Source organism: Hesperophylax consimilis, chromosome 5 (assembly GCF_061612785.1).
Source record: "Hesperophylax consimilis isolate HC1 chromosome 5, BYU_Hcon_1.0, whole genome shotgun sequence".
NCBI lineage: Eukaryota > Metazoa > Arthropoda > Insecta > Trichoptera > Limnephilidae > Hesperophylax > Hesperophylax consimilis.
In genome coordinates, this window is record NC_142840.1 from 8,884,204 (window position 1) to 8,956,292 (window position 72,089).

The window sequence follows — 72,089 nt, forward strand, 5'->3', positions numbered from 1 at the left end:
CGAGTCCTTTGACTCGGGCGCATTTACCGACAACAATCGGAAGTCTTGCGAAGCGAAGCGAAGATGCCCGAAGCGAAGCGAAGTTCGTGCCCACACTATCGTATTCGGTCAACTTCGATCAACTTCGCGAGTAGTGTAGCTGGGCTATAAGAGTTCAGCTTCTTGGAATAATTTCAAGGAGGGGTAGGTAAAATCTTTATTCAACATTATTTTTAGAATTAATATTTGAGTAATTCTAGTGGCTTATAAAATTATTATTATTATGGGTACCCCCCATCCAATTATTCCATAAGATATTGATGATTGCACCAATGTATGTGTACCGGACGGTGTGTACCGCTCTCGGCGGCCGTCATTTCATAATGGTCGAAGCGCGGAGCGGGAGCGTGGTTTTAGAACTTACGTGGGGCTTCGATACCTCGAGTCCCGCTCACCCCCGCATCGCTTCCCCTCACCGCAAGCGCCCGGCCGGCCCAGGCGACCGCCCCGGACCAATCAACGTGCCCCTAAGCAACGTTGTACGGGGAAATATTTTTAATTGATGATTTATTGAAATGTTTAGACTAAGTTTTAGAGAGTTTGGCCGTATATATTACGAAATAAAATACATTTATAAAACGGCCGGACTCTCCTTAACATAATTAGTCAATAAAAATTAGTATTAATTTAGAATTAAGAAAATTAAATATGATTTCCCCTGAATATGTTGGGCCGGGGACCCCCACACTGAATGAATTATGTACAACTGATTAATAAATAAAAATGCTAGAGAGAAGTGGTTAGGATCGATTAAAAGAGCATAAAGAGTAGAGTAGTTCTAAAGGTTGCGACCTCCGCTAATTAAATCTTAGCGGACGTCACAGCCCGCGGATCATCAACAACCCGCGAATGAAGGCAGCGCGTCGACCCCGCCCTCCCCAAAATCGGGAGAGGGGGATTGCGCAATAAATACGGCGCGCCAGCCTTCAGCGCTCTCTCTCTGCCTTGGACCGCCACCAGCTACTCTACTCTGCTCTTCCCGACCACTTCTCTCTGGATCTGAACTTGGATACTTCTTTGACTTGGCTCCCCCCTGGATTTCTGCCCCTGCCTGCCTCCTCCCGCACCGAGGATAAAGCAGATTCCGGCCCCGAACTGAGCAAGGATAAAGAAGATTCCTGTACCGACCGGAGCAAGGATAAAAGCAGATTCCTGTACCGACCGGAGCAAGGATAAAAGTAGATTCCTTTACCGACCCGAGCAAGGGTAAAGCAGATTTCTACCCGGACCTAGCGGCCTACTACGGACTGACCGGCCCCCTATCTTACAGTCTGTGTAAAAGACCTAGCTGGTCGATTACAGTATGATAAACCAATTTCATTCTTTTAATGTCAACTATGTTATTCAATCATTTAAAAATTTAAGTTAAATACCTAAGTTTATTTATAAGCTTTTCTACGTTATTTGTCCATTTTAGTTGGCTGTCCATTATAATTCCTAGGTATTTAACTGTGTTCCCCGAATTCATTTCTACAGTTAGAACACGAAACAGGGTTGCAAGTATTGTTGTGAAATCTTATATTTAGGTGAGTTAAGGGGGCCGCCCTTTTGTTATTATAGAATGTAATTTAGATGGTTTTGATCATAACATACTTTTAATTGGAAATTAAAAATAAAAACAGGGTTGGTTGAACAATTTTATTGCTGTTACTTAACTCTAATATTTACAAAATTAGAAATCAAATATGAAATAGCTTAACTCCATAAAAGAAAATAGTTTCATCAAAGAACAAGGGACTAGAAGTTACAAATTACATTTAAAAATATATATTATTGAAATAAAAACACAAATTCAAGTTCATAAAACTGGAAGTTTTGTGATACTGACCACACATTAGCAGCTATACAAGCTGCAAAAGACATGGGCAAAGTGTAGTAAAATAGATATTTCATACTTTCAAACAATGGTTCATCCTTCAAAAATTCTAAACCTACTTATTTTTTGTGGACTCTCTTCTACTATAGTACAAATATCCATATTTAGCCAACAGGAAAATAGTGAGCGCTCCAGAAAATGCAGAAAATATATGTTTTTCTAGTCACAATGACTGCGAACTCTTTTCTTTTGGGTCATTTTGCTTCGTTTCTGGTATTTCATTGTTATCTGCAGATTTCGAAGTTTGTTCAATTTTACTGGGGTCTTTTTCCGAAGCTTCATTGGTAGATGCATTCAAATTAGGTACAATTTGAAATTTGATGTTGCCATTTTTCAAAAGTTGTTTTTGTTTAACAATGCCAAATTCTACCGTTTCTTTTTGTATATCATCAAAGATCCTCCCCTAGAATATTAAAAAAAATATATGTTTACAGATTGTTGAAGATAATTAATCTATCTGACGGTAAAATACACAACTAAAACATAGCAATTAATTGAACAGAGTTAATCTTTTGTCAAAGTGGGACCATTTTTGCTATATAATGGGGTTAAAGTCTGTGACAGACCACGCTATAAGCGCTCTACATTCTTGTAGCTTGGCCTATTCCAGCATACCGCTCGCCATACATTCCCATTGGTAGTGTATGGCGAGCGATATGCTGAATTAGGCCAAGCCATGATTGCAGATAGTCTTTGTGAACATATTGTTCTTACACATTTAATTTGAGAGTTGATTATATTTTTTTAATGATAAACTAATGTTTATAAGACAATGTTTTTTATGCATAGTACAAAGGATAACAAATTATTATAAACAATAATTAGTTGCTTGAAATATTGATACAAATAGAAACTATTACCTGAGTAAAAATAAAATAAATCAATAATTTGTTATCCTTTGAGAGTTTATGATTGTGAGTTCTATTAGTACTATTTTCTGACTGTTTGACTATTGGAAGTTCCAAGTCTGTGCGTGATGTAGATTGATATGTCAGATAGTCCTAACATAAATTATTAAGATGAGAGACATTGTAAAATAAATAAACTTACTACACGCTCTGGATCCCGTCCCTCAGCACTTATGGCAACTCTAATTTCATAAAACTTTTGCAACCATTTAGATATCCTTTTAATGTGTATTTGTAAATCGTGTTCTGCAATATTACATGAAACTGGAACAAACTTTTCTCCTTTGATCATTGGTGCTTTCCTCGCCTCACGTTTTTGGTCCCGCCTTTTCAAGTCTTCTTCGTAAAAGTCTGAACCTGACATTAATCTGAAATTGAAAATTTTTTGTAATTAATGGTAGTATCAAATACATTGATTATCAATTATTTAAGCTGGGAAGCATATTTTTGGGTATATGCAGAGGAATTACCGTCCGTGTAGGCACCTACCCTACCTTATTCACAAATAATATTACAATGTAAAACATTACTGCAAGAATAAAATCTTCACGTTCAAAAATATTGCCCCAATATAACTTGTCAAAAGCAGAAACTAAATATGCAAAACGACGTAGATGTCATTATATTCAAATGTTGACTGTATTCTACACAAAAAGCGGTTAAAACAAAAGTGCCAACTCGTCTGTGCTGGCGTCTATGTCTATAAAGTTCGTGCTTTTCGGCAGTGCCAGCAAATGTAGCAATCAGTGCCATCTGTTGGTACATCTATTAACTATTACAATATTACTACCCAAATAATTATATTATTAGGTTGGCTTATTTTCAAAATACTGTCTGTGTTTATTTGGCAGAAAAAAAGGAAATTCTATATAAATATCCAGTAATTGGCTTGTAATATGTATAAATAAAGGGTCTATTGGGATATTTGACATGATTTAGGTAATCCTAAGTAACATCAGCTACAGCTAGCAGCTTCGCCATTCTTGGCGAAAACTTGCGCGAAGGCTTTATTAAGATTAAAAAAATATTTATTTATTTATTTATTGTAAGAAACAAACAGCATTTTTTTACAGGATTAGTTATACAAGAGGTTACATATGAGGTAAGCCAAAATAGTTTCTTATGCTAATGTTGGTTAATGTGATATAATACAAGATTGACTGAAAATTAAATTAACAAAAAAAATAAAAATCATTTAAATATATTAGAAGGAAGAAGGAATAGGAAAGGGCAAGAGGCAGAGGAAGATGGGATGGGGACAGGAGACGCTCATGTTGTACCTTTTCTATAACTGTGCATTAATTTAATTAATATTTGTGGTCGTGCGCTTGACTTCGTTTCGGTATTTCACAAGAGTATTATTAAGAATATCGATATTATTAAATTGCGTGTTATATTGCGCGCATATACGGGGGATTGGAGAATTTTTTCTAAGGTTGGTTCTGCACGCGGGCAAATGAAAAAAATGGTTTTGTCTGGTTGGCCTTGTAGGTATGTGAATTCTTAAATAATTTACGAGTTCAGGAGAGTCCAGGCCGTTATTCAGAATTTTGTATAAAAATATTTGATCAGATATTAATCTACGTGTTTGAAGTGGAGTAAAGTTGTGAAATTTTAAGGATTCGGTGTTATTTGCAAAGAGTAATTTAAATTTATAATTTATGTGTTTAAAAAATTTGTTTTGCACACTTTCGATTCTGTCAATATGGCATTGGTAGAACGGTGCCCAAATTAGTGTGCAGTATTCTAAGTGGGGGCGGATATACGTGGTGTAGAGGGAATACATGGTTTTAATATTGCGAAAAGGTTTAGATATACGAATTATAAATCCCAACATTTTATTGGCTTTGTTGATTACTTCGTTAATGTGTTTGATAAAATTTAGTTTTACATCCAGTACTACCCCAAGGTCACGGATTGATTCTATTTCATTGATATGTGTATCATGAAAGTTATAATTAAAATAAATTTTATTTTTGTTGCGCGTAAAAGATAATTTGTTGCACTTAGAAATGTTTATGATTAATTTGTTTAATTTACAGTATGCAAAAAGACGATTTAGGTCTTCTTGAAGTTTTATGCAGTCATTGATAGATTTGATTACTAAGTATATTTTTTTGTCATCTGCATATGCAAGGTAGTTAGCATGTAAAAAACATTTATAAATATCAAATATATATACATTAAACAGTAATGGTCCCAGATGGGAACCCTGCGGTACGCCAGAGGGCACAGTTAAGAAACTAGACTTAGTTCCCTCAACTGATACGCACTGTAGTCTTTTCTGCAGATATGAAGTTAGCCACCTAAGTAAGTCGCCATGGATTCCTAATTGGTGTAATTTTTTAATGAGGATAGAGTGGTTAACTTTATCGAAAGCTTTCGAGTAATCTGTGTAGATAACATCTACTTGGTGTCCATTATCCATATTGCTTGTTAAGTATTCAGTAAAGTTGACTAAGTTTGTTATTACTGACCTTTTTTGTAAAAAACCATGTTGTTGATTTTGTATGCTGCGGACAATAGTTATATAAATTTGATCGTACACAATACGCTCAAAGAGTTTACTAAATACTGTGAGTATTGAGATTGGGCGATAGTTTGCAATGTTACTTTTTGAACCAGTTTTATGGATGGGGATTATAATGGCTTCTTTGAATTTTGTAGGAAATATTCCTTTTTTTAAAGACATGTTAAATAAGTTAGTTAAAGGAAATGCAAGATTTTTGGCACATTTTGAGATAAAAAATGGCGAGATACCATCACTACCCGCACCCTTTGTAACATCCAATTCATTCAAGTATTTATTGACCAATGAGTTGCTTATTTGTACGTCCCCGATCGGGTTATCATTATTAACGCAGGTAGAATTATCTATATTACTGGGATCATCCGTGCCCTCATCGCTTACGTAAGTAGATTGGAAGTGTTTACAGAACAGTTGGCACACTTGATGAGCACCGGTGCCTGACTCGTCTTTTAGGTTCATGATTTGTGGTATGCCATTTGTCCTATTTTTGTTCTTAGCGTAGTTCCAGAGACTTTTATTGTTAGTTGGAATACTAGACTCAACTGAATTTATATATTGGGTGTAACAATGTTTCTGTAAGTGTTTTTGTTGTATTCGTTTGATAGAAAACTCTATGTAATCAACTGGATTATTATTTGATTTCCATTTTTTGTGTAGTCTTTGTTTCTCATTTATGATTTTGATTAGGGGAGGTGAGTACCAGTTGGGAAATTTTTTCTTTTTGATGAAACGTTTGGGGACAAACTGGTTAATGGTGTTATTTAAAATGTCATAAAAAGTATAAATTGCTTGGTCAACGTCAGCATTATCGTGAGTAAAAGACCAGTCTGTTTTAGACAGGTGTTGGTTTATTAAATCATAATCAGCTTTATCATACCGACAAATTTCTTTTGGTGGAGCATTGATAGTTGGAAGTGTGTCTAATTGTAGTATGATTTTGAGCGATGGATGGTGTAAATCCTCTTTGACAAGAGGGTTGTATGCTTGAGATACAAGGCATTCCTCATTACAGATAACTAAATCTAGTATACGTTTATTGGCATTTTTGATGAAATTGTATTGGTTCAGTTCAGAGTAATGGATTGTGTCAGTAAGTAAGGAAGTAATTGAATTTAAATTTTCAGGTGTTAAGTGTGAATTTTTATCTTGTGGTTTCCATGTTATGGTGGGCATATTAAAGTCTCCAATTACGAAAATAATATCATCTGGGTTTTGATCTTTGACGTTAGCAAGCAAACAAAGGAATGAACTGAGAGCATTTTCATATCCATGTCCCTGTGGTAAGTATAGACAAGAAACATGAATGGTACGTTTTGAAGTATAGTTAGACGGGGGAATAGTTACCCAAATGCATTCAGCATTACAGACCAAGTCTTCGCGAGGGTATGCGTTAAGATTGTTATGAGTTATGATCATGACTCCACCGCCTCGACGAGAATCTGATTGGGTATTAATGCTATTAATTGTAATGTTATTTGTCCTATCCCGTCTAAAAATACTGTAAAATTCAGTTGGTGCCAGTTCCGGATCTAAAATAGAATCAATAAGCCAAGACTCAGATATACCGAAAATGAAGCAATCGTCATTCAAAAGAATATTATTGTGAAAAATATCAGTTTTAGTACGTAGTCCTCTACAGTTTTGGTATATAATATTTAACATTTTAATTTAGTTGAGTAATAGTTGGGTACAATTTGGTTATAATATATGAGTATAACTGAAGAGTAGTGTATTATGAATGACATGTACGATATTAAATTGATAGAATAATGTACAAAAGTGAGCATCAAGTACAGGAGGAGGGGGGATAGCGAGATAAAGATGGGTAAGGAGAGTGTAGGAGTGTATCTTCTATATTGGGTAGTATATACATTCCTTATTGTAAATATACAAAAATTAATATTGAAAACAGAACAGACTATTTTAGCAAAATTTATAAGATAACTAGGTATAAACGAAATAGGAAATAAAAATAAGAATAAAAATAAAAATAAACATAAAAAAAGAGATAAAAATAAAAATAAAAATAATAACATTATTCAATGGTAAGTTAAAATTAAAAGAAAAATGCAGATCGTGCGAATGATCTTAAAATATGGTTATAAATAGAGGAAATAATATGAACAGCTTGCTTATAGCTTGTAAGTATACGAATAAAATAAAGTAGAGACCGTATCGACGGTATCAGGATTATTGTTAGTAGGCATTCTTGAAATATAGACAATGTCTATTAGTAGCATTATAGATAGATATGTACATGAAAGATATACAACGTTATAGTATTATTAACATGATATACAACGGTAAGTTAAAATTAAAAGAAAAATGCAGATCGTGTGAATGATCTTGAAATATGTTTATAAATACAGGAAATAATATGAACAGCTTGATTATAGCTTGTAAATATACGAATAAAATAAAGTAGAGACCGTATCAATAGTATCAGGATTATTGTTAGTAGGCATTCTTGAAATATAGACAATATCTATTAGTAGCATTGTAGATAGATATGTACATGAGAGATATACAATGTTATAGTATTATTAACATGATATACATGGAAAACATAAGATAAACATGAATAATAAACAGTAATAATAGTATCACTGCATTTTGAGCATAGGTACATAAGATATAGGTATACAATGAGATAAAGGCACACAATATCATCGAAATTGTAAATAAAGGTCGTGAAGTACACACGCTGCCAGTAGCCTAATTGTAAGTAGGTATCAACAACTGTAAGATGCGCGGTATTGCGATAATTTGCCTGCACGAGTACTATAATACGGGCGTTTCTAAATGTGTATAATATTTTAGCAGGCTGAATTGAATAATAATAATTACTTAATTGTATGGCGAGCGGGTACTACATAGGTATTCATAAGATGTTTGTTATTATGGTTTGTGGGCAGATTAATAATAAAGTTATAATATGTAGGATAAGTTATAATGCGATAATGTAAGTTAAGTATATCATATATGTACCTACGTACTTGTTGATAATTCAAACTATTCACCATTCGAGCAAAATATGGTTTTAATAACGTAGTTTTAGAGATTATTATTTATATTATCAAAAACAAATCACTTTTTATTATTATTTTTAGTAACCTACTTTTAAAAATACCGATAATGATGCCACAAGGTATTTATGCTAAGTTTGAAGAGATTATTATTTATGTTTATTGGTTCTGGAACGCAGACCGATCGGTCTGGAGTCATCATTAACAGAACCAGCAATGGAATCGGAATCGGGCACGGCGCCGGTGGACTTGTTAACTGGAGGAGCTGCTGGGTTAAGAGCCTTGGCCCTCGTCAAGAGGGCGGTCACGATATCCAGCTGCTTTTGGGAGTTGATGGCGCGCTTGCTGCCATCCGGAAGGAGAACGACGATGGTTCCATCACTGGTCCAGCATTTGAATGGTGTAAAGACCGAACGGACCTTGGAGAATAACTTCTGCCGTATGGGAGTGAGCGACTCTGTTAAGAGGAGAGCAGAGTTTTTCAGACCCTTTTTTCTTTCCCACACGGATCGACGATCGGACTGGCGCAGGAACTGAAGCAGGATGGGCCTGCTCTTATTGGGCAAGGCACGACCCAGTCTCTTGGCGCACTCGATGCCCTTGATGGCGTCGTCGGGGCATCCTAGACCGGTCAAAACATTGCTCATCAGGGAGCGGGTGTCTTCAGATGGTGATTCTTTAACACCGTGCAGGAGAAGAACATGGTTCCTGGAAGCTGCGTCAATTGCATCCACACGAAGCTCCAGTCTGGTCACATCCTCCTGAAGGGCGCACAAATCAGCAGTAATCTTAACCTTGAAGGCCGCAAAATCATCATGGATCTTTTTAAAGTCAGTTTGCGAGTTGCCGGGTTTATTTAATGCCGTGTTCAGTCTCTTTTCGAAATCGCTCATTGTAATAGTAAATTTTTCGTTCAGCTGCTCGATTGACATTTTGATAATGTTGTTAGTGGGTAGATAATGAAAACACGGTCACTTCGGTGTATTATTAAAATATTAGCACTGATATTATTATTTCATGTGTTATTGTTCTGAGACCACGCACAATTGCTGTACTACATACTAGATTAAAATTGAACTTGTATAGTAAGAACCCGATTGATAGTACATTAATTAATATGTAGTATTGATATCACGTGTGACACGCACGGAGGTCGGTAGATTATTGTATATATATTATATATACATATTACAAAATAAAGCAATGCGAATAATACTTAAGCGCAACATATACACACGGATAAGAGACATGTTAAAGGAGCTGAATATTTTGACGGTGAAGCAAACTGTGTATTTGAATGTACTTATTTTTATACATAAAATTAACATAGGGATGATGTCTAAGGAACTGAAAAGAAAAATAAATTACAATAACGAGATACACGGACACGGGACGAGAAATTCTAAGCAAATTAGATTGCCAACAAGAAAAAAAACAAGCACCCAAAAATCTCTGATGTACCAGGCCGTTCAACTCTATAACAAAATCCCGAAGGAAATTGCTGTGATAGAAAATATTAATAAGTTCAAAAATGAATTAAGAAAATATGTCTATCTCAATTATTAATGTTTCTTTTTTCGTGACTTTATTGAAATATTTAAAGAAAGATTATGTTTGCCAAACAATGTACATGTTTATATGTTTATAAAACTATTAGCACACACGAAGATGTGAGCTAACTTAAGATTAATAAATAAATAAAAATAAAATAAATATGTATGCAGGGTGTATCGGCACTAACCCAACAAACTTTAACCAGCTATTCCTTAGCACATTTGGAGTAAAAAATTTTATGGGCACTTTGCTGTCCGGTAGCATTTTTTGTTCAATTAAAAACAAAAAAATTAAAATTTTCCACACTACATCACTGTCATTGGCATTGCTTTTCGTGTACAACAGCTGTTATAAGCAAGTATGTCGAAAAGCATCTTCGCTCTTTCGCACACACTAAATAATAATAGTTAAAAATGAGACGAATGGTGCCGTGCCATTTCATTGTGATTGTAAAAGTGCGCCAATATAGGTACACACGTGCATTATTCAACGGAATTCGAATAAAATATTGCCAGATGGGTTTTCAAACTTTGACAAAGGATAAAACAGTGGTGACATGTGGTGAAAATATGAATAGTAAATTTTTTATTAAAAAAAAAAGTTACCAGACAGCAAAGTGCACATAAGATTTTTTATTCCAAATATGCTAAGGAATAGCTGGTTAAAGTTTGTCGGGTACGTGCCGATACACCCTGTATACGTAAATAATATGCATAAATTTGTTTGTTAGTACTGTAAGTATCTTAGAACAGAACTGAATCTGTGGGCCCCATATGAATAGGGTTTCGTTGAGACGGGGGGAGTGATGTGCAATGCCGAAAAAATATATCTCAAATGCATACACGCAGTAGAGGTAGCCTGATAGCTAAAGACGAACAGCATCTAGGCAGGTAGATAGCATGGCCGTAGAGAATGGTCGTTAATAAACAGCATTGCTCCATTGTGCTGGCTTTTAAATTGGGACATTATAGGTTTTGTCGGGACAGAGGGCTCGATAACGGTGATAGTTCCAATATATCGGGACGGATGGCAACCCAATGTATAAAGCATCCTACATATTATTAAAAATACTAATTTCGGTTGTATTTGTAACTCCGGTTCAATGAACTCTAGAACATGGATTTGCTTTGAATTTATTTCAAAATTGGAACTGATTTTCGGAATAATTCAGACAAGTGATAAATAGGTACCAAAATTATTTTATTTGAATTAATTAATAATTCTTTATTTGAAATGTGTGCATTTCTTTTGAATATATTTTTGACAGATGTCATTTTTTAAGTTTACTAACGGTATTCAATAGGTAAATTTCTGAATGTCTCTAAAAATTGACAATGTTTGTTTTAGAAAGGCAATGATCCTGAGACAATCATTGTTTTTATAAATAATTATAGTATCCTGTGATTTTTCAAGGGTTTCAGTTATTCATAGAATAAGTTTGTAAAAAAATATGCTTCTTATTGTGGAACCTATGTAGAATGTTATCTGGAACCTCCTAAATCTTCACCGTGGTGAGAGTGACTAGCTATCTGAATACGGTGAAGGTGAAATTCGACATTTTATTTGAATCCTACAATGAGTTTGCAAAGTTTTTGGCGTCAAGTCGGGTCTCCAGCGACCAAATGTTTTCAAAACATTGGGTCGGGGCCACAACTGAATTAACTTTTTGTTTTCCATCGGCAAAAAAAAGGTAAGTATTCCCCTAACCGCCGCACTTTAAATAGACACAGATTATGAATATTACACTTCGTTTCAACACATTTACTACACAAACAAAGATTTATGTCAGGGTAGATGATAAAAATTGCGTTATAATTCCATTTTTATTCAATCAAAATTTACCCTATAAAACGGTACTTTTGCCGCCACTTTAGACTTTTTTGTATGGAGTGACACTTGTGTGTATTTTGTTTCAATCTAAATATGCAAAAATTACTCAATTAACCCAACGTAAGAACCTATTTTGAACAGTTGTTTATTGTTGTAATTGTTGAAACAAAGTGTAATTTCCATAATCTGTGCCTAAAATTACGGAGTTTCGGGAAATAATTACCGGGCTCTGTGTAAGCATTAAATATTATCAGTGTCTTGATTTCTTGGCGCCTTGGCAAATCGGCGGCCGAAACGGACTGCTCCAATTTCGCCTGCACAGGGCCAATCCTGCCCTACCCCAATGTTAGGTTTGTTGTAATAATGCCGATGGAGACCCGGCTTACATACTCAACGTATTAACGGTGCTTACTTACTTGTAAACTGGCCTACTTGTTTTAGCATCAACGTCTATTATTTTTACTAGTTTTAAATCTCTTCGTTTAGATATTTTTTGCGCTTCTGCAAGACTAACAATGGTCACATCTTCATTTTGAGATACCAGGGTAACTTTAACATTTGCGTCACCTACTTTCTTCTTTACGTTTGATAAACCAAAACCAGGGAGTTCAGTTTTTGAAGAAAATACAGCGCAATTATTGTACATTAGATTATAAATATGCGTTCTTCCAATCATTTTCAACATTTTATCTTTTCGTGTTTCCTCGTATTAATTTTATATTAAATAGAAAAATACGCAGAAATTCTTATTTTCTTACGTCTCAAAATGAAAATAATAACCTCAAAAAGTTAATTGTCAAAAGTCCAAAGAGAAAGAGATGGCGCATAGACAAAGAAGTAATAATATTTTGAAAAACTAATTCAAAACTAACTGCAGTGCACAAAATTCCGGATTTCATTGTTTTCAATGTTTACATCATAATTATAAAATTCCGTCGGTGCGAATGTGCATCGTAAATTCAGCACTTAGATCACAGGGGCCCACAGGGGCCCATAAATAAACGTTCACCATGGACTTATCTACAAAAAAATTGTTTTTAGATAAACGCAAAAAAAGATTGGAATGATTTCAGGGGCGTCGCCAGCTTCCAAGCTAGGGGGGCGCTTAATTTTTTATAGAGCTTACAGGAAGGAACGAGAAAGTAGTCAGAATTAACTAGAAGCTGACGTATACCTAGCGTTGGTTGGGGTTACAAACAGGGCCGTTTTGAATTGTGAAAAGGCCTATGGCCATACCGAGTTCGGGGTTCCTTTTGAAAACCGTAAATGCCGTAAAGCTTCAGGAAAACAACAAACCACAATTTTTCAATAATTGAATTGAGGGGGTTCGTGGAAGACAGTGCTATGCCATCTAATGGTGATTTGGAGTGGAAAATTAGTTACATTTCTCACAATGACAGGCGCCAGACTCCTCTATTGGAATAGGTGTGTGGTGTGGGTAAAAGGATTTTATTAAATATGAAGTAAATATGTATAATTATACAGAAACGCACGGAAAAAGCGACAAAGGCTAAAAAAATTAGGTTGAAATGCAAACCAATAAATGCATTCGATCTTTATTTTTCAGAGAGCCATATTTAAACGAAAATCTTTTAGTGCTTTCTTAAACGGGTGTAAAAACAAATGTACAGTTCACTGTTTTTCTGTTTCTCGGTTCTTGAAAAAAAGTAAATAAAAATTCTTATAATATTTGAAAATAAAAAAAAATACTAGGCTGACATGCGTGGCGCCATTTTTGTGAAAATCACAATTCAAAATATATGTACAGCGCCCTTGGCTCCATTCGGTCAGATTTAGTAAACTTTTTGAAGCGGGGTGATAAATACAAAATCTTGGGAAATTGTTCATTCAACTCCCCTTAAAAAAAACTGGTTCGAATACATTTACTGTAATGTACACGTTAGGCTTGGTTTCTAGCACATGAACTAGCAAAATAAGCTGTCTGATACCATCACCCAAAAATACTAAAATATTGGCCTTAAGTTCGGTAAATATTCTTTCAAAGATTTATAAAAGCATTGTAAATTATTTAAACATTAGCATGGTTACCATAAACTTGTTTTTTAATGTGTTCGATTATTGTGAGCAATCTCTAAATAAAAATGTTAATGTCATAGTTCTGAAATACTTGCCATTGCTATGTACATTTATGAAAGTTAAAAAATATAAGCTCGCTTCGGAAACAGTTTTTGTCAAGTGGGTAAGTACTTTGCATCAAAAAACGCAGCCGATGAAGTGAACGCAGTTCTAATAAGTTATAAAAGTTTGCGGCGTCCTTCAATTTGTCTCATTACATTTCCGGTTCGCTTCGTATTATCACCTTGTTCTACGTGAGTATTTTTAAGGTTATTTACGAATATTATTGCATTGGTGTACTGATATAATCTATTTATTTTAGTGCAGCGTTTCCCTCTCAATAAGTGTTTTATCGATACCTTAATATTTTTCCGATTGTAAGGACCGAAAACTTTACTTCGAACGTGTCGCCATTTTGACACGTGTTTTCAACATGATGATAACATATTTATAACATTCGTGGTTTCCACCAGAGAAATCTTTCAGTGACGGTCGTTTACGTCTGATCTATAACGGTTTCCAAACATTGTTTTATTAAATAGGGAGCGAGGTTATTTATCATTTGTGGTTACTTTTCAGAATGGCGGACGCAGCTCCAGCCGCTGGACGTGGTGGATTCCGCGGAGGTTTTGGCGCTCGTGGGGGCGATAGAGGAGGAGATCGCGGACGCGGAGATCGTGGACGAGGCCGTGGACGCGGCAGAGGCCGCGGGCGTGGACGCGGAAAAGAAGACCAGAAGGAATGGGTGCCGGTGACCAAGCTGGGACGTTTAGTACGTGACGGAAAGATCCTGAAGTTGGAGGAGATCTACCTGTTCTCTCTCCCCATTAAAGAGTGCGAGATCATTGACTTCTTCATTGGCGGTGCTGATCTGAAGGATGAGGTCCTGAAGATCATGCCTGTCCAGAAGCAGACTCGTGCTGGTCAGCGTACCCGCTTCAAGGCCTTCGTCGCCATCGGAGACAGCAAGGGACACATTGGTCTGGGAGTTAAGTGCTCCAAGGAAGTGGCCACCGCTATCCGTGGTGCCATCATCCTCGCCAAGCTGTCCGTTGTACCCGTCCGACGAGGATACTGGGGAAACAAGATCGGAAAGCCCCACACCGTTCCTTGCAAGGTAATTTTGATTGTTTACTTTCCACATTTATTATTCTACGTGGATTTACTTAAATTACTAAATGATGATACAAATTTTATTCATTCGTGGTTTCCACTGGAGAGCTTTTGCTCGATGTCAGCTGCAATGCGTCTGATCATTCCTTAAACAATATTCCACCCCTCTATTAACATTGCAGGTGTACTAATTACAATTTTATTTATCTCAGGTAACTGGCAAGTGCGGATCTGTGTCGGTGCGTCTCATTCCCGCTCCCCGTGGTACTGGAATCGTATCTGGTCCAGTCCCCAAGAAGCTGTTGATGATGTCTGGTATTGAGGATTGCTACACCTCTGCACGTGGCTCCACCGCCACCCTTGGAAACTTCGCCAAGGCCACCTACGCTGCCATTGCCAAGACCTACGCTTTCCTCACTCCTGACTTGTGGAGGGACCTTCCTCTGGGCAAGACCCCCTATCAAGAGTTTGCCGAGTACCTGGCCAAACCCCAGAAGGTGCTGCGCTTCGCGGATAATGTTTACCCCCAACAGTAAAAAGTTTGAAATAAACATGACTTGAGAACCTGAAAAACTTTATTTCTTAAATTCCAGGCCTGTTCTGTGATATTGTAAGGGCCAGTTGTTTCACAGAATTCGACAATTCATCAAATTTCAACCTTAATTTTATATGAAGGTTCTATTCAATATCATTATGGCCCAGTTGCTTCACTGAACTGGATATATCTTTCACTGAACTTCGAAGTTTTGTGAATTATTCAAATTCTCAAACAAAATTGGGCCCCAAGAATATCTTGGATTTTGTTTTCTGCTTCGAGTATAAGCGGTAAAAATAAATAATTGTTAATGCAAGCCAGCCAGTCCATAAAGGAGTGTTGGTACCCCCAACCTTATATATGGCAGTGAGGTGAGAAATTGGCAGGAATGACGATTGCTGTAGAAGAGATCCCATTTCTTGGATTTTGTTTTCTGCTTTGAGTATAAGTGGGAAAAATAAATAATTATTAGTACAAGTCAACCAGTCCACAACTGAGTGCTGGTACCCCCACCCTGATATATGGCAGTGAGGTGAAACTAGCAGGAAGGACAATTGCTGTAGAAGAGATCTCTGAGGTTTATGTGCCTAAAACTAGGTATGATCATGAAAAATGTGGAGATAGTCTGATGTTAGTGCAGCGAGTTAGGTATAGGGCTGGTTTCACAGAATTAACAAATTTCAAAGTTGATTTTCACAAATCTGTGAAGGTAACAGGCAAAAAGCTTGCAAAGCACTAAGCAAAAGTTACTGGCGTATGCTGAATCTGTGAACTGAATTTTGAAATTATTTTTTCAACTATCCTTGGTTTGTTGTAAAATTTATGTGGAACAGTTCACAGGTTCGTCTCGCAAGTGATAAATATGCATTGTTATCTTTAAACAACTTTTTTTATGTAACCAAAATTAACAAGGCAAAAGCGGTTATTGATGTCGGCAACCACACGAAATGCAACAAAGGTCGAGTTGTTTGCATAAATATGCGTACAAATTGCAACCATGATAAACATTTTTATCATTTACCTTCACCCCGCCCACCTAACGTGGGCGCAACTCTAGCCGTCCGCTGATACCCAACAGTTTTAACACATTTATTTATCTATTCACTTATACATACAGTTTATAGGTATACATATTGACATTGGGTGCAAGTAATACAGATAGATGTTTCATATAAAAAACGTGGTAGTAGAATGAAATGTGATATGCAACTGTATATACATGATTGAATCTTAGGTAGTAATGTTCTGTGAACACCTCACTAGGAGAACCTGTGCCGAGGTGTTCACATGGGTGTTATTCTGCTCTCATAGGTAGAAACATAATATCCTCCATGGGAGTCTCCACCGTAGTTCCACCCATGGTGGCAGTATTTTACATTATTAGGTTAGAAGTTAGAATCTGTGTTGACATGTTCATCATAATATTATACAGGGTGTATCAGCACTAACCCGACAAACTTTAACCAGCTATTCCTTAGCACATTTGGAGTAAAAAATGTTATGGCACTTTGCTGTCCGGTAGCATTTTTTGTTCAATTAAAAACAAAAAAATTAAAAATTTCCACACTACATCACTGTCATTGGCATTGCTTTTCGTGTACAACAGCTGTAATAAGCAAGTATGTCGAAAAGCGTCTTCGCTCTTTCGCACACACTAAATAATAATAGTTAAAAATGAGACGAATGGTGCCGTGCCATTTCGTTGTGATTGTAAAAGCGCGCCAATATAGGTACACACGTACATTATTCAACGGAATTCGAATATAATATTGCCAGATGGGTTTTCAAACTGACAAAGGATAAAACAGTGGTGACATGTGGTGAAAATATGAATAATAAATTTTTTATTAAAAAAAACGTTACCGGACAGCAAAGTGCACATAAGATTTTTTACTCCAAATATGCTAAGGAATAGCTGGTTAAAGTTTGTCGGGTACGTGCCGATACACCCTGTATAGACACAATGTAGTAATTTGAGGTAAGTTATGTATCGAAATGTTCTGTAGACACACTGTAGTATAAGAGTACAGATACATTGTACAAATGTAGAACATGATTTAAACTTCATAATATTATATATGAGTAATGAAAAGAAAAACATTACCCTTGATATTATTTTTCTTAAACTGATACATAAAAATAAAAATCATCCGAATATTATTGATCACACTGATCACCTATCAAGGCGTCTACTGGTTTTGACAAAAGGTGCCAAAATTTTACTCACACCAGGCGCCGTTTGGCTCAGTGCTGGCCCTGATTATACTACTTTGTGTTCGATCGACAGAGCGCGGTGTGCCAAATGCGTATGCTCGTAAAGTGTACAATTCATGCGCGATACAATACACACTTGGTAATTTGTTTCCACCATTGTTGCATTTCACATTTTTTCTAATATCATTTGTATGTGATTTTATAAATTTAGGGGGAAAAGACTTTATATTAAGGGAAGGGTAAACTGGATATTCAGCATGGTGAAAGATGCATGTATAATCTGGTAGTGCACTCTCTGGAACAGATGATAGTACAGTAAGAATGTCCACGGGAAGCTGTTCTGAACTTCGACCATTATATTGATGGTGAATCTAATGGTAGAAGTAATGAATTATATTATTATTATTAGGTGGTAATCAATATACATAAACATAATTCATAAAATAAACTTTATTGAACTCACAAAGAAGCCCAGAGATACCATAATAATTATTATCTAATTAACAAATAGCCAAATTAATAGAGTTATAATATTATCTATGTTTTGAATTCCTTCACTTCGTGTTCAAAGAGTTGTATGGTGTGATCACAGACGTCTTCCAAGTCCTCTAATCCTTTCTTCAATACTTCCACAGCACTTCCTTTGTAAGTTTGTATTCTGAAGTTCATTTTAGTTTCTGCGGGATGAGGTACAGTGTAACCACAAAATTGGACTTCTGGGCTGTAATGTAATAATGTTTATATTACAGCTGAAAGGATACCTTTATGGAGTTGCAGTTCTGGAGTTTTCTCTCCTTTTAAGTAATATGAGAGAAGAATAAGAATAGTCGATGTCAATAAAAGAACAATAAGAAAAGAGAAAATATGTTACTGAATATATTTTTAAGCACACTTTAGTCATGAAGCTTGCACAGCCTTAACTGTCAGGAATTTCTAATTTAACACAACTTTTTTTAGCTTGCAATATCTTTTCTATCATGAACTATGGAGCATTGGAATGTTCATTTAACTGTACTTACTATCGTGAAATAATACATTTTAAAGCATTTCCAAGAGTGTGACCTTCATCTTGGAAAACAAATGTGCGGCAATTCTGACCTCCATCTTCATCTCCTGGTAACTGTAATTGAACAAAAAGGTCATGTTAGTTTAACGTGATATTGTAAAAAAATAGTTAGATTTATCGAAATATGACAAAACTGAAACCTTGTAAATAGAATAAGGACAATATTTCTAACATTTAACGATTTTTTTTCAATATATTAGCATTTTACCTAGAAATGTAAGATTACTTGGAATAATTCAACATAAAATCTTTTCTTCATGATTAATCGTGAAGGAAAGAAGGGATACACTCTGTGCAGCACCAACACATTGAGTAGTCAAATATATAGATTTAGGTAACTGGATCCTTAAGAAATATTTTTTGTCTTTTTCGATGAGATTTCTTAATGCAAATTATCGGTCATTTGGCTGAATTTTGACAAATCGAAATTTGAACACTTGGGATAGTTTTCATCAACTTTTCAATTTGATAGAAATATCCCCCTTCGTGACTGAAAGAAGATCTTCTATTTGAATTTCCGAGCAAGACAACCCATTAAATTAATCACAAAATTACATTAAATTGTACCTCTGAAATAAGCATTTTGTTGAATATAAACTTCGTCCAATATTATGTAAACTAGACACAAACAAAACGCATTGAATTTATTACTACAGCACAAAACTTGACAAAACTTGTCGAATGTTGTGACTTTATGTTGTGTTTGACAATTGACAGTTTATTTTGGCACATGGTTTCAGTATTGCCCCATGTCTAATGAAGACTGGGTAGTTTCATTTTTTTCTTTTAAAGCAACTACTTTGTGGTTTGACATATTGTAATAATAATATTTGGATGATTTGTATAGCGCCGTTTTTGTGAAAAATCACCTCAAGGGCGCTATTATGAATGAAGCACTTAGTTTTAAATACCAATATATTTTTAATTTATCAACAAACTAGTTTCGCATGGCTGGGATTGGCTGCTTGGCTCAAGCGTGGCTCAAGCTTGACTCATGCGTGGCTCAAGCTTGGCTTAAGCGAGACTCAAATGGTAAAATTTTAAAACTCAAATAAAAGTTTTAAAATTAAAATTGATGAAGCTTGAGCCAATCGAAACCAGCTAGTCAATAAATTCAAAAAATAAACAAGTGATTAAAAGCAAAGTGTTTGCTCAATAATAAATATATTTACCCCTGCATTTAGTACTCGCCTAGAGCAACTGTCATTGTTTCATATTCCAGACGTGGCTACGAAATTTGACGTTCGTGAACCCGTGAACGTTTGACATTCGGAAAATTCGGCTTAGGTTATGTTTGTGATGTGTACCGTTTATTATTATTGAAATTAAAATGTTTTATTTGCAAATAACTACTGTCCTCATTTACGGAGCATGCCTCGTAATATCGGCGTTTTTGCTGGTAAGTTGATAAAAAAAGTGACGTGTAAATATTTTGATGAGATGTCCAAAATATTTTTAACGATGTTTTTCGTTCATTTTAGATGTGCTTGATGCTTCTTATATGTGATAAGCCTTACCCAAATTATAAGAGGCATCAAAAAGAGAAATATTTCAAGGATTACCGATCCGGAGAAGATGTTGAATTCCCTTCTTTAGATGACTCGCCAACTGTGAATTTGAGTGTGGTTGTCCCTGCATTTGATGAAGAAGTAAGATGTAAGTACGCTTTACGTTAAATTCAATATATATGGGTTAAACAATCAATGCTTCAAACATTTCAATTGTCCTACCCTTCAATTAATTAGTAACTTCATATGTTTACCCTTAGATGCAGCTGTTCAAATTTATGGATCAATTCTTATGGAGCAATTATTTTAGGATCGCTGGCCACGCTTAATACGAATATTTTTTTGAAATAACCCTTGGATTCAACGTAGTGACTGTAAAAGCCAATTATTTATATCAAAGGGACTAAAAATACAAAATAATAAAATAATCAAAAGTTTCAAAATCATACGATTTGACAGTGCGGCCATATTTTTATATCTTTTTTGACATATTCATATTGGACGTGGGCATCGATTTTAAAAGTTTACCAATATATTCTTTTTAAACAGATTTTTCCCTTTATTTCAGTACCACCAATGCTAGACGAGTGCATACTGTTTTTGGAGAATAAAGTTAAAGAGAATAAGAACTTCAGTTATGAGATAATTGTAGTGAGCGACGGAAGCCGGGACAAGACTGTGACGGTTGCCGGTGAATACTCCAAGAAACATGGCGCTGATAAAGTTAGAGTTTTGGACCTAACTGAAAATAGGGGGAAAGGTGGTGCAGTTAGATTGGTCAGTGTAAACTATATTATTTCACCCTAGAAATATATTATTTAACCATATTGCAAGGTTATATTGAAGATAACCACACCCTTCAGAGGCGCGTGTTTTTAACCCTAAAAATATATTATTTAACCATGTTGAAAGGTATATTGAATATAACCACATGCTTCAGAGGCGCACGTTTTTAACCCTAGAAATATATTATTTAACCATATTACAAGGTATATTGAATATAACCACTCGCTTCAGAGACACATGTTATTAAAATAGTTTTTTTTCAGATTTAGTAAATTTTATTATATCACTAATGAAATTGTGTTCCACTTTTGAAAATAAAACTCAATTTGCGGGCATTTTCTTTATTTTTAAAGTTTTACAAAAAAATATAAGTAGACCTCTTAAAATATATTAACAAAATCAACTGTCTTCTCTTTTAGGTACTTTATGTTCAGGAAACAATATAAAATTGGTTTTTTTCGTAACATTATTATAATATAATCATTCTAAAAAAATAAGAACAACACCAAAACAATAATAACACATAAAAATAATCACAATACATCACTAAACATTGCACAAAAGATAACCATGCATCTCTTAAGCGCATCAGCTTGTCATAACAGCGAAACCAGTGTACAGGTAGGTATGCGTTGTATGCGGTAACATCAACACGGTCATCCTGCGAGAGTACTGACCAACGACTGAGTTGGCTGAGAAGCACAAGTGCATACACACGCTGGATGAAAAGAGACAGCTATATTTTATTTTCGTGGGCGCTTCTGCAGCGTAGGTTATCTTCCTAGGGTTAAGCAAAGCTTTATACTATTTTCCACGTTTGGTGGAAGTTTATTAGCAAATAATTTCTAGAAATCACTTTTTAGATTTTATTTAACACATTCACAGATACAAAGTCTATTGACGTCGTTTTAGAGGAGATGTGGTATGACACAATGTACATATTATACGTGGTGTGACTACGGACTGAGAAGTAAAGTTTTGTATTACAGTAGTATGTAGCCTGTCTATTTGTGTCACAAAGCGAACATTGCTATAGTTTTTTACTATTCATCCTCTTCATAAAACACGTATGTCCTGTGACAATACACACGTTATAGCTTGTGAAGGGTACACTGCAAAAACAGGATCATCGACAAAATTATAATTTTGCACGAGAGCAAAAAGACAAATGAATTCGTTATTAATTGGAAAATGTGTTTAATATTATGTAAAAGATTTTATATATTGATTCAACGAAACCTACTATTTAAAAAAAATAAAAATCGAACCATCTCCTTTCTTGAATGTGCAAAAATGAGCTGATTGCTGTAGTCGTCTCGTTTTATCTTTTTTTTTTAACATGGTGAATGGTATTATCTAGAGATGTGGAGTGCTCCTTAAATGTGTGCCGCTTGGGGTCTACAAAAATGTGCAAGTGCTTTAATATCTGTAACTCTTCGTATGACGTCTCAGGTAAGATAAATTCTCCGGGAAAAGAATGATATAATTTTTTTTTTGGTCACATTAAATACCTTAAGTCTTGAAGGGAGGTTTAAATTTTATCAATAAATTGTGTCAAGAAGTTTTGTCCAGTTTTGGAAAAAAACTTTTTCCATCCTTTTTTGTTCTTAGATGTTTTCTTGTTAATTAAAAACAATTAAATTTGAAAGCGGTGTACTCCAAGATTCTGAGCAAACAAAATATGTAAAAGCACAAAAGAAATGTGTAACTGATAATTGGAATGTCGTATTGTCAATGCTTTTTGACTTGGATAAAATGTATGAGAAAAATAGTGATGAATTTGTAATCGGCTCATTTTTGTTTAGTTTATGATGGAATGGGCCTGTTTTGACGTGCACCCTTCATGTGTCATATCACAAACCTTTGTTTTCCGGCAAGTGTCCCTGAATGTGTCAACCTATGAAAGTTCTCTGTATCTTTCACTAGAGGTTTGGCTTCAAACCAGTGATTTTTTTCAAGATATTGTAAATCCTTCAACCAAAACATTGCTAAAAACATTATAAAGTTCCTTCTGGAAAGACCAAGCAAAATTACATTTGTTCTCATTTGTCCTTTGCTTTCTTTTACATTTTTTTATTGCTGTACATAACCTAAATTTGTACATAACCTATTGTTGTACTTTAAATATTGTTATCTTTGAATTAATGAGATTACTGTCTATTTACATTAAACCTATTTCAGTTAATTTGCTTTATGTATTAATTTTATCTTTAATAGTATGTGGATTTAAATATATAGGTTTTATAACTGTTTTTTCACTCAATGGCAAATAAAGCATATTCTTAATTTGTGAAGTGTTGCCACATTTCTAATTTCCTTTATTTTTTCTTTATGTATTTACTTTCTCTTATTTATTAACGATCTGTTTTGTTTTTCCAGGGAGTGATGAGTGCGCGGGGGGCCTTGATTCTTTTTGCCGATGCTGATGGAGCAACAAGATTCTCAGATTTTAGTAAATTGGAAGGCAGTCTGACAAAGTACTGCGGCAAGAATTACATCACGGAGCCACAGGTTGCTGCGGAGAAATCTGCCATAGCTATTGGATCAAGGGCACACCTTGAAGACGAATCTATTGCCACCAGGAGTATGTTTAGGTGATATTATCGAATCCTTTGCATTCTTAAAATAATATCTTTCTATTCTGATCGATAATTAGGAGTATATTTTTGTTAATTTACAAAAAATATTTTCAAAAATTTTGGATACTTTGACCAAGTATATTAACTATTTACATCACAACATTCAGGCTGATGCCACCCATAAACTTAACTGAAAAATTGAAAAATCTGAAGCACCAAAATTCTGGTGTGAGATTAAGCATCTTTTCTCTCTGGAAATTTATTTTGGTTTTAAATTGTGTTTTGCAGGACCGTGTTGATGTATGGATTCCACTTCTTGGTTTGGCTGTTTGCTGTGCGCGGAGTTAGAGACACTCAGTGTGGATTCAAGGTTTTCACCAGACAAGCGGCAAGAATTTGTTTCACAAATATGCACGTTGAACGATGGTAAGTTGTTTTTTATTTAACGAATTTGAACAATAATCTTAAAAATATGTATAGCCGGTGTCTAACTAAACCAATAAATTGAACTATTTTATAAAATATTTTATTTTTATGTAAACTATTTTTGTTTCGTAACGTCTTTAATGTCATGGGCTATGGGGATTTTAACTATCTATTTATCTTCACAAACTGAGACGAGAAGCTAAATTGCTTATTTTTCATTTGTTCAATAAGAAAAAGAGTATAATTTTTATTTTTTTACTTTTTTATTATTTTTATTTCTTGCTAGAGAAATCCCGTTGAATTACAAAACTTATTGCAGGATTACAGGAATATATAATAGATAGGTGGGAGTTAATGGGTACAATTTTACATTGGTATTTTGATATCAACATTATAAGTTTCATGTACGAAACAGTACAAAAATAGAAAAATATCATAATTATAATTTTCACCTACAAAACAGTACACAAATAGAAAAAGGGAGGTTAAGTAGAACAAACAAGAAGAAACAAAAAAGAAACAGACATATACACATAAGCACAGAGCCAAGGTAGGAATTTAGAAGAAGGTACTTACCCACTAATGCATTGGTAAAAATAGATTATGGTCGATTACAAATAAAGGGGATAGAAAAGGAGAGAGAAAGAAACAGAACAAAGTACAACACAACAAGAATTACGTATTTTCGTTTTTTTATGTTTTCAAAAAATATAAAAGACAGCTAACTCCTTCTTTAGCCGCTGGCTGCGCGGGTTAGCGAAACACGGCATAACACCCCAAAAAAAAATAACAAAAATACTTTTGGGTTTTGCGAGCTATTTGATAGAATGGAATTTATCGTTTTCCATGTTCTTTGTGGCTTGTTCATGTTTTCATTAGTACTTTGGTATAATATTTAGATTTAATATATCTTCTATAATTGGTTACAGTATTACGAGCATAGACATATGAATATTAATAGACGAGAACTTAAAGGCGAGGGGTAAAACCAACAGTTGGGGGACGCAGAGGGGAAAGCTGACTGTGATTCGTCAATAAATCAATCTGACAGTATTTATTTATTTATTTATTTACACATATACGGCACAACACGTGCCATTAACATAATTGACATACTTATAATAGTACAACAACATGAAGAATAACAGTATAATGTTAGTAAAATTTAAGAAAATGGGTAAAAAGTAAGGTAATAAGTAGTGTATAAAAACTATAATGTATAAAAGTAAATTGTAAAGTGAATAGTTTAAAATATAAAGTATTAAAGTACAAACCATAATTTATTAGGAAAAAGTATAAATAAAAATAAAAATTTAAAGATTGAAATAAAACAATAAAATGTACCAATAAGATACCTATCTCAAGGTACCGACAATGATTTAAATATAAAAAGTAATAAATCCTGGATTATGTTAACCGATATGATAAATTTTACAAGTACTTATGATTTCAAGTGCATTAATAGTTTTAGAAGTACTGGTAGGCATATTATGTTTACATGATGTGTTTACGTGGTACTAGCAAACAAATTTAGTTTAACGCATCTTTTGTATGAAGACAGATTACCGGCAGCGTGATCAATATTAGCATATTCATTGCCTAAAATATGCAAGCGATTGATGGTTGAGTTTTGTTCTGCGTTCGTCATAGTATTGTCACAGTGAAAAGGTGTTTTGAGTCGAGTCGGTCTACTAGGTACATGGTAATTTATTAATGAGACCAATTCAGGGGAGTCAAACCAGTTATTGTTTATTTTAAATAAGAAAATAAGATCATTGAGTATTCTTCTATCTTTTAACGATAAGAGTCTCATTTTTTGTAATAAAGATTCATAGTTTATGTCAACCGCAGGAATACCTAATTTGAAATTAATTGATCTGAGAAATTTGCGTTGGATTCTTTCAATGGAGTTTGCATGGCTTTTGTAGAAAGGGTTCCATATGGGGGAATTAAATTTTATGCAAGAACATATTTTTTGGAGAATTAACTTTTCAAAAATTTTTGGTATTGACGATTGTATGCATATTGGTCTGTAATTTTCAACGAAAGACTTGTCTCCGCTTTTGAATATAGGAGTGAGAAAGCTATTTTTCCATATTTGTGGGAACTTGCCTGTTAAAAGTGATTGATTAAATAGTAGGTACAGAGGGTAAGAGACACTACTCCCACAGTTTTTTAGAAATACGGGGGGAATTTTATCTGGCCCTGAGCACGATTTAGGTTCCAGTAGTTTGATACATGCTGCAATTTCTTTAATCTCAATATGTATCTGAGATAGTTGTAAATTTATATCGGACTCAAAGTTTGGAATGTCTTCATCAGGGATATCTGTTTCATATACATCCTTGAAAAAATCTGCAAACAAATTGACAATATCTTTGATTTTACAGGAAGTTTTCAGTTTATAGTGCATAGTTTCAGGTATGCCAAGGTTGTTGTTATTTTGAGCTTTACAATAGTTGAAAAAATATTTTACATTGTTACCAATCGAAAATTCCACATTCTTAATGTAATTATTATAACAAATGTTTGATAATTTATTACAATCTTTTCGCAGCTTGCTGAAAATTATAAAATCAGAAAGATTTGTTGTTTCTTTGTAAATTTTATGCGCTTTTTTCTTCTCAATTACTATGTTAATGAGGTCCTTGCTAAACCAGCGAGGGAAATTTGAAGATAGTTTATAACTAATTGGGACAAAGTTTTATAGGCATCTCGCATTATAATATCACCCCATTTAGTTCTTAAAAGTAAAATCTGCTTTTGAATGAATAGACATTTTTACATGGGAGCGCAAATTACTCGCCACGTTATGAACAAATTTGCGAAGTCCAAATTCAGCAAAGTAAATTTCTTCTATTTTCAGAGTCGAATATTTTGTTTACGTATTTAGTTAAGACACTTTTATAAATGTTTCATAATCTACTTCCCAGTAAACAACGATGAGCACACTTGAGAATCGCAACATTCGAGCAATGTTGGAGGGTTGTCACAACCGCTCTGTTCCTATTAATAATAAAATAATGAAATCTTTAAGAAAATATATAACATTTCACTTTTAAGAAGATAATAGAAAAGGAAAACAACTAAAAAAATAAATGAAAATATGTACACACATATTTTACCAGCGATTCCTAAGAGTATTTTGAGTAAAAATTTGTACATCATTTTGCCGTCCGATGACACTTTTTCAATTAAAAACAAAAAACATGTTTTTCTATCACACATCGCCACTCGGTATAACCTAGCGCATTACGTGATATGCACTCCTTCTCGTTCCAACAGTACCGTACATACGAAACAACGCGCGTACCTAACACGTGGTCCGTTGCGACGTGTGATAGTATGATCCAAAGATAATATATGATCGGTGGCGACGTGTGATAGAAAAATATAATATTTTTAATTTTAATAGATAAAAAATATCATCGGATAGCAAAATGACACATGCATTTTTCATTCCAAACATGCTCACTGCATTTACTACATTTTACTTCCAATCATACCAATTTTTTCACAATTGATAACCAACCATTTATCCTATATTAAGGACGGGTTGTTTCGGAGAATTTGAACAATTCATCAAACTTCAACGTTCATTTTCGGTTTCTTTGAAAGTCCTATTCAAGTTCTGTTATTATATCATTGTAGGCTAGTTGCTTGACAAAACTGAAATAAAAACAGAATATGAAAAAATCTTTCACAGAAAATTCAAAACTCGTTTAGTAATAACGGCATTAAAGTGGAATAAATTTAAAAATGATTGGTTTATTATCCTTTATGAATACGACGGAGTTCCAGCAAGATATAACAGTTAAAAAAATAGACGTTCCAAATGATACGATTATGTATTTTATCAAAGCGCAAAAGGCGAAGGCACATCCCTGATTCTTATGCAAACGGCTTTGTATTTGCATCCAGATGTATCTCGATGTGATAGTATATGTTTCTACAACTGATCCATATATGATGTGAATAAGCTTAAAATAAAGTAAAATAATGCTTACATATGAAATGTAATACGAAAATTGGGTTTATTCTTTTTTTCACATCTATTTATACAAGTTTTCATAGCACAAGCCACCATTTTGCTGTGTTATTTCGTAAAATGAACCGATGATGCCTCGACCATAGCTCGACGCTAGTACGCACAAGAATGATGAATGAATGAATGACGTCACATTTTCTAGATTCACGGGAGGCCATATGCGAGCCCAGCCGGCTCCAATGGAACCGGTATGAGGAGTGGGGAATAATACGCTTTTATCACTTAGGGCAGGTCTACTAATATTCATATGTCTATGATTACGAGCTTTATTTTTTTCTGTTGTCAACGGAATACTTTCTTGATTTTATTTCCTAAGTTTAAATATGCTATTTTATCTTTAAATGAGTGTATCAAGTTTGGCATCAAACCAATGGAGTATTGTTTAGTCTGTTGTCTCCTTTATTAGTTTTTACTTTTGTTTTGCATGAAGTTATAGCATTTTCAAGATAGTTAGCGAAATTATTATAATTTTGTTTATATCATCCGATGAACGGATAAATACACAAGTTTTAAGTGAAGTATATAATTTTTTATAATTTATTTTGTAAGCGAAATTTATTTTAATTCAGGCGAATCCAAGTATGTAGTAACTGCCAAGTAAATATAATACTTACCTTAACCAATTATTTTTATGGTTTTGGCGTTGCATTCAATCTTAAAAAAAGAATAGGTCAATAAAGATTGAAAAAAAATTATAATGATGTTTTTTTGTTGCAATCAAATGGACTAAGTACTTGGTTTTGGAAGACTTTTATGATATTTATAATTTTTAATAAGTAAAAAAATAACTTTCGGCAGGCGCTATTAGAAGCAAGCCACAGATTTATAAAAGTATGAATAATAATCTCACTGTGCTTGATTCCAGGGCATTTGACGTTGAATTACTCTACATCGCCCAGCACTATGACATTCCCATTGCGGAGGAGGCAGTCTACTGGACGGAGATCGATGGCTCCAAGGTTACTCCGCTGTGGTCTTGGCTCCAGATGGGCGGGGACCTGGGCCTCATCTACCTGCGATACAGAATAGGAGCTTGGAAGCTAAAGAAGGCTGAATAGTTTTACCAATTTTTAAATGAGAACCTGGCATTTATCTAGAAAACGCAATTTTTTTTGACTCTTTGGTATATCTGAACATAAGCCCTTCTCAAAAGTCACCCATGCAATGGAAAATAGTCCTCTTTAGGTTCTCAGCCCATCTTATTTGTCATCTGGCGTCTTCAGACATAGGCTTTTCTCAAAAGTTACCCATCCAATGGCTGTAGTCCACTTTCCACTTTAGGTTGTCAGTACTTTTTATTTGTATGTGGCTTTTGCTGCTCTCTCATAATTGAATATTATTATTATTGATATGGCGACGGTCTGAACAGCTCATGTAGGCACAGGGCCGGCCCTGATCTAAACGGCCTCAAAAGCACTGTATTAGGTGTTAGGCATTATCAGCCCCTTGGCTGCTTGGCAGGTCGGTGTCCGGAGCGGACTACCCTAATTGCGCCTGCACAGGGCCGGCCCTGCGTTGGCTTTCAGAATATAGGCCTATTGCTATCTCATGAAAAGTTTCGCCTTATTTCCACTTTAATAAAATTCATCAGGGTTGGGTATTTGGCAATGTCTTCCAACCGATGCGGTTCCACAATATGTTTTTCAAAATATGCACCAATTATTTAAGTTAAATCAGTTTTTCTTCATCCTCTTCACATTTCCTTCAGCTATTCCAATCTACGCCGCCATTGGACGATATTTTGGGATTAATAAGATATTCCTTTATGGTATCAAAAATGATCTGTATCTGGTTGTTTGACCAGACCTCATGATATAATCCAACTAGAGTTACTGAGCCCAGAAAATGTAGTGACGTCACCTATCAGTTTATGTTCACATTTTTTCATAGTGTCATTTTGTGATTTTTTTATATGAATGGATTCAGCCAATTTAGTGTGTTATATGTGTTATGCACCTTTATCATTCCTTTCGCATTACATTCTTAATGCATTTTTTAATTATTATTTATAATTTAAGATTAATGAGATGATTCTGTTTGAATGCTACAGGTGATTTAACCCTTCATACCTGATATAAAACTGGCAGTGGTGAAAAATATTGGTGCTTGATAACATTTGGTAGAGTTATTTGAAAAATTTTGATAATTTCTGATAAAAAAATAACTGTTCATTCAATTAAAAAAAATTACAGGTAAATTTAACATTAAAAAATTACCTTAAAAACTTACAACATCGTCCGAAAGGGTTTAAGATAATCTGAGTCCCCTTGCAAGCAATTAATATTTAGTTGAATTAAAATACATTAATACAAGTTTAAATAAAGCCTCATTTACATGGAAAACAAAATATCAACCATCAAGATTTTTTGGCACAAGTGTCGTGGCTTAAACAAGTTAAAATAAAGAGAGGTGATTGAGACCTAGTGTAATATTTTATTTTCTACATTACACCGTTTGTCAGTTTCACATTTACACTTTCGAGTATAATATTTGATTTATTACAATTAATTATGTAATATCAACTGATCAGAGATCAACTTTGAATACTAACCCATTGAAATAGAATTTAGCTAAAGGCCTTTAGTAACTTACCAATGGAAAAATCATTAGGATATATTGATGCGCACACTCCTGTTAAAAATGTTACAAAATTTAACAGGAGTAAAGTTAAATTACCCTAAAAACCCCTTACGAGAGTGGGTTTTTTAAGGCTTTCGCTAATAGGTATGTACTAACTGAAATCAAATGAAATTTTTACTTCTTTTGGTTTGCTACATTTTTAACTGCCATTTTATAATAAGGAATGCAATTTATTTTCAGAAAAGGAAACTTTTTTTTATTTGGCAGTCAAAATTTATGTTAAAGGTAGTGACAGACCGCACTATATGCATCAAAGCTGTTTTGGACTTGGCCTGTACAGATTATATATTAAGGTGTCACCAGTGGCGGTTCGTGACTTTTGGGTGTGCTAGAGTGCTACGTTATAATCTTTCTCAAGAGAGCGGGTCCGGTGATCTGGGGAACTGCCGCGGAATATCATTTATTTGTATGGAATCTGTCACCCTTACAGATAACAGCCGGGTGATCATAGCGCTCCGTAAATTGATCTGACCCCCTCTCCTGCATAATTCTCCGCATAATTTTAAAATATATCCTGGCTAGCAGATCACGGCGCATCATCATCTCCACGCTCACACTTATAACACATCATCTGTCAGGTGTGAAAAGTCTGTATGCGATTGGGATTAAAAAGCTTTGTTGCGTATAGCATAATCTGTCACCCCCTTTAATTGTTTTTTTTTATGGCAAATTGTGCATCTTTCTCACTGTTATTATTTTAGGTAATCAGCTACGACTATAAAATTACGAAAAATAAATATTTTCATAAAAAACTGTTAGTTGTTTTGGAGATGAATGTAATGAATGGCTTTGCGAGTGGTTTTATATTTATTTTTATTTTTAGTAGCCAAAGCACAAATTTACCATTTATATTTTTCGAGAACATGTATAAATTTTTATTATGTGCATGTTAATAAATAAACTTGAACACTATTTTGCTGCCTTATTCTTATTATGTACTTACATATTATTAAAATTTTTTTTTTTTTTTCTCTCTTTATATGTGATGATAATGATATTTTCACTACCTTTTGTACATTTCAAAACATTCAATAATTATTTGTGATGATAATGTTATTTACACTACCTTTTGTAAATTTCACAACATTCAATAATTATTTGTGACGAAAAGTTTATTTACACTACCTTTTGTAAATTACACAACATTCAATAATTATTTGTGACGAAAAGTTTATTTACACTACCTTTTGTAAATTACACAACATTCAATAATTATTTGTGATGATAATGATAATTTCACTACCTATTGTAAATTTCACAACGTTCAATAATTATTAATGATTACTTTACTAATAAAAGATCAGAATTTTATCGATTGGTATTGGTACCGATTCAAGGTTATATTTTTCATTAATTTTAAATGTATTTATTTTCTCTTTCATAATACAGTCGATTCAGCTTCATTGGTACAGTGGTTTATCGGGATAGCCGGTTATTTAAGCGAAAACCCAAGGAATAAAAACCAAATAAAGAAACTAATATACTTCGGTTATCTGGGACACCATTCCATTCAAGTGGAAAAAATTCTCATCAGTCAATGCAAAATGTTTATAAAGGTTTAACATCCAACACATCATCTGTCAGGTGTGACAGGTCTGTATGGGATTGTATGGCGAGCGATATATGTAGTGTTATATAAAACGCTTTGATGCGTATAGCGTAATGTGTCTACCCCATCAACCAGCTATTGAGCTTACTTGGATTAAAAAGTGATGGCATTTTGGTCACGACATTTTTCAGTGTTTAGTGACCAGTGATGACGTGATGTTGTTGCCTGCATTTGAAATCTAACTTTTTTTTCATAAAATAAAATAAAAAATGAATGGGGGCGAAGTTAGTACATTGGGACCTTAGCGCGTTAATTACCATTATTAAAATATGTAACGCATAAAAATCGTATGTCAATACATTTTTATTAAAAACAAAATGAATATCTTCATATGATAGTAGTATGTAGGCAGTGAGAAGAGCAAAATATTATGTCAACAGAATCTTGTTAAAATTTCAAAATTACACCTATTTATCTTATAATAACTAGGCAAGCGGAAACAAAGGTCTTGCGTGTGTACAAGTAGAATAATTTTAAAGAGATTCTTGTTTTTGTAGTGGTGTAATGTATCATAGGATTTCTGCAGCGAAAGCGAGAACTGCGGGCGGGTGTAACAAACTAAGTATTTTGAACAATTTCGATTACTTATAGTGTACCGAGATGAATAATTTACAATTAAAATGCCTTTTTTTATTTCACTTAACTTATTTATTGAATAGTTATAAAGGTTTTTTTACTCATACGTTTATGTTAAAATGGAATTTAACCACGAATTATTTCGCCATTAATAATAATTGATCGTTAAATCTTGAAAGATGTTCACCGCCTTACGTAGAAATGATTTCTGAGAATTTGTGTGTGTATCATTTTGGCACCTAGCTGAGGCCTCCTCCGAGCTTGGGGGCCCTAGGAAATTTGTTAAAATATTTCTTTTTGAAACTGATTATGAATTATTGCTTCAGATGAACATGAAAGTGGACTGTAAATAATTTAAACGAGATGAAATGAAATGGTGTTGTAGGAATTGGGTGATATCAAAGATATTAGAAGAACGAGATATGCTATGTTGACCGCCGGACCGTAGCCGGAGTACTACCTAATTAGGGTACTTTGAACGATATCGGAACGTGTACGCACAGAAATCTGTTCTATGTATTAGTGCGGATACCTTAGCGTAAGCGAAGGTGTGCAGTAGTATTGGTGAACGAAACCGGCGACACTCGGCTAAACATTTCCACACAGTATGAACTGCTCATAGCACATCTCGTTCTTCTAATATCTTTGGGTGATATTATGTGTAGGAATGAACAAGGTATGTAAATAAGAAAAATACATAGTATGATTAATCACTTACCACTATATCTGGTCGGAGTAGCACATAACACAATCACAATATAGGGAGTTCCTCCGCGATACCCCAAGGTAATTATCGCCACAACAAAATGAATGAGTACTTAAAACGATATTATGCACTTTCAAGATATTCAACCTCCTTATTTTCAAAGATTATGTACACAAAAAACACCAACAGCTTACTTCCAGTAGTGCAATCAATGTCTTAATGTGTAGCATTTTGGCACCTAGTCTGGGCTTCTTCCGAGTTGGAGGCCCTGGGAAATGCGTTGAAATAATTGTCAAAAAAAGTCCCTGGCCGCCCCCTTCCCCGATGATGGGTTCCTAGGCCTATCCCGGGCTCTAGCGGAAGTCCAGCCCTGGAGATATAACATCATATGACTAAATCACCATATTGCTAGCTGTACAATCTCATACAGATACAGTCATCTCAGACGGGTAATTTAACATATGTGTGGCTATTGTATGGGATTGTATTGCCACGCCCATTCATATTATGGGGTTATATCTCACTTGTGTGACTAGCTTCATTGTGGAAAACATAATACTTACCAGAGGAGGCTCTAGGGATCCAGGAGTGGTAGGTAATTAGAAAAAAATTGTGATTAATCTTTATTTGATATTGTGAAAAATTATCTATTTCAATTTGTAGGTAGGTACGTCGTGAGTCCGCTACTCAAAATACATATTACGTTAGTATAGTAAATTGGAAATAACTACACAATCCATGTAGTTGATTAAATTATTTTAAAGAGGATATGTTTTAATGTAGTTGTGCACAACATTAAAGTTTATTAAAATAAGAGTTTGAAACGCACGTCCGCAGTATCCAAAGATACTGGGTGCGAAGCTAAGAGAATTGTGGTTCCGTGGTGCGAAGCGACACAACGTTTATCAATTCCATTTAAATTTAGACTTGCGATTCTATTTGACAATGATCTTTTACGTTTTTTGTTTTGTTTGGAAGTAAAATCACCCCAGAAGAAGTGAATTTGTAGCCAGCAGCATTACTCCAAGAACAAGTCGTAACCTATGACCCTTGAAGCCCTCAAGACCAATGTTGAAAACGTCCTAAAACCTAGAGATATAATTGTTTAGCAGTTTGTTTAGTAGACGATGAAATATTTAACTAACGACTAACTGTCACACGTTTCCCGCAGGGGTAGGCATAGAGGATGGACCGCCAAACAACTAGGTCTTGGCACACACTCCTTGCCTCATTTGCATTCATACATCGTCTCATACATACTCTTCTATTATTCTGACTCTTGACATGGCCCGACTGAAGTGTCTGATTCACTTGGTCGTGTCACGTCTTCCTCGGGCCTTCCCTACTTCTGCTAGGGGAGATTGGAGATTGTCGTATTTCATCTCAGAATAAAAATCTATGTGACGCATTAAATGCGGGCACTCACCATGCATTCTCATTTAATGATATCTTAGAAATTTTTATATATATTTTCCAGTAATCTTATATATATATTTGCGGGTATGGGGCCCAAACAGTAGTAGCGTATACTAGTTTTGATCTTATAATGAGATTACCGAATCACGATTATAATATTCTCAAATTTGAAAGTTATTTCGAAAAATGCATCGCCACTGCATGATGCAACGTTATTTTGTCACAGTTTACGTTTAAGTTTAGCAAGCTAACAATGATGACTATGCCGAATGTACAACTCGATACATGATAAAATGAGCCTCTTGCATGATTTTTCAAATGGCTTATAAAAAAATCGTGTCATTAGAATTAGTATTGACTATTTTACTTAATTTAAAAATGTACCAATTTAATAAAGCTATTATAAATTTTAGCAAGCATATTTCGGTTTTATTATTAAAACTATTAATTAGTTTATTCCAAGTCCAATTTGTGAAGTCCAATGTGCTAGAACATTGCACTAAAGTTGGTGTACACTACATCTGTTTGAAGACATTTGTGCATAGTACGTATTAAATAGATATTCCCGACAGATCATTAAATTTGTAAGAGTAGATCTTTTTTCCGTGAAACCATGAAGTCAATGTGAAATTACTTGATTGATCTTAGGTGAGAGTTTATAGAGCAGAGCAGATTCAAATAATTTCGGGATTGACGGCTGGATACATATAGGTCTATAGTTAAAGATATCAGATTTATTATCTTTCTTAAAGAATGGTGACAGAAATCTTGTTTTCCATTTTTTCGGAAATGTGCAAATTTTTAGAGACAAGTTAAAAAGTGAAGTAAAATGATAAGTCAAGACTTATAAACATTTCGATGAGAAGATTGGAGAAATGTTACAAGGACGAGCCGATTCGTTTAGATCAATGGATTTTAATTTAGTTATAATATAATTTTCTTCAAATATGCATTGATTAAAATCAGTCATGTTGTCATTATTAGTCGATGTAGCGTCGAACAATGGAGAATTGTTTGCAGTATCATAGAATTTGCTGAAGAATTCAGTAAACAAACCAACAAATTCTGGGGATAATCGGCTATTTTAATATGTAAGTACATGTTTGAGGGAAGGCAGGAGTCATTATTATTAAGCGTGTTGGAAAATATTTAAATGTTCTGAGGAATAGCAGCCGCCAATTCTTCGCAGTTATCGATGGACTTTTTGTAACTTAACTTAGACTTTTTTTCATTTGTACCTATACGGGAGACGCTCTATACATAATATGTTGTCTTTGAACAAAGGCTGTCTTATATTTCGTTACCAAATAACTAACGCTAACTAATTTTCCAACTCAATATTCTAAGTGTGTGGCAACGTTTGGTCTATAATACCCGAGTATTTATATATAAGTTAAAAAATAAAATATTACCAGATTATATGTTAAAAAGTGTTAGTATTAAGAGGAAGCTAGAAGCCAAAAATGGGTATATTCTTGGTATACCTTATATTGTAGGTAATAGGCATTAAAATCGCTTGACAAACGGGGTCTAAAAACCTAAAATTTCAAACTAAAAACTGGTTTTAATTTATTTTGTAAATAATTTTATAACAAAGCAAAAACGTTAATCAAGCGAAACTGTCACAGATAATCTTAGCTATAATTCTGTATTTTTTAAAAAGTTGTTTTCTTTATGCGTTCATACATTTCTATTGAAAAAAGATTTTTTTAGTAGTTTACATTTATATTTTTTATTGAGTTATTTATTTTTTATTTGTATTCTACTCAAGCGAAACGATAGGAAAACATTCAATTTATCTAAAGCATATTTTTTTGGTATTCACAATGTAAACCAATTCGTTATTAAGATTAATCAAAATAGTGATTTAGCATTAAGCTTCGCCTTGATAGTACAGTCGAAGTCAGTTCCGAAGACAAATTTATCGGCAACACAAAACATAATTTACTATAAAGGTTTCAAAATGTTCAATGAACTCCCTTTAAATATTAAGGAAGCCAAAAGCCTCGCAGTTTTTCGTGGGTTATGTCTCAATGTTGTGAAGTCCAAATATTAGTACGTGGGTAATAGAATACTTTTAACAGAAGTTTTAGAATAGATTTACACTAGTTGTAAAATGTTAAATTTTATAACAAAATAAAATATACTTTAAAAAAATTCCCTTGTGTTTTTGATCGTGTGTCTTTACTACGGGTGATATACATCGACAATTTAGATAAATGGATTATTTTTAGGCTTATCTTAAGATACAATTTCCTGACATTAAGAACTCCTCACTCCTCTGCCATATTTGACTTAAGGTCCGCTTTGCAATAAAATCCAAATAAAATGAATATTTCTGGACGTATCTGTAAACTAAAAACTGAATTCGAAAGGAGAGAAAATACGATTTCAAATTTTATTATTATAAATAAAAATATAATTTATGATATGTTCAAATTTTGAATGCGAACATAAAAAATAAATAAACTAGCTCACCTTACGTTTTTTGTAACTAAAATTACTGATTACGAAAAAATATTAAAAAAAAACATATGATTTTTTTTTAAGAAATGTATTGCAAACGTTATAATTACCTCTCTTTTTTATTGTTTCAAATAAAAAAATAGTAAAAAATTCAGGAAGTTTCATAGTTTTTTTTTTCTAATTTCGTTCTAAACATTTAGTTTCGTTTTAATTCTTCCGTGGTTAACTTCTAGGTGTAAATATAATTTTTTTCTTTCTAACATCGTTTAGATCATATTTCTCACCATGACAGTAAGGAAGATACAACGATTTTATGAGACCAGGTGAGTTGTTCCTAAAAGCGAACAAATTATCCTGATGGGTTAAAGACTTGAATTAGATTATGATTATTAAACTAAACTTTCGGTAAAACTCTTTAGATTATATATCTTTGTCAAGCAAAATATTATACATCTGAACGGCTCTTCACTTGCTCAATTTACTCCACATCAAAAAATTACCTGAATTTTTACATTGTTTTATTTTTTTTATTTATAAAATTTTACATTTGATTTCGAATTCATTAAGAAAGAAATATTGAAATAAAATTTGAAAACGGATTGAAAAGTAAAAAAAAAAACGCTCAATGCCTTTCCTGAAGTGAAAAAAAAACACGTAAGAGGCTCATTACTAGCACTCATAAGGATATCTGTGACTAGTCCGCGTTTCTTAGATCATCTTTCATTCAAGTGTGGTTGCACTTCACTTGAAGTGGTGCTCAAAATTTCATCCGCAGATTAAATTGATTTCATTTTCCAACACGTAATTTTTTAAATTAATTTAGAACTGAAATCTTGACAAAATGATTGTATTTGTGATTTTATTTGTATCGTGTATCCTCACAGCCTACTTGTACTATACGAGGCACTTCAACTATTGGAAAGACCGAGGAATATTTTATTTGAAACCTACGCCGTTTATTGGAAATTTAGGTCCAATTTTGACTTTGAAATATTCCCTTGGCGATTTTTTCAAAAAAATTTACGAGTGAGTATCAAAATGTTATACATTCTTATATTAATATAGAAAACTTACCACCACTTAATACCGATGTACAGAATTTGTTTTTTTTTTAAAAATCATTTTAAGTGTTTAATTAGGTAACGTTAGAATCTGTCGATTTTAAATTCCTAGTATTTTTAACCTACATAAATGTAAAAAAAGTATGATGAAATGAAGTACAAATTAAAAAAAAAAATTTACTCTTGCCGTTTTCATCGGCTATAAGGGGGATATTTCTATAGATGTTGTTAATATACCCAAATAAATTATTTATTTAGAATTTACGGCACAAGTGCCATTTACATACAAAATGTTTATTATATTTTTTTTATATATGCATAGTGCAGTATTAAATTTTGATGAGAAAAATTAAAGAATTAAATTTAGTTAAAACATATCAAATAAAATAACAGTAAAGAAATAAGCAATAACATAAGCCTGTTATGTAGTGACCTCATTAAAACAAGTGGCGTTAAAATGTGTTATTAGTGCAGCTTTATACTTTACAAGTGGAATATTAAAAGTATCTGCGATTTTAGCATAAAAGTTCCTAAGTCTGTAATCTATTAATTTATAACTAAGTTATATTCTGAGACTGTGGTATAATTGTCACAATAATACATAGTAGAGGACCTTGATCTAATGGTAGGTACATGAAATTGAATTAACATTAATATGTCAGGGCTATCCAACTGATAATTTATAATTTTGTATAAAAATATAAGATCGAAATGTTTTCTTCTATCACTTTACTTAAGCAATTTCAATGAATGTAATAAGAAATCATAATCTATTGTTTCTAAAGGAATTCCAAGCCTAAAATTAATACACCTCAAAAATTTGCGGTGTATTGTTGGACTCTTTCAATGGAATTAATGTGATTATTAAAGACAGGTGACCAAATTGTAGAGTTGTATTCTAGAAAACTTCTAACGAGAGATGTGAACAGAATTTTTAATGTGTTGATATTTATAAATCCTTGGAAATTCTTACTATAAAACCTAACATTTTCATAGCCCTGTTAGCGATAAAAGTTATGTGAGATACAAAGAAGAGTTTCTGATCAAACATTATGAATAGGTCAAGTATTTCGATTACAGAGATTAAGTCAACATTAATAATTGAATAATTTTACATTATTGGGTGTTTGATTTTGTGAAACCTCATAACTTCGCATTTATTAATATTTAGTTGCAGTTTATTACTAGAATACCATTTGAAAAAGTTGTTAAGGTTCTCTTGCAAGATTATGCAGTCGTACACATCATTAATGATCCTAAACAGCTTCATATCGTCAGCAAAAAGTAAAACTTCGACATTGTAGAAAATGCTGGTAACGTCATTGATGAATAGGATAAATAATAAAGGTCCCAGGTGTGAACCTTCTGGGACTCCACTGGTGCAATAAATTCATAGTATAGACAGTCATTAATCTTAAAAAAAGTGACCTATCAGATAAGTATGTGATCAACCATGCGGGTAAATTACCACTTATCCCATATTTTACAAGTTTATTGATTAGTATTTTGTGGCAGACCTTATCGAATGCCTTGGAAAAACCGGTATATACGGAGTCTACCTGTTTCCTGTTAGTCAATGCTGTATTTATGTAGTTTACATATACTGTAACGTTTGTGAGAGTAGATCTAGATGAGACAAACCCATGTTGGCAATTGGTAATAACGTGTTTAATATTAGAGGATTACACGATAATAATAATTACACGATATTTGAAATTATGTGCTAAAATACACGTAGAAAGAGATTTTCAAACTCTTTCAACTGTAGGTACTATCGGCTGTTGTGCCATTTATGTATTTAGGTAGGACAAAATTCAAATCACCTTAGTAAAAAAATCTGTTTGGTTGGTTATTTTGGCAACACATCCAAAATTAAGCTGGGTTTGAAAAAGCAGCGCAGTCTTTCCTCTCAATAGTGTATTCAATTATTTATTTATTATTTTTAATGATAAACGAATTTTTAAAAAACAACGTTTTTTATGCATAGCACAAAGAACATATAAAAAATATTGCTTATTTAATTTTATTCTTAGAAAACAACCAATCCATGACCGGCAATCAAAAGGCTGGGGGTTCAATTCCCATCGGCGGCATGTATTTTTTATCGGAAGTTTTTTTCAATTTATATAGGTGTTTCAGGCAAATAATTATGTATTTGTTTATAATGTTTTTTTAGTGAACACGAGAATGAACCCTATGTTGGAATTTTTCTGACCGATAAGCCGTGTCTGGTGGTGAGGGATTTCGATCTTGTTAGCAGAATTTTAAAACAAGATTTCAATTATTTCAATCAGAGAAGTTTAATAATTTCCAAGAAAACCGATGCTTTAGGATCCAAAGCGTAAGTAGAATTATTATTTAAGAGCACAAATTTTAGAGATTTTTTCTAGATGAGTATTTATACCTGTTAAAATAATATCACATACCAGTACGAAGATAGCCATAACACGTTGAAACCTTTCTGGTCTAAAAAATAAAGTGCATTGTTTTATTATATTCAACAATAATATTGCTAGGATTTAAACACCTTTATGTTTATCTATGCATTTGATTTTTTTCTGTTTTATCTAAATATGCATCATGCTGATTTTATTTTCAGGTTATTCTCCATCCATGGCAAAGAATGGAAAAATACAAGAGCGAAGTTGTCTCCCATATTCACCACTAAGAAACAGAAGGCTGTATTCGAAGCCATGGCGCGGGTTGCTGATAAATTCGAAAACAAAATCGCTAAGGGTAATTACACTACTTCCACGGATTTATTGCTAGATTAACAACTAGATTTACAACTAGGTTTCCAACTAGGCTACGAACCAATTTTTCAGCTTAGTTTTTGACCATGTTGATACCTATTTGCACCCAATAATTAAAAAAAATGCAAATTATTTTGAAAACAAACACATTTTTTCCATTATAAATATTTAATTAGTTTATAAATTTTACATAAAATCAGATAACTAAGTGGCCTACTTCTAAAACGGCCGATGTCAGTTTTCGAATTTCAAGAGGCCTATGTAGAATTTGCTATTTTTCTAGTTTTAATTTGCTAATTATTATTTAAAGATAAACGATTTTCTAGAGTGACATGTCCCCCGAAAATCGAAAAATACTTTCTCTAAATCGAAAGGTTCCTTCAGAAATCGGAAGATAAAATAATTTTGAGGTGAAATCGCATGTAAATCGAAAAACATGTAGATACACCGAAAAACTGACATTGGCCCTTTTAGAAGCAAGCCACAGAAATGTTGGGTTATCTGTTATGGGGTTTTCCTAATATTAAATTTTCTTCTAAAACTACTCCACTATAACGTCATTCACTCCACTATAATAATTATAGATGGTCGCTAAAACGTTTTTTGCAATACTTGTTTTTATTATTTCTATACTCGATTTAACATCTGTATTTATAATATTATTTTTACAGAAACCACGATAGACATCAAGGAACTTTCTAGTTGTTTCACTTCTGATATAATTTCTCACGCTGTGTTTAGGAAGAACGGAAGGGCTATCGAAGAACCAAATACAGATGGTATGAGGAAACTGGGAAATAGGGTAAGAATTCAAATATTAATCCTTTGAGGGTGCCCATGTTTTATCTATTTTCCTGTCACCAAATAGAATATTGTATCGGTGATTCAATCCAATATTGTATTTGTACGCCTTTCTTGAAAGAATTGAGTTTTTATGCGGACAAAACTATTTATTCTTATTCGTATTGCATATGCACGGACGCAAACAAATAATTTTTCTTAATATTTTAAAGCATAACTTGCAAAAGTCGTATTTTTATAAAATAATTGATTAATGACAACTATGAACGCCTAGATTATAACGCACGTTACGTTTGCCATATGGAATGCTATAAGGATTAGTTGCAAAAAAAAGTGTTTTCTGTGGTTGTGAAACGCGGTGGCTAAACTTAAACGAACAACAAATCAAGAGGTCGCCATCTTGGAATGCGAAGATCATAATGTAAGTCGCGTTTACCCTTAAGGCGAAGATTAATGCTAAATCACAATTTTGATTAATCTTTATAACGAATTGGTGTACAATATGAATACCAAAAATATGCTTTATATAAATTGAAGGTTTTACTATCGTTTTGCTTGAGTAGAATACAAATAAAATAATAAATTACTCAATAAAAAAATATAAATGCAAACTGCTAAAAAAAATTTTTTTTCAATAGAAATGTATGAACGCATAAAGGAAACAATTTAAAAAAATACAGGATTATAGCTAAGATTATCTGTGACAGTTTCACTTGATTAACTTTTTTGCTTTCCTATAAAATTATTTACAAAATAAATAAAAACCAGTTTTGTGTTTGAAATCGAACGTTCTAGACTCCGTTTATCAAGCGATTTTAATGCCTATTACCTTCAATATAAGGTATACTAAGAATGCACAAATTTTTGGCTTGTAGCTTCCTCTTAAAGGTATGAAAGTATCTGCTTTCGGTTGATGTTAGAGATGTTTGATGGCCTCCGTGGACGATGGGGAAGGTTCTCGACTAGCAAGCCGAAGCTCGCTGGTATCTCTCTTGAATCCCGGCGTGCGCAAGTCAATGTATCTACTCTATTATTAAAAACATTAAAAAATATATTATTACCTACTTTAATACCATCACTATAAGTATGGAGAAAATGAAATAGGAAGATATAGCTTACCTACGTATTATAGATTTATATATGACCAATTGACGTAATATTATGCTTAGCAAGGTTACATTTAATGTGTAGGTATGTGAGTATTTATTACAATAATTATTGGCTTGCGTGTATAGATAATGGATATGCATATAAACGGTAAATTAAAGTTTACATTTTACCTATTTATTTCTCTTTAGGAATCACTTATCAAATGATAAGTGGTCTTGTCATGCTACTGCACGTGGGTTACGTAATTATTTTAAAATTATATTATTCTAACCAGTATAATACCTTATGCAGATTATTATTATAGTATTGTATGTTGAGTGCAATAATTATTTGTCATAAAATATTTCTTTTAAGTAAAATTCATAAAAATGCTCTTTCTTTGAAATATTGTTTGATCATGGTGATTTGCTGATATTTAGAAGAGATGCATACTTTATTGTTTGTTTATTTTTGTGGTATTATACCGTGTTTCGCCAATTTCTAATTTAGCCAACGTTTCGGACAGCATTACAGTGTCCATCATCAGGGCAGATGTGAAAATATAAAAGAAAGAGTTAGCGCAACACGGCATAATACCCCAAAAATAAACATCATAAAATCTCATATCATATCAAAATGAATAATTATTTACATGTATCGCCTGCTGGCTGATGTGTAACCCGGCGTTGCTCGGGGTTATGAATGATTTTGAGTAAAGTTTCGAGGATGTGAATTTTAGAAAACTGGGTGTAGTTTTGAGTAGGAAAAATATTACTGTTAAGGATATAATTTTTTTTACTACTGATTTAATGATTCTCGAAAATGTCAAATTTATTTTTCTTCAAATTTTTAAGGTAATATTTTAGATTGATTTATAAACACAAAACAGTGGATTCGAAGATTCGAACCGTACAAGTAGTCGCAATAGGAGCACGTATAAGGCTTCAAAATGTTTTTTGTTCAGAGATACCCATTCGCTTACTTTAAAAACACCAACTAACTAACCATAACTCCGTTTTCCCGCAGGAATAGGCAGAGGGGATATACCGAGACATAAAATCTTTGTTTTCAAACTATTCTTACTTCATTTTCTTTTTTCTGATTTATTATGACCCAACTCAAGAATTTCATTCCCCATAACAGTGCCCGTAGTCTTCCTCGGTCGTCCCCGACTTTTTTATACCAGACACTTCCACGGCATGAATCAACATTTTTATCAGCTAAACATACATCCTAAATCCACAAATTCATTCACTTAATACAAACATTCTAAAATTGATTAAAAAGATTAAACTATAGTATAATAACTTCATAGAACATTTTTCTATCTGGTCCCCTCACTTTATAATCCACTTCGATTCCATTGAAAAAAATCAGCATAGAGTTCTAAGATATATATAACTCGATCTACCAATAGAAACTATAAATTACATCCACTTGATGAAATAAATTAAATTATTTTAACTCTTAGATAGACTAAACTTGTTTCCGTTTTGACATCCATTTAAAAAAATATATTAATGGAATTATAGACACCCCTGATTATATTTTAAAACAGAAAAGAAACCGGTGAATATCAACCTGAAATTCCATCCAGAGAAATTTTAAACTCACTTCTGTTAAATACAAATTATATCGAGGACGATACATTAACCCCCTGAGCAATTTTGGGAGGTAATAATTCAGAGTGACGCGACGCCTCGATGTTTGGTGTAATAATTATGCTTAAGAATATTTTCAGTAAATTGTGAAAGTAAAATTAAAGGTTTCTGTTACATAGACATTAATACATATTTTGCGTAAGTTGTTTTCTTCATTTGAATAATCTTTAATAATATTTATCCATCATTTTGCCGGAAAGGCAAAAGGGCTTAAGCGACATTTTAGATACAAATTAGTATCACACAGTTTTCATTAGAATTTTCGTCTACCAAACCGGGTACAAGTCAACAAGTTAAAAATAATTCAATTTGAAAACGTATTTATTCAACTTTCAAACAGGTTATAATTTGCGGATACGTTCAGAAATATTCCATTGAGAAGCGGAAAAATAGAATAAGCCAGAGACCTGAGATTCTAAATGCGTTTCAGGTTTTCAATAAGTTATGGTCAGTAGAAAAGGACAATTATCATGTTATACGCTTGTCGGCTTAGCCGAAACGCAACTAGAATCAGCGTTCAACAGGGATCTTTCAAATAGCACTGAATGGCCATTATATTATAATATCACATTTGAATTTCTGTGAAGCAATTGGGCCTAAATATTTTTACTGTATTTTTCACGAGCTTTTCAAATATTTAATAATTGTAAAACAATCTGAGAAAGGTACGGTACGTAATCGCTGAATGGTCTGAATCTTGTATCTAAGCAATACTAGTAGTAAATATAATAACTTTTTCTTTCAGTTGTTTGAGGAATCGTTTAACCAGGGACTGAGAAGTAACATGTTGTTCCTAGCCCCCGAGTTAATGGATACTCTTAATATTTCTCTCTTCCCTGAAAGCATCTATAACTACATAAAGGAAGAGGTGGGGACCGCAGTGTCAAAGGGCTCAGCGGGAAGGGAAGGTGACTACATTGACTCCCTTGTCGACCTGAGAAAGAAGGGTAGCTGGGAGGGAAACGACGGCGAAATTATTGGTGAGAGAATACAAAGTCACAGAGTTTAGCCTTTTCGGGACCCAAGATTAATTTATTATTTTAAAGCTTCATTCAGGCGTGACGGAACACCGCTTCATTCAGCAAGCCTCGTGAGGATTATTTCCACCCGGCCGCCAGAACTCTGTGCGGGAAAGGCCGATTCTCGAAGGCCAAAGGAATATTGAACCAAGTCTACTTTGTGATGGATCGTCTTGTTCTTTTATATGCATTAAAATTCCACAGCAGATCTGGATTGGGCTACGTTTGTGTGTAACGTGGCGTTGAATTCATCACTTATAACTTGTAGAACGGTCGAAATTGTACCAATTACTGACACTATAACTTCTCCTTTTGACAAAAGGATCGGAAAGAAGGGTGCTTGTTCGACGTAGGTGTACATTAAAGTGATAATAAGTCTGCGGTGCCCGAAATTCTTACTTTTTCTTTTAATATTTATTTTCCATATTTACTCCAGGCAGGTATCAATACTTTTTTATGTGAAAATCCTTTGGGCGTGTCTAAACGTGGCAAGACGGAGCTACGCTTCATTCAGAAAGTATCGTGACTCGAGGGTTATTTCTACCTGGCCGCCAAAACTCTGTGCGGGGAAGGCCAATTTTTGTGTGGCGTGACGGAATGTCATTCGACCAGTCTCGTGACTCGTAGTCTCCTTCAGCTTCATGAACCCGACTCCACATAGGAATCCTCTTCCAGGAGACCTTTATCGAAAATCTGTTTGATATGATATTTTTTGTGTTCAAAATATTTTTATAACTTTTTTCCGGAAAAAGGTGTTTTTAATCCATAAAAAGTCATATTATGATAGAATTCAACCATTTAAAGGTTTTAAAATTAGAAATCACCTGTTTAATGTTACAGAACCCAATGATGAGGTACTGGTGGGGCACATGTTCATGTTCTACACTGCTGGGTTCGAGACCGCAGCCAGTGGGGTTACCTTTGTCTTGCTGGAGGCCGCAAGGAACCCGGATCTCCAGATTAAAATCAAGAAGGAGATCAAGGACTTGTACGCCAAGTACGGAGGAGAGCTAACCTTCGAGGGATTGAATGAGTTGATTTATCTTACTAGCTTCATTGCAGGTATTATAAACAAATGTGTTTTTGCTGTAATTCTGAACTGCATTATGAATATTATACTTTTAAATGGTCAATAGCTTCGGCAAAAGCCAAAGAGATTTTTAAATATTTCCCTAAGAATTCACACATAATATCTATTGAATTTCAGAGTGCTTTAGGAAATATCCACCTTTTCCATTCATCGATCGAAAGTGTACCACGGACTACACTATTCCAGGAACTGATATTGTCATTCAAAACGGAACTAAAGTTATGATCCCAATGCTGGTGAGCATATTATTTTGTTTCCTTTTTTGGCTTCCTCCCTCCTACAACATGGGCGACTTCGAGACCTAGGTTCCAAACTTACCCTCAAAACGACCCTCCACATAGAATTCCTAAAGACAACTTATGGCCCTATGAGGAAATAATATACCTACCTCTGGGCTTCTTGTTTGGAGTTATAACAGATAAAAAGAAATAACTACAACTGCATCTACCGAATATATTTAAAACATGTATGTTCAATTCTTAATAAATACGAAAAAAACATTTTGTATTTTGTGACTTGTCAAAAAATGTCTTAATTTTAATTTTATCATTGTTTTCATTTTGGGAGGCATGTGTAGATCCTCTGCCTTTGTTCACCCCAAGAGGTTCGCTACGCTTCGTTTTTGACCTATCCATCTGGACTCTCTCGACCCATCGCCTTGCACCGCAGGGAGATGAAGGCGTTCATAATTCCTGGAAACGCTGACCCGGATTCCTACCCTCTCCTTATACCCTTTTTTTAGCATACCCAAAGATTACATGGTGTGGAGTTTCTTAGATTGAGAATATTTTTTTTCATTTGTTAACATTTGTCGGTACCTACACACTTACGAGGATATCAAGATAATAAAAAGTATTTTTTTTTTCCATTTATTATTTTCGTTTATTGAATTTTGTATTTACAGGGATTGCAGAATGATAAAAGGTTCTATGAAGACCCGGATTCCATAATACCAGAAAGATTTGAAAATGGCAAGGTTGACACGGACAAACCATATTTCCCTTTTGGAACTGGGCCTCGTCAATGCTTAGGTATGTAATACAAGATTTGTTTTTGCAAATTGTTTTGCAAAAACACTCAATCACGCAAACAATTAATGCAACACTAATTAGCATAAGTAATTCCAAAAATTAGACATGGAATAACAAAATTCAATTAGGAAATAATTTGCCGATAGTAATAACACATAATATTTTGATATGTAGAATTTGGATCACTTGTAAACAATTTACAATAATAACACAGCAATCAGTACACACTAACAGCAAGTCACTATACATTCGAGACATCCACAACCGATACAACAACATAATACGCAATCCTCCACAAAGTATGAGATAAAATCTTTAAACTGTGTTGTTGTCTACACACTTAAAATAACTCTCTTCCAGATAGCGGCAATACAAATTCAGAGTAATGCTTTAATAATATTATTTTAGTTAATTAAAAAAAAAGTAATTATTTAATCATTGTGCTGATTTGTTTTGTTTCTTTTCTCTCTCATTTTTAATTTTACCTTCTTTATCTTATCCCATTTTTTAAAAACACTCTAGAACTCTAGATTGTGTACTGCTGTTGAGGTCAGAGATATGCCCAAAAGCGGCATATTTTTACTATGGATTTCTTGCTAGTCTTTTTAGTTAATTAGTTAAGCTAGTTGCGATCTCTTTTTTGTTTTCTTTATTATTTTATTGTCGTTCTCGTAAATTTCAACTAGTAATAGTACTATAAATATAATATATAAAATATATTATGATAAAACTATTACTAACAGACCGAACGATTAGTCATAATAGACCCGATATAGTTTTACATGACAAAATTTAAAAAAATAACTTATATCATTGATGTCGCTATTCCGAATTCCTGTAACATTCAATGAAAAAATAAGAAAATACACAGATTTAGGAAACGAAATAAAAAGAATTTGGCATTCTGAGACTATAAAAATATTACCATTCGTTATTTCGGCTACTGGCATTATACCTAGCTCACTCATTAAAAATTTAGGCGTATTAGATCTATCAAAAAATTTATATATAAAGATGCAAAAGTCGGTCATTTTGAATACATGTAGGAAACGAAAGATTTTTCAAATATTTATGATGAGGGATCAGTAGGATTTATAGGCCCTGTTAGAAGTTCTACCGAGCCGAACCCTTTGATATGAAAATATCTGGAGTCGGTGAATTTTTTTCCCATTTGATCTCTTGTGAGTTGACGTGTTGTTGTTCTTGTATTTTTTTGTATTTATTTTACTTATATAATGCACTTGCATAGTGTTGATTGACTAGCTGATCATTTGTGGAAAAGTGAGTGGAAGGGTTTAGTTTTTCCTATGGGGAAGATTTAACCCGGACAACAAAATCGGAATAATAAAAAAAATCGTATTTCTTTATATGTTTGTAAATTCCCTCTTTTATTAATAGTGAACTGTTTCTAAGTTTATTGTTCTTTAACCATTCGAGTGCACGCGTCAATAACTGGAATATTAGTTCAGAGATTGGCGTACGAGCTGGAAATTTTATTTTAGGATTTATAAAAAAATCGTAAAATGTGCGATTCTGCGAGTTAAAAACGGCATATTATGGCGTGCGATCACTCAAGACGTTTCGCTAACTCGGCATAATATGCCGAAAATCACTTGAATGGTTAATTCATTATTATTAAGTATTACTACATTACTGCCTCCTACTTTTATTGGTTATTGGTCATCTTTTAAAACATTTTTGTTCATTATTTAACGTAAACGTTATAATTATCCCGTTTTATGAAAACTACAATGCATCTGAGTAAATTAAGCTTTGCTTTTATTTATTTATATATTACAAGCTAATACATTACAAAATAATAACAAATTCATAATGTATTATTCCCAGTGAGTTTACAAAACTCATTTCGGTAAAGACAACATAAATACATTAAAATAAATAAACGCAGAAGTTATTTTGGAGTTCCAAAGAAAGAATGTGTCAGTCATTAATAAAACTGCCGAGGAAATAGCTTTTAAGAGCTTTTGCCAATGGTTTTTTGATTCGTTGCTGGAAGTTTTATATTACTAGGTAATGCATTTTATTCACTAAAATACGAAATCAGTTCAATCAACACATCTACAGTTGTTTTAATCTATTACAAACAAAATCGGCATAATCGACGTCCTTGAATTCGATAATGGAGACCGTAAACCGTTTTTTTAACATTCTGGTTTCAAGACCCAAAACCCCACGGTAAATGCAAGCTTCACGCGGTTGTATCGCTTATATAGGTACAAGTCCCTTTTAGCCTCACCCAGCAGGGTTCTTCTTCCTTTCTATTATCCCCTTTGGCCGATCATCACATAAGCTCTGCGTGTTGGATTAGGTTATGTTAAGAGGGGCACGCTCAATGCGATAGTGAGCATGTCGACGGAACCACGCAAATTTTTATTGATTGAATTTCGCACATAATTTTAGATTGTTTTTGTGCCTGTATAATGTAACCTTATAAATCATCCACCTATCAATTTTAAACGAGTTTCATGAAAATTTCCAGGAATGCGTTTCGCGATGTTGATGCTGAAACTCTCAGTGGTGGCATGTCTGAGAAACCACTCCATATCCGTGAACAAGGCGACACCAACTTATTTAAAGATGAGCCCCAAGCGTTTTGGTACTACGCCACTGGATAACGTAATCCTTGATGTTCGTCGTGATGAATAATCATATAAAATATGTGTATTTACATTTTTAGCAACAACTTTTAAAAATGTTGTGAGGTTGGTAATCAAATAAATACATAGAAAATTTTTGGTATACAGGTAAATTGGGTTCACGGTAATGATGTGGTGTGGTTTAAAAATGTAATAATGGTATTGATAAAGACAAATATTTGAGTGCGTTTAATCTAAAATAGGTCTTAATCTGACATAAGAAGGCGGACAGTAAATGTTACTATGATCAAATAGAAAGCGGTAATGGTATTTTAAAACATTAAAAAAAATTATTGATAAAATTTCAGTCCTAAATAACTACGTATAAATAATATTTTTGGTTGTTAATATATATAATACTATATATTTCGATTTGAAAAATTGGTTCTGTACTATTTGTGTAGTTCGTAGTTGAATCAAATAAATTTCAGATTATTATTTCATTATACATAACTGAAATGCTCCAGTAACAACATTTTGTATTTATTAAGGAATAAATTGAAATTGTCCACTGAATCACTGGCATAATTATTTCCCTCCGTTAGTATTCTAGATAATGAGGATAATAAAATAATACATGTTAGTTAGTCCCAGATATTCTACACTGAAATAAATCCCGACTTCTTCTAGTACTACTTAGTGGAATCCGACAGCTTATGAATGCGAACAATTCTGGATTATCATGCATGAATGCATCACTTAGAATTTTATATAGAAATACCATGGCAGTGAAAACCCCTTTGTTTGACAATTTAAGCAAATTCAGATCACCGAGTGTTGTAGTTCAACAAAATTGCTGGGATACCCATTTTAAAACTCAGAAAGCATAAGAATTAATTTGTATTATTTACTTAAACATGAATTTTTTAATGGAGGTTACAGACTGGAGAATTGTACTGAAGTTGACTTCTCACAATGCATAACATAAATAAATAAATGTTCAATTCCTCAGATGGCTAAGTCTCCCATCACAAGCAACATTTTCCGCTCACTGTGGTGGTAATAGGAGATTTTAAAATATAATTATTGGTAACCCGGGAATGTCTGTCTTTCTTAAAAGAAGAAAAAAAACAGTTTAAATACACTATATTATTGAAATTTCTAGTTAACCAAGGCTAGAACCCAAACATGTATAAGCCCTTGTTAGAGATTTCCGTTATGTGGTAACAAAAGAAAGATTCGATTAAAAAGTGATGCCTAAGTTTTAAATTTGTGTGAATGTCTCCAGAGCACTGTAATCAATGTTGTAATTAAAGGTCACTGGATTTTTTCTTCGAGAAAAATCTGACTTGAAATTTTTAGATATTTTCGTAAGGTCTGTTTTCATTGCACCAAATTAAAAAAATATTGATATTTTATTGACGAAATACGATGATAAATATTTTAAATAAGTCCAAAAATGTATAAATAATATATATTACAAACATTTTCTAGATCTGAAGGAAATTCATCATATCACTGCACCAAGCGACATAGAAACAAAATACATTTTGGCGATTTTTTTTAAAACTAAGTTTTTTGAATCACTGGTTCTTGATGAAATCGATCCTAAATTAATCAAATTAAATTACCAAAAATAACACGGTTTCATCAAAGGTAGATCAATCGCAACTATGTTAACAATGTTTCAAAATATTATATTAGAATCTTTGGCAAAAAATACACAAGTCTTCTGCATATACTATATATATAGACTTTAAGTCGTCCAATTAACTACTAATCCAAAAACTTTAATCCCTAGGAATAAGAGATATTATGCTAAAATGATTAACTAGTTATTTAAAAAATCATAAACCGTTCGTTTAAAATATAATCTTTGTTATCGAAAGCTTTCTGCGTGATTAGGGCTTTCCACAGGGTAGTCACTTTGGTTCGGTTTTATTTCTCATTTTCACCAACGATATAAAAAATTGCTTCGACACCAAACTATGCTAAAATATGACTGCTGTAAGTCATTGTAAAATATTACAGACAAATATTAGTAAGTTTGAGATTGGCGTAAATAAAGTAATCTAATTTTAAATGTAGAAAAATGCAATACCTTGACTAAATCTTTGTATCATTTTGGATGAAAAATTGAATATTGCCAATCACATCCACCAAAAGGTGAAAACACTAGGCTTCATATTAAAAACAACCAAAACGTTAATTCCGTACAAGCCATAAAACTGTTATACATGTCTCTAATAAGAAGTCTAACTGAAAACAACTCAGTAGGTCTCCCTTTTACAAAATTTATATTCATCACACTAAGCAAATAAAAATAAATTCTACGTTTTTTAAATTTGAAATTAAATATCCCAATAGAAAAGACAAATAATTATTTTATGTTAAATACCTTAAAAATTCATACGTTAGAAGACAGAAAGAAAATAAATTATCTAACTTGCATAATGAAAATACTAAACTCCAAATTAGACTATTTAAAACTCCTGCAACTTATAAACCTACAAATACTCACAACCTGCACTACACATAGTCATATGAAAGCTTGTTTGCAGGTTCTACCATGTAACAAGCAGTAATTTTTTAATGAAACACTAGTATCTATATATTTAATTATTTCGCGGATAAGAGGTAAGCCGCCATAGCTCAGTGGTCAGAGCTGTCGACCGGAAATCGAAAGGACACGGGTTCAAGTTCCCGTTGGCGTCATGTATCTTTTATCAGGAGATTTTTCAATGTGGATGAGTGTTTCAGGCTAATAATTATTGCTTATAAAAATAATTGTTACCCTTTGTGCTATGCATAAATAATCTTGTCTTAAAAAACATTAGTTTACCAAAAAAATAATAATAAATATTTGACAAGTTCTAGTATTTTCACCAAAAAATGTAGACAATTTGTCTCGACGCCATCTAGTGAGAGAGTTAGCACTTACAATGCCTTTTTCATATAAAATAAGGTTGGTTGTTTCAGGTGAAAAAATGTAACAATCAGTAATTGTTGAATGAAACACTAGTATATATTGAATTATTTCGCGGATAAGAGATAAGCCGCCATAGCTCAGTGGTCAGAGCTGTCGACCGGAAATCGAAAGGACACGGGTTCAAGTCCCGTTGGCGTCGTGTATCTTTTATCAGGAGATTTTTCAATGTGGATGAGTGTTTCAGGCTAATAATTATTGCTTATAAAAATAATTTCTACAAATACAATTCTTCATAATTAATAACGTATAAATTTCTACGTACCTACGAGTATTTCTAGTTCTTTAAAGATACATTTTCTTATTTAAAAAAATTTTAAACATAAAGAAATAAATTTGGGTTCATAACGCTTGGTTTTTTTTATCACGGAATTTGTCTTATTTTCTTATCTTTTTTGGGAGTTCACTGAATAAACGCACTCGTAGAAGGAGTGGTCGCATGAGAGCGGTGAAACTTAAACCTGGGTGGCAGCGTGATGAAAGCTTTCCACACTTCTCCAGGAAAGTGCACTTAAGTCTGAAAAATGTAGAAAAAAATCATGCAAAACAAACGTGTTTAATTTGATAAGATCTCTAAAAACGATTGTAATAAAAAAAGGTTTGAAGCCATGCTCTTAATATTTTGCTCGCTAAAATGATGCAATAGATGTCTCTGTTATCAATTTGATTTATCGATGGAGCGATAGTAGCCATAGTAGTTTTACCACTTTGAAGCATTTCCTGTTTATAACACAACATTTTGTTTTTATTAATCTAATTTTGAACTCTCAGCGAACAATAGCTTGTGACCAAGGAGTCCATCTTTTTTTATGAATACATTGGATTTGATCGGAATAATAGGACTGATTGTCCAATCGGTGATAATAGTGCCCCCTATTTTACCAAATAATTTTATAAATTAAAAACCTGAACAATCGAACGTAATACTGTAATTTCAAAAAGCTTACGACCTTCATAGCGTAATAACTGTATACGCAATTGTTTTAGAAGCAGGGTGATTGAGATTTGTTTCCAGCGGCAGTAAAAAACCATAATTGCAAGGGTTTATCACGTTATTACCTAAATGAGCTATGCTAGTTTGTGAGTTTACAGCTGATGATCGTTGAAACAATATACTATGTATATAACATAGCGAATTTGGGAATGTCGCAAGTGAAAACATGGCTAGACTCAAACATACTTACACTTAACATATCAAAGACAAAATTCACAACATACAGTATAAATAGCACGGGACAGCCAAAAAACAACACAAACACCATAAAAATACACGAATGTTTAAACACCAACATCTGCGATTGCCCTCCTCTAGAAAAAACAGAACAAATAAAGTATCTAGGAATCGTAATTGACCATAACCTTAGATGGATACCTCACATCAAACAAATCACAAATAAACTTCTCAAAACAATACACATTTTCCTAAACATATATAAAATAAAACAATTGAAAACAATATATTATGCCAATCAATAATAGAATATGGAATTATTGCTTGGGGAGGAGCAACAAACTCGGCTATCAATTACATAGAAACCGCAAAGGAAAACGATCTTAAAAGTAATACTAAAAAAATATAGACTGACTGATACAGACCAAATATTCACCAGCTGTGACGTACTAGATATACGAAAATTATACGTTAAAACACTACTAAACTACATTTTTCACAAAAAAAATAAATTTCAACATACACAAAATAACACTAACAGACCAGTTAGACTAGCGTACAAAGAAAACATAAAAACTCCGACAGTAAATTCAAGCTTTGGACAAAGACACTACCAATACCATGCTATAAAGCTTTCAACAGTGTAAAATTTGAAATTAAAATTGAGGAAGATAAAAATAAATTCACACACAAAATTACAAAATGGATTAAAGAACAAAAAAGACAATATTTCCAAAATGTCATAGCATAAAATAAAAACAAAACCTACACGTAACACACAAAACCAATATAAACACACATCACTCACAAACACAAAGATTATTTTCAATGCATTATTTTTTAATTTTAAATATATTATTATTTTTTTGAAGTGAAACTTCTTTAGGCGCGTAATGAATTTTCTGGGACGGAGTAAAACCGAGTCAGGATCGACACGAAAATGCGGGTACCCCCACCACCGCTCACCGTTCACTGTCCCTCTCTCACCATATGCGCTTGTTGAGGTGGGGGAGCCGCTCACGAACGTTCTCTCCCGACACGGGACAACAATCGATGCAGTTTTTGCACGATTCATTAAGGATTTAAGTGCTCATGTATATATCTCGCACTTTAGTTACCATAACCCAATTATCACGACATTAGGAAATGATATTCATGAAATTGACAATGAAAATGGCACATGATTGGTAAATTGTCATTGTAATTTCTTTGTAATTTTTAATTGTAATATTGTTATTTATGTAATATTGTATACTTGTGAATAAATTGAAAATTTTTGGAACTATACATTAATCGAACGTCATTCATCTATAAGAAAATATTAGAAAAAGCAAATCCATGCTTCGTCGTTGAATTATTTAACCTCTAATTTTCAAACTAACCTAAGAGAGAAAATAGAGATGATGAAATGAAAATAGAGAGAGAGGAATACTAGAAGTTTCACTTCTGTCTTGCGTAGGCTTGACACACCCACTTTTTTTTAATTTTAAATGTATAATTTTCTCTTTGAATGTATAATGTAGATTATATTTTCATATTATAAAATGAAGGCCTCAGCACGGGCAAGCCACCCAGTGAGGCCTACATTACTGGAAAACTTAAAATGTAAAAAATATTGTACCAAATAAAACAAAATAAATAAATTCAAACAACGCCACCGAAGCAGCCTATTTGACCGAGGACGTGAAACTGAGGCCACCTACAGAAGAAAAGGATTGGCGATATAAAAAAAGGATTGCCGGCTTTCGATGGGTGAGAAAAGTCAAGGATCGGTAAAATTGATAAAGTTAATAATGTCGAACAGGGAGTATTAAATAATTTTCGTTGTCGTCGAAGCACTGATTTCCATAAGTATCACAGATTCAAATAGATAGATATTAGTGAGCTTTTCCATTAATTCAATTTGGGAGGTGAGTTTGGGTACCGCCACCCCGGGGACCATTCGAAGCGGTGCCCAGGTTTATCAGGTGAGGTGTGTTCAGGATGCACCTGCCTACCAGCTGTGTTGCATGCCAGATTGGGTAAGGCTGGTTTGGGGAGACCCTTTGACCTCTCCAACTGGTCACTCAACCCATCGCCTGAGGCCGCAGTGGGAGAGATATATGCATATGTCCGTCACTCCTCGAAACACTGATCCGTAGATTCCAACCCAACCCTCATACCTTACCTTCCCAGAACTTCCACTCCCTCTTTCATTAAAACAGACCCTCCACTCAGCATCCCAAAAGATGACCCAGGCCCTGAGGGAAATAATTTCCTCAGGGCCTCTTGTGTGGGGTTAATGTAAAAAAATCCTATGCATGTCATTTTGTATGATAATAAGTATGCCCAAAAGTAAACCGGATTGTTCATTGCCATTTTATTATTTATGAAATTATTTTCCTAAGGGCCCGTTCCCACTTCCGTTTTAAAAACGGAGGCGGGTCCCGTTTTAAAAACGGATGCCCTAGTGACTGTAGTGGATGTATGGAGCTGTTCACACTTGTCCGACACGATTTGAAAACGGATCCGACATTTTTTGTCGGATGGATCGCCAGCGCAGCGCGTCCGTTTTCAAATCGTGTCGGAACACGCTCGCTCATAGTGTTGTATGGAGCTGTTCACACTAGTCGTCTAGTCGTTCCGGCAGAGTCCCCGCCACACCCCGACCCCTCCCCGCCCGCTCCCAGTCGCAAGGAAGCAGGCACGCTGCGTGCTTGTATTTGGTTATTTTGTTAAGTAAATAAATCAAAACTACAATAATGGATAAGGAAATAAATCCAGAAAATTTAATACCACTGGTCGAAGAAAGAGTATAGTAATATTTTATTTTTAACTAAATAAAAACAAAACACTTGGTGTACACAACTTTTGTACATCAAAATTTATATTTTAATTTTTTAAAGTTTACTTTTTTAAAAATTTTAAAGCTTTAATGAGATGCACGATGCACGGAAGAGCGTATTAGTTTAATAAACACATAATAAAAAATATTTGAGTTGTTATTGTTTTCTTACTTTAAAATATCGATAGCCTTTCTTCAGGACAAATGCACTCTCTCAATTTTGTATTTTGATATGTTAAGCTCTCTGAAACTCATTCCAGTAGATGGTTAAAGGAAGTGATAGACATTCTCTTAAGCCATTAAGCGCCCTTGAGGTGATTTTCTCACGGTGAAAACGGCGCTATATATAAATAATCCAATCATTATTATTCTAAAATAATTAAAGAACTTTAGTTCATCACTTCTCAACTCACCAATTAACACTTGGAAACTTCCTACAGAAAATCTTTCAGCTATGATTGGGTGTACCCAAAATTTTCTTTTCCCTTTTTTTTCTTCTTTTTAATAAGTACCACATGACAACAAGAGTTTCATCGTCGTCCATTGCGCACCATTACTGAAGAATGAGCAAGTAAAATGTTTTGGTTGAATCGACAATCATTTGTTTTCGTAGAGTATGATCCGGTTTTAAAACGGATCCGTTTTTAAAACGGAAGTGTGAACAGGGCCATAAAGCATCCGTTTTTAAAACGGGACCCGCCTCCGATTTGAAAACGGAAGTGGGAACGGGCCCTAAGGGCCTCCTGTGTGGGGTTAATGTAAAAAAATCCTATGCATGCCATTTTATATGCTAGCGAAAAATAAGTTTGCCCAAAAGTAAACAGGATTGTTCATGGTCATTTTATTATTTATGGCTGGTAAGTTTGTTTCTGTTGGATTGAATACTCATTAGCAGACTTCTGAAAATCATATTAATGATTCTTGACTTACAAAATGTAGTTTAATTTAAATGTAATTGGCTCGGCTTAATAATTTCATCCTTGATTGTAATTTGTAAGTAAGATACAGTCTGCTAAATTCTGACGTAATTCTGTCTCCCATAATAATAGTTTACTTTGCCTAATTATTATTTAGATTTCGTAGCTTGATAATATCACGTACATTTTGTAAACTACATTATTATTATTATAATAATTATTAGCTTATTAAATGTTTCAATATTAGAAATAATATTATCATCGTATTAAATTGATAAATTATATTCAATGGTTTAAATCATCATTGATTTATTTTATTTTTAGACACTAGAAAAATATTGTCGCATTGTCTGAAAGTTGATTGGATTGTTGAATGCTCTAAAATTCGTAATGATAATGATGTTGCAAGCTTATGATAATTCAATAATTAATAACACGGAGAATAATGAGTAGTGCTAATTTATTAATAAGAATCTCTTTAAATTATTGGTAATCCGGTTAAAACCCGAATTGCAGGCCGTTTAGGATGAATTTAAGGGGAGGTTTCCTGATAAACTTTAAATAAATTACGAATGTATTATCACGATGTCTGAACACGTGTTGATAAAAATCCGTATATTTTCGCATTTCGTTATGATATATTATCAAGGCAAAATGCACGTGCATTTCGTAATGATATATTTTCATGAAAAACCGACATGTACATGGGTTTAAAACTTGAGAGGCATACTCCAAAGAACTGCGAAAGTACGCGAAGTACAGGAGCATGTGTTAATTAATTAATAATAATATTTTTTAGTTTAATTTAGTTTAATTAATAATAATAAGTGTAAGAAGGCTCCGGTGAGCTTTACCTATTTCATATTAGTACACATAGACTTCTACAAAATATAGAAAATTTAAAAATACTTTAATGTTATTCAGTTAATATTAGTATTTAAAATAAAAAAAAAACAAATCACAAGACAGAAACCAATTTATTGATGAATAAAGTCTAGACATTTTATTTGCGCAATCAATACCGATCCCCCTATCAAACAGTCACTGCACAACCCAATGCAGTTAGACTGGCAAAAAAATCTCGAATGACAAAAGACCAGAATGACAAAAAGTATGCCGATATCCCCGCCGTAGATTGCTTTCTCCTCCCGGACTGTTCCGCATGAATATGTATTGTGGTCGGCAGTCGTCCCTGTATGTGCCTCCCTCTGCTGCTCAAGGCAAAAAGGTTAGGTGCGGTCGAAATAAAAAACGTATTTGAAAGCATTTGCGTGTTCGAGATTTACAATTCAAATGAAACCGTCAACTGAGGCTGGCTTCCGGATAGGGTTGGTGAAATAGTATGGATGTGTTACCGGTGTTTGTATGACAGGTCAGTGGCTGAGTTGGCATCGCGTTTGGGTCCCACCCAGGCGTCGTGTGATCAATTCCTCGACTGGCTAAGTCCTCCATCACAACATTTATTTTGGTGGTGATAGAAGTTTTTTCAAATATTGCCAGGTAACCCGGGAAAAATTATCATTATTTTAAATTAAAAAATACATTTTTATGTGGTTACCGCACTATTGTAAGAACTGTTTGAAGGCGGAAAAGTGGGACTACAGCATTCCCAAACCGAGTTTTAAAATTAAAGAGCAATATCTTGTTCCTGTTCCGATTTTTAATAATTAATCAAATATCTTGAAAAACTCCCAAAATCAAGTATCTATTTATTTATTTTTTATTTATTTACACATATACGGCACAACACGTGCCATTAACATAATTGACATACTTATAATAGTACAACAACATGAAGAATAACAGTATAATGTTAGTAAAATTTAAGAAAATAGGTAAAAAGTAAGGTAATAAGTAGTGTATAAAAACTATAATGTATAAAAGTAAATTGTAAAGTGAATAGTTTAAAATATAAAGTATTAAAGTACAAACCATAATTTATTAGGAAAAAGTATAAATAAAAATAAAAATTTAAAGATTGAAATAAAACAATAAAATGTACCAATAAGATACCTATCTCAAGGTACCGACAATGATTTAAATATAAAAAGTAATAAATCCTGGATTATGTTAACCGATATGATAAATTTTACAAGTACTTATGATTTCAAGTGCATTAATAGTTTTAGAAGTACTGGTAGGCATATTATGTTTACATGATGTGTTTACGTGGTACTAGCAAACAAATTTAGTTTAACGCATCTTTTGTATGAAGACAGATTACCGGCAGCGTGATCAATATTAGCATATTCATTGCCTAAAATATGCAAGCGATTGATGGTTGAGTTTTGTTCTGCGTTCGTCATAGTATTGTCACAGTGAAAAGGTGTTGGAGTCGAGTCGGTCTACTAGGTACATGGTAATTTATTAATGAGACCAATTCAGGGGAGTCAAACCAGTTATTGTTTATTTTAAATAAGAAAATAAGATCATTGAGTATTCTTCTATCTTTTAACGATAAGAGTCTCATTTTTTGTAATAAAGATTCATAGTTTATGTCAACCGCAGGAATACCTAATTTGAAATTAATTGATCTGAGAAATTTGCGTTGGATTCTTTCAATGGAGTTTGCATGGCTTTTGTAGAAAGGGTTCCATATGGGGGAATTGTATTCTAAATGACTCCTAACCAGAGTTGTATATAGTATTTTAAATGTTTGGATATTTTTAAAATCTTTACAAATTCTTACAATGAAGCCCAGAATTTTCATTGCTTTACCCGTTATTATATCAATGTGATTGGTAAATAGTAGTTTAGAGTCGAAGGTTATTCCAAGGTCCCTTATTACAGGTACTGACAATAAACTGTGATTGTTAAAAGAGTAACTATATTTGATAGGGTTTTTAATTCTAAAGAAACTCATGATTTGACATTTTTTTATATAAAGTGTAAGTTTGTTAATGGTACACCATTCTACGAATTTTATAAAATTGGATTGGAGGGACAAGCAGTCGTATATATTTTTTATGATTTTATATATTTTCATGTCATCGGCAAATAATAATATGTTAACATCAGTGAATATGGAAGTGACATCGTTTATGAATAGTATAAACAATATTGGACCAAGGTGCGAACCCTGAGGCACACCACTAGTGGCTTCAAATTCGTAAGATAAGTGTTCTTTAATACAGACAGTTAGTACACGTTTTGATAAATAATTCTTAATCCAACATAATAAATTACCACTTATTCCTAATTTAGACAATTTATTTATAAGAATTTTAATGCAAACCTTATCAAAGGCTTTACTAAAATCCGTGTAAATTGAATCAACTTGTTCTCTATTAGCAAGAGCACCAGAGATAAAATGTTCATACAGTGTAAGGTTAGTTAAGGTAGATCGTCCAGAGATAAAACCATGTTGAAATGATGAGATATTAAATTTTATGCAAGAACATATTTTTTGGAGAATTAACTTTTCAAAAATTTTTGGTATTGACGATTGTATGCATATTGGTCTGTAATTTTCAACTAAAGACTTGTCTCCGCTTTTGAATATAGGAGTGAGAAAGCTATTTTTCCATATTTGTGGGAACTTGCCTGTTAAAAGTGATTGATTAAATAGTAGGTACAGAGGGTAAGAGACACTACTCCCACAGTTTTTTAGAAATACGGGGGGAATTTTATCTGGCCCTGAGCACGATTTAGGTTCCAGTAGTTTGATACATGCTGCAATTTCTTTAATCTCAATATGTATCTGAGATAGTTGTAAATTTATATCGGACTCAAAGTTTGGAATGTCTTCATCAGGGATATCTGTTTCATATACATCCTTGAAAAAATCTGCAAACAAACTGACAATATCTTTGATTTTACAGGAAGTTTTCAGTTTATAGTGCATAGTTTCAGGTATGCCAAGGTTGTTGTTATTTTGAGCTTTACAATAGTTGAAAAAATATTTTACATTGTTACCAATCGAAAATTCCACATTCTTAATGTAATTATTATAACAAATGTTTGATAATTTATTACAATCTTTTCGCAGCTTGCTGAAAATTATAAAATCAGAAAGATTTGTTGTTTCTTTGTAAATTTTATGCGCTTTTTTCTTCTCAATTACTATGTTAATGAGGTCCTTGCTAAACCAGCGAGGGAAATTTGAAGATAGTTTATAACTAATTGGGACAAAGTTTTCTATGGTTTTATATAGATGATCGTAAAAGGCTTTAATATTCTCATCGAGATTACCTCCTTCTAGTATAGACCAGTCAGTGTTATATAGATAATCGCGTATTGCAACATAATTGGCTTTATTAAAGTTAGGATATTGTGTCTGGTTTTTAATTTGGCATTTTATAGGGTTACATAATACAGTAATATCTAAAGGTGGGTGATGAGAATCAGGGGGAAGAACTGAATCGAGTGACTTTCCAACCGCAGTTGACAAGTCGGTACAAAGAAAAGATCTAGTAATCTATTATTGTCATTTTTTACATTGTTTAATTGAACTAGGTTAAGGAAATCACATAATTCAACTATTTCTTTTTCTGTGTCAGTTAAGCTAGAGTTTTGAGATAATGTAGAATTGTCGCGGGTACCCCAGTTGATTTTTGGTAAATTGTAATCACCGATGATAGTGATTTTACTATTTGGAAATTTAAACGACAGTTGTTCAATATCCTCGAAATGACTTTTGTATACACTTATATCTGATGATGGCGGAATATAAACACTGCCTATGATATTTTTTTGATTTTTGCCGTTTAGTAAAATGTAAACTTGTTCCACATTAGAATTTTTGGTTTTCAGAAGTTTTGAAGGATGTATCTTGTTGACAGCTATCATGACGCCACCGCCTCTAGATTTAGCGCTGGTTTGTTGACTTCTGTCAGACCGGTAAATATGATGGTGGGGTAGACCAAGCTCAGCAGAGTTGATGGATGGTTCCAGCCAGGTTTCCGTAAGAATGAGGATGTCATGTGGCAGTGTTGGGGCATGTATTTTAAAGTCCTTAAGTTTAGTTTTCATGCCTCTGACATTTTGGTAATAGCACTTCAGTTTGTTTACATTGTGTCGTTTTTTGGAAGGGTTGTAACAATAGTTGGTTTGGAGTTTATGTACTTTATGGTAAGGTTTGGTTCACCATTCTCTTGACGAAACAATAACTGCTTTCTAAGCTCCACCAATTGATTCCTTTGGAGGATGGTTAAGTCATTGCTTGCTTTGATTCCGTCTTTAAATTTGGTGCTATTACGTAGGAGAGTTCTCGGTGCGATATTGTTTGTAAATTCCAATTTAATTGGACGATTTTTGTTGGCAATTTTCTTGGCACCCAGTCGGAATACTTTGACGTTGATTAGATCTAATGACGGGTCGATAGCTTTTATAGCCGAAGAAACTTTATCTCTATCTTCCGTAATCATGACTGCCTTTTCATCAGACAAGCTCTCGGGAACGTTATATAATATGACGTTGTTAGATCTGATGGCCCTATCTTCCATTTCGGTGACAATATCACCCATATTAATGTCAATCGGGTTGGTCCTGCTGAGTTGCGTATTATTTTTCATTGAATTTAATTCTCCTTGCATTACTCCAAAATCGACTACCAATTCTGCAATCGTAGCCATAAGTTCGGTTGTTTTTGGTATTATTTTTACGATATTTTCCTTAGAGAATTTATTGCTAGGCTCATGAACGATTGAGATCAATGATTATCTGATTATCGCATTTACTTTGGTAATGTACTGCCAAGCTTTATCACTCAGAGCCATTGTTATTTTTTTATTTTTTTTTTTTTAACAGTTGTGAACCCCTGGATTTTTGGTAGGGCGTGTAAGTACTACCGCTGGCGGCGCGGGCGGTGTAGATGCGGGCGCGGGGGGCTTATAGCAACTGTCACTTGATTACACTAATCCTTGTTTTAAACACTTTTAATGCACTATATACTTTTCTGACAATTAGTAAACTTTAAGCCAGTGTTAATTTAATATAATTAGGTGAAACACTTTAAATTTAATACTTTTTATGACTGCTTTAGATGATTTTGTTAGGATAAAAATAATGCGTGTGCACTCTCCGTATTGTTGTTGTTGTATTGATGTATCGCGCCATGATCGCCAAAAAGAAGAAGTTGGTTATATATTAAAAACATCAAACTATTGCGACTGTTTTATAATTTACTTGTTTAAATAAAAAATAAAAAAATCACACATTACCTATCTATTTAGCCTTCCCTCCATTAACCTGCCACATAAAAGTTTGTCATTTTTAGGTATCCGAATAGATGTTTGCATCGTACATTTTTCTATGAATTCTCAACATTTAAATATTCCTTGGTGGCTACTACTGCTACTAGTTAGTATACCACCACTTCGTGTCGTCAGGAAAGACAAGTATCTACCTACAACTTGCCTATAATAACCGTATACCGCACTGAGCAGCGAGCACTCCGACAGACTTGCAGACGTTTCTACGACCCCTCAAGAGACTTTTTACGAGGATCACTACTTCAGGACAAGCCATAAAGAAAGGACTCGGTCTTATTTTGTTACTTTGGTCAGTAATATGTACTAGATACAGTTTATACTCACGACTCACGACGAGTATACTATGTACTAGAACTTTGTCCTTTGATGTAACACTGAAAATTCTAAAAATTTTACAAGTCAGAGTGAAAATTCTCCGAGAATATTTTGATATAATCCACATAGAGAAAAGAGTTTAAACCTCCAGAATTATATTGCACAGATGGATATTCTAAGAGTTTTTTTTAACGCTATGAAGGCTTTTACATGCATACAATGTTTAAGGAAAGCTGTTCAGGAGTACAATAGTGAGTGTATATTACAAAACATAATAGGCCGAGTACGAACAATATAAGCAGGTACAATACAAGTTATTGTTGAGAGAGTGCATTCAAGTAATAGTTGTTCAAACATAATAATAACAGTACAAGATTGGAACTATGGAAGTAGTAGCGGAACAATATTTCGTAACTTTGTTGATGTTCGTAAAATATGTATGAATTGTTTACTGTAAAGCATGTTAGTATTGAGTAAACCTATATAATGCCAGATTAAGTATTATACAGAACATAGCTCAGCATTATTATAAGAATAAACATGAACGGTTTGTTGTTAGGCAAATTTGTAATTAACAAATATTTATAAGGCCCGATGGGTGTTATATGGGACGTAGAAAAAAATATATAAAGATAATGCGTACATCTAAGAAAAAAAAACTTTTGTAGATTAGTTAAAAATATTCTAATATAATGATTTTTAGTTTGGTCAGTAACTAAGGTGGCGGTAAAAATCGATTAAACTATACTTATTACCTAGTCTGTAGATTTTAAATTGGCGAAATTTGGAACTTGGAAATTTGGAAATTTCAGGCTTTGGAACATTATGGAGAGCAGTTGTCTTACGCGTGGGTATATGAAGAGTAATAAAGTTAATCTGCCATTTACTATCTTGAAAAGACAAAATAGATCAGTCATTGTGCGCGTTGATGATAAGTCGGTCAAGTTAAGTAAGTCCATTAAAAAGGTGTAAATAAGATCTCCGACTGGAAATCCTAATTTATAATTAATAAATCTCAGAAATTTATCCAGCACTATCTGGATTTTTAGGTGAGGAATCTTATGATGAATTTCTTACAATGGAGTCCAGATTGTCGAATTATAATTTAGATTGCTTCTCACCAACCCAGTGAATAGTAATTTAAATAAATGAATTAATTTTAAATCTTTCACCGTCCTGAAAATAAAGCTTAAACATTTCATGGCCTTGTTTGTTATTTCATTTTATGAGGAGCAAAAGTTAATTTACTACCAAAAATAATACTTCTTCTTCTTCTTCAATGGCGCTACAGCCCATTTCGAGCCTTGGCCTCCTTTAACATGAGCCTCCACCGCCCTCTGTCTTCGGCCGTCGTCTTCCAATCTGCAACATGGAGTAGTCCTCTGGCATCTTTCCTGACATCGTCCTCCCATCTCAGCCTAGGTCTGCCCGCCTTTCGTTTGCCTCCCGGGTGTCCTGTTAGAACCTTCTTTTGTACACGTGTGCTTGGCATTCGGTGCACATGTCCGGCCCATCTTAGTCTTTGGAGCCTTAAATGAGTAGAGAGTCTGGGAGCTTGGTAGATGTCATATAGCTCCTTATTGTGGCGGATTCTCCATGCCTCTCCCTCTCGCACCGCTCCTAAAATTCTTCGAAGTACCTTTCTTTCGAAGGTGTCTAGCCGTTCCGCAGACTTTGCTGTCAGTGTTCCCGCCTCACATCCATAGGCCAAGATCGTTCTAATAATTGTTTTATACAGGGTTATTTTGGTTTTCCTATGGACGTTTCGGGATTTGAACACTGGCAGCAACGCGAAGTAAGTGTTGTTAGCGGCTGTGATGCGCTTTCTTACTTCTACTGGGTCTTCGTTGTCCTGCGTTATGATGGAGCCCAGGTAGGCAAACTCTTCGACCACTTCAAAGTTATAGGAGTTTTTAAAATTCACTTTATCTTTTATTCTGCGGTGTGGGGTTCTGGTTTGCATCATGATTTTAGTTTTGTTCTCATTGATTTGCAAGCCCACCTCTCTTGCTGCAGTCTCCAAAGGGTCAAACACCTCTCTTACGGCCTGTAAGGATCTTTCGACAATGTTAAGGTCGTCTGCATATCCAACTATTTGATTGCTTTTGTAGCAAATGTTTGAGTCGGTAGCAATCATTGTCTTCCTCACGACGTGCTCCAGAACAATATTGAAAAGAGTGGGAGCTAAGCCATCACCTTGTTTCAGCCCCTGGGAGACGTTAAAATCCTCCGTTGTTTCACCTCCTATCCTTACTCGACATCGTGAACCAACCATCGTTGCTTTTACAAGCTTGACTATTTTGGGTGGTATACCAAAATTTAGGAGTATTTCATATATTTTCTCCCTATCTATACTGTCATATGCCTGTTTGAAGTCAACAAATAGTTGATATATGTCTATATCGAATTCCCAGCATTTCGTCAGGATTTGTCGAGTAGTAAAGAGTTGATCAGTGGTGGATCTCCCCCTCCTAAAACCTGCCTGATACTCTCCCAGCAAGTTCTCTGAATGACGTTCTAGTCTTTCTTTCAAAATTGTTGTGAATATTTTATACGCTGTACAAAGTAGCGATATTCCTCTGTGATTTTCACATTTCAATTTGTCTCCCTTTTTATGTATGGGGCATATTATACTAGTTTGCCACTCTTCTGGTACTCTTTCGGTGGTCCATATTTTTAGAATAAGAATGTGTAGCAGGTTTTTCAGATGTTCGTTTTCATATTTATAGAGCTCTGCCGGGATATTGTCTCCTCCAGGTGTTTTATTGTTTTTCAATTTATTTAGGTCAGCCCTTACTTCTGCCACCGATGGCGCTCTAGTCGTTTCTTCATTATTTAGCTCATCCGGAATGTGAGTTGGTTCGACTGTCAGGTTGTTATTGGGATTCAAGAGCTGTTGGAAGTATTCTTTCCACCTAGTCTTAATCTTTTCCTTATCTCCTATTATGTCTCCATTACTATCTCTGCACAGGGATGTGTTGGGTTTGAAGCCCTTTTTAAATACATTGACGCCTTTATATGCCTCACGTGGATTATTATTAAAAAAATCATTTTCCATTTTCAACAATATGTTGTTAAATATAGTCTCTTCTTTCTTTTAATCAAATGGTTAGCGTCTCTTCGTGCTTGTTCGTAGGCTTGTCTTTTTGATCTTGTTCCTCTTTCAATACATAATTTTCTTAGCTCATTTTTCTTGCAGACGCTCTGTATGCACTCCTCATCGAACCAGGAATTTCTAACCTGCCTAGATCTATTTCCAATGCCCGATTCTGCCGCTGTCAGCAGTGCATCTCTCAGACTGGTCCAATCCTCTTCTAAATCGTTTGAGGAGAGCTGATCACTCAGTTGGTTTGGTAGGTTTGTTGACAGTGAGTCGTGGTATCTATCCAATCCTTCTGGTGTTTTAAGAGCATCGATGTTTAGCTTTGGGATACTTGGCTGATTTCCTCTTCTATCTCTTGCTATTCTGCATCTATAGCTGGCTACTACCAAATAGTGATCCGAATCACAGTTAGCTCCTCTGTAACTTCTTACATTTGTGATACTGGTCGCCCCTCTTCCAATTAGGATATGGTCTATTTGATGGTATCTGCCGCTAGGTGATGTCCATGTCCATTTATGTATATTCTTCCTTGGGAACTGTGTTGAAGCTATTATCATGTTTCGTGATTCTGCAAAGTCAATCACCCTTGATCCATTGTTATTGCTTTCCATATGAAAACTGTTTTTTCCTGTAACCTGTTGGTGTGCCGGATCCTGACCGATTTTAGCATTAAGGTTTCCAATAAACATTTTAATATCATTGGATGGTATGGTGTCATATGTCTGCTCCAGTTTGTTATAAAATGTATTCTTAGTTGCTTCATCTTTGTCTTCTGTCTCAGCGTAAACATTTATGATGGAAATATTAAAGAATTTGGTGTTTATGCGGAGTATGCATATTCTTTCGTTTACAGCCTTAAAACCAATTACTTGATTCTTCAATCTTTGACTAACGATGAAGGCCTCTCCGAACTCATGGTGTTTTTCATTGCCACTGTGCATTATTGTATGCGTTCTAGTATCAAATGTATCAGTGCCTATCCATCTAGTTTCCTGCACTGCTAGTATATCTATGTTGTACGTTTCCATTTCTCCAAGTACTTCTCCGAGCGCCCCACTTCTATACATCGTTCTTACATTCCATGTTGCCATTCTCAAGTCCATATTTCGATTGCCAAGTTGTCTGCCGGGTGTTTTTGCTGTCCGAGGCTTAGTTTCCGGTTTCGTAATAATGTTGTTTTTACAGGGAGTGGTTATTAGCCACTCGCCCAACCCCTTACTGGAGGCGAGGGTTTTTCTGTAGGGGTTTTCCTTCCCTTAGCTGGGGTGTTCTGGTTTTATGGCGCCAGAGTTTCGCCATTCGCCCCCTCTCTGTCGGCTATGACCTCGATGGTGGGATGGTCGTCCCACACCGCGGGGCCATGTTGACCGCTCGTGGACGCCAGAGAGTTGGACTTGTTGGTAGTGCTGCTGATGCAGCTATGTCATTTGACCAAAAATAATACTAAGGTCCTTAATTTGCTCGACTCTTTTTAGAAGAATGTTATTGATGGTATATTGATTGATTTGAAAGTTAAAGTTTTAAATTTTTCAATATTTAGAAATATTTCATTACGGATGCATCACTTTTGTAACCTCAGAAGATTTACTTGTAACACAAAACAATCATTGAGATTAGTAATAGATTTTCAAATTTTAAGATCATAAGCAAATAGGCTTATCATAACTCAATCAAAAACAAGGTAGTCATGTCGTTGATAAACAAGGAAAACAATATTGTTCCCAAATGAGACCCCTGTGGAACGCCAGTGAAGACTTCAAACTGGTGTGAAAAGTGTGAATTGAGTTTAACCGATATTTTTCTCTTGTCATATATTATAACTTTCGAACCATCTCAAAATATTCCCCGTTATTCCAAGGGTTCTAAATTTTTAGATCTTGTTATCATTATTAGTTGATGGAGTGTCTAACAATGGAGAGTCATTTGGAGTTTCATGGACTTTATTGAAAAATTCAGTGATGAGATAAACTACTTCTTGGGGATTATCGGACATTTTATTATCTAAATACATGTAAGAGGGAATGCCAGATTCATTATTTTTAAGCATTTTTAAAATACACAAATGTTCAGAAGATAAACAGCCGACATTTTGTCGTACTTCGATGCACTTTAGGTAACATAACTTAGACATATTATTAGTAGTCGTTCTTAGATCGCGTGATGATTTGTACACCTTACGAGTATTTTTTTTGTCTCTAATTATTTTTTTAAGATTTTTACTAAACTATTTTGTGTATGTGATGACAGTGATTTTAGAAACCGGTGCAAAAACATCAACAGCATTGTTTAAAAGTAAGTAAAATTTGTCAAACCATTTCATCGATATTTTCTCCAATATCCAAAAAAAATGGACTTCTGAACACTTTTTTTCAAAATTTAAACTAAAATTTGAAATGCTGTAGTTTCTTTATTTAAAAAACAGCAAAAAATTCCCTCTGTCAGACTATAACTACTACATTATTTTTTCTATTAGTTAAAAAGTTAATAAAAAATTAGGAATCAACAAAAAAAATATTTTTTCACCATAAAGCCTAATTTTTTTAAAACTTAATCGGTTTTTCAGGTATTTGAACACTTAAGACGTACCTCATTAAAACGATATTTACCTACTCTGATAAAACGCTATTATAAAATAATATTTACAACGAACAAAAATAACTTTTCAAAGCTTTGCTTTGTTGCCTTGAAAGCAAAAAACGCTTCGGTATTTTCGTAAGTACTTGTAGGTAGTTGGCATGATGATCAGGAACAAAGCCTACTTCCTCTACGTTAATCCCCTTTGCTTACTAACGAGAACCAGCCCGGGGTGACTATAGGTTAAAATAGAAAGGAAAACTAAGCGCCTTCCGAGAAAGGTGGCAAAGCGAACCAAAATACAAAAAAATCTTTCATGGGAGGGATAAAAGTATAAAGTCAGAAAATAGTTGAATTTGGCAGCCCGGAGCCCTAAAATACCTGAATAAACCCTTGTCTTTGTGTAGAGACGGGCGGTCCTTTGAAAAATTCTCTTATGTTAACAAACGTATTGCAATGCTGTCCTTGTTTAGCCAGATTTTTATTGGAAATGATCCAAGGAACAAGCATTATAGATTTTTTCAGCACCAGTAACCGTCAGGAAACACGTCAAACGCGCGCCCAATATTCGTAGAAAGTTGACATTTGTCACATGTGAATGGGTTGTTTTTACTACGACTTGTTCTTGAGTTCAATACCTTTGTGAAATGATTTGTCGACCTGTGTGATTCCTTATTACAAAATGAGTTTCTTCAAGACCCTCCAGACCGACCCCCGAAGATGAAATTGGCCCAGAGGGAAATTATTTTCCTTTGTGGGGTTAATATAAAAAAAGTGCATGGTCAAATATTAAATCGAGGTGGTGGTATCCATATGAAAATTGGTGTTTTTAACTAACGTGGTGTTTTTTTGGTTAAAAAGATATTTGTCCTACGAACTTATGACAATACGGCGTAAGTCATAGATTCAAAGAACCTTCTCTTACTCTTATAAAAATGTTTCTACCATAGATAAGTTGACCTTTGGCATCAGGAATAAAATGTTTTTTCTGACACAAAAGACTGAAGTCAAACTACATAATAAAAGATAAATATCTCAGTCTCATACGAATACATATATATACTGTCCCGAAGCAGATCTCTCAAACGCATTTTAAAAACCCCGTGAAAATAAATTCAAAGCAGAACCTGGCAGCACAGAGCGGCGTACATCCTACTGCACATTAACGCTAAAACCCCAACGGTTTTTGAGATAGGCAGGCATCGCCACTCCAACTCTAGCCTTGGTCTCAACAACACGTGCGGTTTGCAACTACAAAACCGGTCTCGGACGCTGAGCGCCGGACCCCGGTTCCGCAACATTACCAAAGTCTAGCACGCGCCCGTTTTGCGCGTGGAGACGATCACAACCTTGGTTAC

The 72,089-nt window shown here is 33.9% G+C and overlaps 5 protein-coding genes across 5 annotated transcripts; 3 read left to right on the top strand and 2 right to left on the bottom strand.

Moving 5' to 3' along the window:
- Positions 1–1,672: 1,672 nt before the first annotated feature.
- Positions 1,673–12,560, bottom strand: mIF3 (mitochondrial translation initiation factor 3). Its single transcript, XM_089631585.1, has 3 exons — positions 12,180–12,560; positions 2,966–3,191; positions 1,673–2,318 (listed from the first exon to the last, which is right to left on the bottom strand). Exons 1-3 carry the CDS (start codon positions 12,446–12,448, stop codon positions 2,079–2,081), a joined length of 735 nt encoding a protein of 244 aa, XP_089487711.1. The 5' UTR covers positions 12,449–12,560; the 3' UTR covers positions 1,673–2,078.
- A 1,386-nt stretch (positions 12,561–13,946) lies between these two features.
- On the top strand, positions 13,947–15,525 carry RpS2 (ribosomal protein S2). Its single transcript, XM_089631587.1, has 3 exons — positions 13,947–14,093; positions 14,419–14,956; positions 15,165–15,525. Exons 2-3 carry the CDS (start codon positions 14,420–14,422, stop codon positions 15,486–15,488), a joined length of 861 nt encoding a protein of 286 aa, XP_089487713.1. The 5' UTR covers positions 13,947–14,093; position 14,419; the 3' UTR covers positions 15,489–15,525.
- Positions 15,526–18,142: 2,617 nt separating this feature from the next.
- Polr1D (RNA polymerases I and III subunit AC2 l(2)37Cg) lies at positions 18,143–19,498 on the bottom strand. Its single transcript, XM_089631588.1, has 3 exons — positions 19,335–19,498; positions 18,721–18,821; positions 18,143–18,422 (listed from the first exon to the last, which is right to left on the bottom strand). Exons 1-3 carry the CDS (start codon positions 19,347–19,349, stop codon positions 18,239–18,241), a joined length of 300 nt encoding a protein of 99 aa, XP_089487714.1. The 5' UTR covers positions 19,350–19,498; the 3' UTR covers positions 18,143–18,238.
- A 480-nt stretch (positions 19,499–19,978) lies between these two features.
- On the top strand, positions 19,979–31,656 carry wol (Dolichyl-phosphate beta-glucosyltransferase wollknaeuel). The gene is made up of 6 exons (XM_089631586.1): positions 19,979–20,166; positions 20,249–20,423; positions 20,844–21,052; positions 23,441–23,655; positions 23,929–24,066; positions 28,980–31,656. The coding sequence occupies exons 1-6, from the start codon at positions 20,098–20,100 to the stop codon at positions 29,170–29,172; spliced, it is 999 nt and encodes a 332-aa protein (XP_089487712.1). The 5' UTR covers positions 19,979–20,097; the 3' UTR covers positions 29,173–31,656.
- Positions 31,657–38,263: 6,607 nt separating this feature from the next.
- On the top strand, positions 38,264–51,197 carry LOC149423498 (cytochrome P450 6k1-like). The gene is made up of 9 exons (XM_089631983.1): positions 38,264–38,553; positions 40,765–40,929; positions 41,188–41,324; positions 42,013–42,143; positions 45,638–45,872; positions 46,752–46,973; positions 47,119–47,237; positions 47,906–48,032; positions 50,533–51,197. The coding sequence occupies exons 1-9, from the start codon at positions 38,369–38,371 to the stop codon at positions 50,697–50,699; spliced, it is 1,488 nt and encodes a 495-aa protein (XP_089488109.1). The 5' UTR covers positions 38,264–38,368; the 3' UTR covers positions 50,700–51,197.
- The last annotated feature ends 20,892 nt before the right edge of the window (positions 51,198–72,089 follow it).

Bases quoted from the DNA above. Each gene is read 5' to 3' on its own strand.
- mIF3 (XM_089631585.1), bottom strand. From the start codon at position 12,448: ATGTTGAAAATGATTGGAAGAACGCATATTTATAATCTAATGTACAAT. The intron at 3,192-12,179 runs GTAAGTAAGCAC...TTTCAATTTCAG, and splicing joins ACAAGTAGGCCAGTTTACAA to ATTAATGTCAGGTTCAGACT. The intron at 2,319-2,965 runs GTAAGTTTATTT...TTAATATTCTAG, and splicing joins GACGGGATCCAGAGCGTGTA to GGGAGGATCTTTGATGATAT.
- RpS2 (XM_089631587.1), top strand. From the start codon at position 14,420: ATGGCGGACGCAGCTCCAGCCGCTGGACGTGGTGGATTCCGCGGAGGT. The intron at 14,957-15,164 runs GTAATTTTGATT...TATTTATCTCAG, and splicing joins CCCACACCGTTCCTTGCAAG to GTAACTGGCAAGTGCGGATC.
- Polr1D (XM_089631588.1), bottom strand. The intron at 18,423-18,720 runs GTAAGTACAGTT...ATTACATTACAG, and splicing joins AAATGTATTATTTCACGATA to CCCAGAAGTCCAATTTTGTG.
- wol (XM_089631586.1), top strand. From the start codon at position 20,098: ATGTTTTATTTGCAAATAACTACTGTCCTCATTTACGGAGCATGCCTC. The intron at 20,424-20,843 runs GTAAGTACGCTT...CCTTTATTTCAG, and splicing joins ATTTGATGAAGAAGTAAGAT to TACCACCAATGCTAGACGAG. The intron at 21,053-23,440 runs GTCAGTGTAAAC...TTGTTTTTCCAG, and splicing joins AAGGTGGTGCAGTTAGATTG to GGAGTGATGAGTGCGCGGGG.
- LOC149423498 (XM_089631983.1), top strand. From the start codon at position 38,369: ATGATTGTATTTGTGATTTTATTTGTATCGTGTATCCTCACAGCCTAC. The intron at 45,873-46,751 runs GTGAGAGAATAC...TTAATGTTACAG, and splicing joins AAACGACGGCGAAATTATTG to AACCCAATGATGAGGTACTG. The intron at 47,238-47,905 runs GTGAGCATATTA...TTGTATTTACAG, and splicing joins AAGTTATGATCCCAATGCTG to GGATTGCAGAATGATAAAAG.